Source organism: Lepidochelys kempii, chromosome 1, assembly GCF_965140265.1.
Source record: "Lepidochelys kempii isolate rLepKem1 chromosome 1, rLepKem1.hap2, whole genome shotgun sequence".
NCBI lineage: Eukaryota > Metazoa > Chordata > Testudines > Cheloniidae > Lepidochelys > Lepidochelys kempii.
The window spans coordinates 214,918,359-214,989,934 of NC_133256.1; the positions used below are offsets into that span (position 1 = coordinate 214,918,359).

The 71,576-nt window shown below is 48.2% G+C and overlaps 1 protein-coding gene across 1 annotated transcript; it reads left to right on the forward strand.

Moving 5' to 3' along the window:
* The first annotated feature begins 1,629 nt into the window (after window positions 1-1,629).
* Window positions 1,630-44,831, forward strand: LOC140898841 (antigen WC1.1-like). The gene is made up of 15 exons (XM_073313347.1): window positions 1,630-1,693; window positions 10,327-10,641; window positions 22,396-22,715; window positions 23,203-23,512; window positions 29,666-29,983; window positions 30,063-30,377; window positions 32,948-33,262; window positions 33,832-33,894; window positions 33,970-34,284; window positions 34,692-34,877; window positions 37,152-37,247; window positions 38,719-38,802; window positions 42,490-42,579; window positions 43,555-43,698; window positions 44,540-44,831. The coding sequence occupies exons 1-15, from the start codon at window positions 1,630-1,632 to the stop codon at window positions 44,686-44,688; spliced, it is 3,084 nt and encodes a 1,027-aa protein (XP_073169448.1). The 3' UTR covers window positions 44,689-44,831.
* Window positions 44,832-71,576: the final 26,745 nt, after the last annotated feature.

The following is a 71,576-nucleotide window of genomic DNA, read 5'->3' on the forward strand; positions in this document are numbered from 1 at the left end:
CAGGTTTTCTCACCCTCTGCCCCCTGGATTTGTGCTGGAAATGGCCCAACTTGATGATCACTTTAGATAAGCTATTATCTACCTATATATTTTTAATGTTTATAGCAGCCTTCACTTCCCCTCTTAGCCAGGTTGGTTTACTTTTTAACCGCTGCAGCCGTCATCTTTCTTCTTTAAACCCCCTGCTAATAAAGCAGGCGATGAATTAATTATTAATTATTATTAATAATAATCACATTATTATTACATGGTTATTATTATAGCATCCAAAGGCCCATTCAGGTCACAAATACAGACACACTCCCAGCTCCAGAAAGCTGACAGTCTAAAAGACTCAAGAACAGATGCAGGATTGGAGAGGGGAGAAATAACAGAAGCAAATTCACATGGTGCTGATTGGTGCAATTTCCTGTTTTGTCATTACTATTTGTTTGAGTAGGGGGAGGGCTGAGTGAGGGGGAATGGCAGGATTGGGGCGGGGAGGTTGGTCAAAATAAGGAGAGGGAAGGAAGGGGAAGAGGCAGAGCCAGAGCTCCTCATCTGCCAAGCTAGTCGCTGTCAGGTGTTTTTCCAGAATCACAACAGAGCGGAGTCTCAAGGAGGGATTCAAAGGAGAATCAGGTGTTGGCTGCACAGATTTTTTTCGGGGACTTTTCTCCATGCGGAAAGTCAGCCTGGGAGAAAATGCAAAGGTAAAGAGTTAAAGACATTTTCCTTAATCCAACTATTTGAAACAATTCTCTTTAGGAAGAGCCTGAGGTAGGTGTGATGCCAGCCAGTCATTATTCTGAGCTATATGCCCCTTGCCTTGTGCTTGTTCCATGAATTGTCTGTGTCCCAAGAATCAAGTAAACTTGTTTCCAGGGAGTCTTCCCCCTACTGACAGCACTGATGGGCATAATGTGTGCTAAACATCCTGCTACTGCAAGAGAGGGTCATGGCCTACTCAGGAAGCCCTAAGATCTGCCTCTGCCACTAACGATCATGGTCTAGGCAGGAAACCCCAAGGTCTATTAGTAGGGCAAATGTCAATATTACAGGTAGTGCTGGGTAATTTCTCTTGTACAACGGCTGATCTGAGTGATACAACCTGGTTCTAGTGACATGTCCTTGTCTCCAGCTGGGCATGTCCTATACTGGGAATTGGTCTTGTAATGATCACCGTTGGCACATGGGATTTCTTCCCTAGTTTTTAGAATAAGCTGCCTCTAATGTCTCCCAACTGATGTCTAATACAACATAGAATCTATGAGGGTGAGAAACAGCTTAGATACATACAGTTTGTACAGCAGTTTTTCTTCCCGCACCAGAGATGGGAGTTACCAGATGATCTGAGGCTGTGGTAAACCTGACGTCAGGAGGGGGCTCATCACTCATATATGGTGATGTTTGTTGCTTTTGAGTTTTATTGGATGTTTTAGCTGCATAAAGTCACAGATAAAACCACTGATAATAACTAAAAAGGCAGATGGGTTTGCTATTGGTTCCTTCCCGCAGCTGATGCCAGACTCTGAATCTATATATTTCCCTTCCACTGCTTTGTTGTCACTTGTCAGACACAGAGGAGTCCTGGCAGGTGTTTAGGGGCAGCCAGTGCAGTGAGCGAGGGGACAGCAAGTCAGGCTGGCAATGAAGGGACATCTCTCCACTCTGGTGCTGTGGCTTCTTCTCCTCACAATTCAGGACATAGCAGGTAAGTCTCCTCTGTGCTTCACCAGGGGAGCTGGGTTAACTGGAACTAGGGTGGTGACTTTTACTGTCAACTTTTTACCATCGGTGCAAGGCTTGGACTTTTCCTTTTGGGATTGGATCTTGCCACTGTTACCGAGGCTTTTGTTACCTTGAGATTGGACTAATTGGACTAATCTGTGTGGGGCTGCACCTTAAAACCTTTCCGAGAATAAAGCTGGTGCAAATGGCAGCGACTTACTGAGCGGGGCATCTGGCTGGGAGCATGTTACAGCCGTGCTGCAGGGTCTGCACTGGCTGCCCAGCTCTATGTGGAGGTTAAGGTGTGGTGATGATTTATAAATTCCTAAATGGCCTGGGACGGGCCTCCCTGAGGGATCACCTCTCTACCCAGGCTGTACGGCCACATCTGTCATCAGAAGGTTTGCCTGAGCTGGTTCCCCCTTTTATAAAGGAGAGAGCTGGCTGGTAGGGTGCTCTCTGTGAGGGCTCCAGGATGCTGGAACTTGCTCTACTCTTTGGGTCAAAATAGCCCAAATTAGGTGACCTTCTGGGCACACTGCAACAGACACTTGTTTGGGGAGGGGGTGGGAAGGACTGACGCCATGCGTCACATAATGAGAAATGGGTGGGAAGGAGTTTATGTAGGTGTCTGGCTGGCTGAGATCCTGTTGAAATGGTCACTTAATCCGGCACGGATTTGAGTGTGTTATCAATGCATCCGGGTGCCCAAAGCCTTGGCTGGGGATCACTTTAGTATTTTAAATCCAAACAAATACGTCAATAATTTGGGATCCAACAGAAATGTTTGGTTGGTCCAGAATCTAACGGCTCCAAGGGCCAAGTCCTGGCTCCTCACTCCCCCATTCACTCACTGAAACTAGTAGAAGTTTTGCAAGTTTGAGGTGAGCAGGATTTATCTAAATAAACCCAGAGATGATTCCTCCCTCACAGGTGTCTGCGTTTGTGTGTGTTGGGGTGCAGTGTGCAATGCCCTGTGCCCTTGGGGGTACTGGAAGCTCTGCCAGCAGGAAGATCTATCCTGCAGGAGCCCTGCCTCCCTCCCCCAGGGCTTCTGCTGGAGCAGAGAAGCTTTGAATCCTAGCTGGAGTCTAGAGAAGCCCGACCAGCACAAGCTGCATGGCAGAGGTGCTTCATCAGGGCCTCTCACGGCCACATTGGATTCATTCCCGCAAGGCCGCCCCTGCCCAGTTTCAGGTCCACTCTCATTCCTCCAGCACAGAGGGGGCTGCAGGCTCCTTGCTATCCAGTGTCCCAGCTGCAGGCAGACTTAACACCAGTGGGGGGAAAGGGGGCAGGGCAGGCAGACCATGGGTTACAGCAGCATGTGATGGGGCAATTCATGGTGTGAATCTGGCCCAAAGACTCCAAAACTGATTAAAAATAAGGTTCCAATCTAATGTGGGCCCAGATACAGTTCAAATAATACAGTGACTGGAACCTGCTAGGCTGGTGTTAACAGCACGAGAATGATCCATGTGTCTGGCAGGGCAGTGAACTGCTCCTCAGTAGCTGGGTCACGGGAACCCGATGTGCTGCTGCGTCAGCCTGAGAAACTGACCCTGACCTTCATAATCAGCAAGGTCAGTCTCAATTATTGTCTTAGAGAAAAACCTGCCCTGATGTGTATTTCACAGACAGCTCAGTCACTGTGTGGTGAGTAGGGGGCTGGAACCCAGAAAATCCTGAGTAAACTGACTGTTCATCAGGTTACTTGGAGTTTATATTTCAAATTCTCAAGAAGTTCATATATAATGTGCTGGGGTTAGAGCCCATGACACAACTGTGCATGACCAAAAGGCAGAGAATTCTATAGTGACCCCTGGTGAGGGATAAAGGACTGTGCAGTTATTTGTGGATAGTGTCCTATAATGATGCCAAGCACATGTTCAGCTCAGTGGATTTTTGTTGGACTGATTAACATATGTGCATCATCCTCTAGAAAGTTTTTGTTTTCTTTAGGAAGTTTGAGTATGTTTCACATGATGCAGACAGAGTGAGGCAGGGGTGTATGCAATGTAGGGGATATCACCATGCCCCGATTCTCCTCCCTGAGCCCCGAGTAGAGGCCATGTCAGTCTTTGCCAGAAGATTGTGTTTCACAATTATTGGCCTATTTAAATTGTGTGGGAAAACAAATTTGTACAATGATGTGGGGTGCAGGCAAACAAATGAGAAAATATCAGGGACGGACCAAAGCCACGAGTTTCATTCCCAGACCCAGATGTGAACTTCCTCAGGGTTCAGGGTGCTGCATTTGGGTCATTATTCCAAGTTGGGCCACAGAATTAGTGGAAATATAAGATTGTTATTCTCAGGGTCGGATTTACACCTTATGCACCCCTAGGCACAGCATCTTCAGCACCCTTTCCCCTCCCCATGTGGCCCTGCCTGGAGCCCCCCTCCCACATCTCCATGTGGCCCTGTGCCCCCCAGCAGCCCTGTGTGGCCCACTCTGCCTCCTGACTTGGCTCCAAGAAGGCTGCTGTAACTTTTCACTTGAGGAAAAAATGCATTGTCATAAATATAAAGGGAAGGATAACCATCTTTCTGTATACAGTGCTATAAAATCCCTCCTGGCCAGAGGCAAATCCCTTTCACCTGTAAAGGGTTAAGAAGCTAAGGTAAGTAATCGCTGGCACCTGACCCAAAATGGCCAATGAGGGGACAAGATTCTTTCAAATCTGGAGGTGGGGGAACAAAGGGTTGGTCTGTCTGTGTGATGCTTTTGCCGGGAACAGATCAGGAATGCAAGCCTTCCAACTCCTATAAAGTTAGTAAGTAATCTAGCTAGAAAATGCGTTAGATTTTCTTTTGTTTAATGGCTTGTAAAATGAGCTGTGCTGGAGGGAATGTGTATTCCTATTCTTGTGTCTTTTTGTAACTTAACGTTTTGCCTAGAGGGATTCTCTATGTTTTGAATCTGATTACCCTGTAAGGTATTTACCATCCTGATTTTACAGAGGTGATTCTTTTACCTTTTCTTTAATTAAAATTCTTCTTTTAAGAACCTGATTGATTTTTCATTGTTCTTAAGATCCAAGGGTTTGGGTCTGTGTTCACCTATACCAATTGGTGAGGATATTATCATCAAGCCTTCCCCAGGAAAGGGGGTGTAGGGCTTAGGGGGGATATTTTGGGGGAAGACGTCTCCAAGTGGGCTCTTTCCCTGTTCTTTGTTTAAAACTCTTGGTGGTGGCAGCATATGGTTCAAGGACAAGGCAAAGTTTGTACCTGGGGGAAGTTTTTTAACCTAAGCTGGTAAGAATAAGCTTAGGGGGTCTTTCATGCAGGTCCCCACATCTGTACCCTAGAGTTCAGAGTGGAGAAGGAACCTTGACATGCATCCACAACCCGCCTGCTAGGCGTTTGCTGCTGCCCGCCAGACCAGTCAGCCTCAGCCTGCTCAGGCTTTTCTGGCACCACAGTGGCCTCTGGTGGGCAAAAGGCAGAACTGAAGCACCTTTTCTGCAGAAAAAAAAATTCTGCCTCCCTCAGACAAGAATTCTGCACCTGCTGCAAATGTCACCTAAGGGGAGGGGGCATGACGTGAAACAACATGAGACAAGGGACTTGTGGGGCGTCTTGGTAGGGAGCGGGGCAAATAGGAGGCTCCCTCCCAAGAAATCCTGAGCAGTGCAGACAGGGGGGAGGGGTAGCTCAGTGGTTTGAGTATTGGCCTGCTAAACCCAGGGTTGTGAGTTCAATCCTTGAGGGGGCCATTTGGGGCAAAAATTGGGGATTGGTCCAGTTTTGAGCAGGGGGTTGGACTAGATGACCTCCTGAGGTCTCTTTCAACCCTAATCTTCTATGATTAGCAGCAGTAGGGCAGTAAACTACCCCAAAATAATCTCATACTTGGCAACCTTCAGTGCCCCTACAATGCCAGAACCCCATGGCACGTGCCTACTTTGCCTAACTGGAAATCCAGTCCTGGTTATCCAGAGAGGGGCTGATGGCTGCCTTCAGGGAGTCTTCAATCCAAAGACAATCACAGACCTCATGAAAGCCAATAGCTGAGCCAAGCACTCTCTTTTAGGCTCAACAGATGGAGTAATCAAGATCCTTTATGTAGTTGTAACAATGTTGGTTCTGATGGGATCCAACTGAGAGTGCCAATTCAGGACAAACTGCTTAAAGCAGGGCAGTTACAGCCCAAGGCTGGGGTCTCTGTGCACACCACGGCAAACCAAATGAGCCAAACAAAGAAGACTTCGGTTTCACCCCACTGGCTAACCATAAGTCACACAAGCAATTCCCTTAGACACTCCAGTTTCCCAGGATCACCACCAGTGCCACTTGTTATGGGGACAAATGGTTATGAAACCAATACCCCAGTAAAAGAAAAGAGGTTCTCTCGATCCCAAAGGACCAAGCCCCAGACCCAGGTCAACATACAAATCAGATCTGACCTGCAAATCACGCTGTTGCCAATCCTTTAGAATCTAAAATCTAAAGGTTTATTCATAAAAGGAAAAAGATATAGATGAGAGCAAGTATTGGTTAAATGGAATCAACTACATATAGTAATGGCAAAACTCTTAGTTAAGGCTTGTAGCAGTGATGGAATAAACTGCAGGTTCAAATCAAGTCTCTGGAGAACATCCACAGCTGGGATGGGTCATTCAGTCCTTTGTGTAGAGCTTCCGTTTGTAGCAAAGTCCTTCCAGAGGTAAGAAGCAGGATTGAAAACAAGATGGAGGAGCTGCAGCAGTCTTTTATAGTCTTTTGTCATGTGGACTCTCTTTCTTTGCTCCAGAAACAAGCATTGGGGCACATGGCAAGAAAAAACCTTGGCGATCTGTCCGTAGGCATGTCCCTGCATACCTTGCTGAGCCACAAGGTGTATCCACCTTCTCTCAATGGGTCAGTTGTATGGCTGATGGTCCTGAATGGGCTATCCAGCAGGCTAGGCAGAGCTGACACCAACTTGTCTGGGGTGTTCCCCAGAAGCATAGCACAAGTTTGAAATACAGACAGTATAGAGCCAATATTCATAACTTCAACTACAAAATGATACACAGACACAGAGAGCATAATTATAATCAGCCAATCATAACCTTCCCATAGACACCTCACACGACAACCTTTGTACAATATTTGATGCAAATATATAACAGAGGTTGCAACAGCGATCTATATGGTTACAGATTCTGTCAATAACGTCACAGTAGTTAAAACAGCTGCAGACAGCGGGGGCTACTGCCAAAGGCACTGGGCACATGGGCATGGCAGAGCTAAGCCAGGGGTTTCCCTTGTTGCCAATGCAGGGGCTAGGATACTGGCGTCAGACTGCCTGTTTGAGGGAGAAGCCAGTAGAAGGAGTTGTGACCGGGATCCTGGAAGGGAGCAAAGAAACAAAGCCTGTTGGAGCTCGCTGGAGGGGCAGGCTGGGGGATTTCTGAAGAAGGAAACTGCCGGCTGTTGTTAGGTTTTACTGTGTACAGGGAAACAGGACTCTGTGTGCACTTAGTTAGAGCAGTGTTACAGCCTTGGGTCCTGCCACAAGCGAACATTGCTGAGTTAACTCCATTGAAAAAAAAGCCCCCTTTTTCCTAGTGCAGACCAGGCCTAAGGGGTTTCCTTTGGGACTGGTTTGAACAGAGCGGCACCTGGATAACCTTCCTTGTGGATTGCAGCAAAAGAAGTGTTTTATATTTGTTTGGCATTGAAGAAGCGGGATGGTCTGGTCACATACTGGTGTGAACTGCACTCTTCGCTGAGCTCCATGGAGGCTCCATAAACACGGTGTCCCTGGCTCAGCCATCCACTGCTGCAACCAGCCTGTTCCAGGGCTCACAGTGCACTTGGCATGTAGCCGTAACTCATGGGCATTATAATGATGCCCCTACTTGCTCCCAGTCACAGGGACAGTCCTGGGTCTTCAAACCCTGTCCTGGGGACCAGTTCTCCCAGCCAGTATCCCAGTGACCTCTCCTCACCTTCCCTGTTAACTGCTTCTCTCCCAGCAGCCAGCTTTGCATCTCCACAATCCACAAAGATACAAAAAACTCTTGACACAACTGGGGGCAGGGGGTGGAACTCAGAGCTATTGGGGGACAAGTCAATGGCAGGGAGTGGGAGCAGAGTCTGCAGCTCATCTGAGGAAGGAGCAGCCTGTACTTGCAGGGTAGAGAGGCCAGGTAGAAAGGGGAGAAGAGGCGGGAGGAAGAGCCCAGGGGACGCAGACGGGAAGAGACCAGCTGGGGGGCTGGAACAATTTGTATAGTGGGGGTGCTAAAAGCATGTAGCCAAACGGTAAACCCTGTATATGATGGAAACCACTTCACGCCAAGGGGTGCGAAGCGCCCCCCGCAGCCCTAGTTCCAGCACGTATGGAGACCAGCGGAAGAGAGAAACGTGTAGGAAGCAACTTTCCTTTTAAGCACCACTTTCCTCTTCTGAGTGTTGGAGCCTTTGGCACTAGTGTCCGTATGGGGGCGCTGATTTCAGTCCAAGAGAGGCCACTGCGGTTTAGCAAATCCTGTGCCCAGTCGATTTAGCTGAATCCCCATGAGCTGCTCTTGTCCTGAGATTGCAGGGCCCACACAGGGATGTCACCTGTCTCACTGGGGCAGGTCGGGAGAGGAACCCAGTGGGCCAAGCGCCACAGATCAAAAACCATGAGACTATAAAAACCATCCACTCTTGCTTCTCAGTCTGTCTTTGGACTGTAGATCCCCCCTCTACGCCTCTGCCAGCGCGGGGTGAGAATCGCAGGCTGAAAAGTCACCCTTAGTGCACCCAAACTGCACGACTCTCCCTGGCTGCTCAGCTGGAGACTGCGCTTACCCTCCCCTCACCCCTGAGACGGGGAACGGCCGTCCATTGCCCAGCACTGCCTTCGCTCTACCTCCTGGTTCAGTTCCTCTGACAGACGAAGGGCTGACTGAGAAAGAGCTTGACAGCCACTGAGCTAATTCATGCAGCATGGTTCACACTCGCACACAGAACTTCTGTTACTGTTCAGGGGTGAATTACAGAGATACTGGAGACCTTCACACTGACATCAACCATTCACATCAGCTATAATGTCACTGTAAACACAACAGGATTGATTTAGTCTTTTGCAAACAGCAACACTTCCCTGCCCCCTGCCCCCAGACTTCTCTGCCTGAGACTGGGAAGCACTGTCCCCATACTAGAGCCCCCTCCCCTCTCCTCCCCATCTCTACTTCTCTCCTGCCCTCTCCCACTTCTGACCCCATCCCCTGCCTACTCCAGATTCTGTTCCCCTCCCCAATATTCCCTCCTGTCCCCCTGTTCCAGAACCCCTCCCCTACCTCCTGTCCACCAGCACCAGGCCCCCCAACTCCATCCGGACTCCTCCATCCTCCCCAATACTCCCTCCTGTCCCCCTGCTCCAGGCTACCTCTGCTCCCTCCCATCCTCTGCGCCACACCCCTCCCCTCCTCACCCTCTTGCTGCCCTGCTTCAGGCCCCCTGCATCCTTCCCCTACACATGATCACCCTTCCCCACCCCTCCCTCCTCCTTCCCCACTTATAAGAGCCCATCTTCTCCCCATGCCTCCTTCTTTCCCCCTCTCTGCTCTCCCCCTTCCCCTCTCTCCCTCCTGCCCCGATTCCTCACCCCCTCCTCACTTCTTAATCCTGTCCCTCACTCCAGACCCCCTCCTCTCTCCACCTCTCCATGCAGACACCCTTCTCTAAACCCCTTCTCCTCCCCTCCCTCCTTCCCCCTGCTCCATAACCCCCTCCAACCCCATGCTCCCTGCTCTACCTCCAGACCACCCTCCGCTCCATCTCCACTCCTCCCTCCTGCCCCAATTTCAGATCCTTGTCCCCTCTCCTACACTCCCTGCTGACCCTCTCTCCTGCTTCCCTGTTAAACCCCACTGCAGACACCCCCCCACTTCTCCCTCCCACCCCCCCTCTGACCTCCCTCCCACCCTCCACTCCAGACCCTCCTCCCTCTGTCCCTCCTGCCCCCTGTTACAGACTCTCTCTCTTCCCCACCCTCTTTCCTCCCCTTGCTCCAGAACCCCCTCCCCACCCTTCCCTCCAGCTGACTCATCATCTTTACCCCATTCCCTTGCAATCCTTGAATCTGCCTCCTGTCCCCGCAGTGCCCTGCTCCCCTCACTCTCCCCAGCCTCCTTTCACAGGGTCTCTGCTGCCCATCACGGTCCCGGGGTCCTCTCCAGCCCCCTCAGCCACACAGAGACAGCCGTGTTCCCGGTGGGCTTTAGTGGGAAGTGGCAGCCAGCTTTACTCAGGGCGGCCATATGCCCACATGCCGACAGACTGTAGGGAGATGGCGGCATCTCACTGACTTCAGCCCCAGTGACAGGAGATGGAGCCATTTGGAATAAGGGAAACTCCATGAGTTGGCGCCTTTCATCGTGTTCTCACGAGACAGGTAAAAACTCCCCAAACCACCAGAGTGGGGATAAAAAGGGGAGAGCTGCAGCACTGACAGCTCCGAGTGTGAGGCCCTGAGACGTGAGAAGGTGACACCGTGAGGCAGCTCTGGGCATGTCCCATTCTCCTGGTTCTGGGCATGGATCCCTTCCTGTGGAGCACGGACTCTGCTGTGATAATGCTGAGGAGGGGGCTCCCTGCTGCTCTGACCCTGCTCTGTGTCTCTCTTTGAAGGTGCCGACGAGCTGAGGCTGGCGGATGGAGGCAGCCCCTGTGCCGGGAGAGTGGAGGTTAAACACCAGGAGCGGTGGGGGACTGTGTGTAGTAGTGACTGGGACATGGAAGATGCTGCGGTTGTCTGTAAGCAATTGGGATGTGGAGCTGCTGTCGGTGCCCCTGGCTGGGGTCATTTTGGAGCAGGATCTGGACCAATTTGGCTTGATGACGTTGCCTGTGATGGTACCGAGTCTGCCCTCTGGAACTGTGGGAACAGTGGATGGGAAATAAATTACTGTGTTCATGACTATGATGCTGGAGTGACCTGTTCAGGTAAGAATCAGCCAGCTCAGTCCTGAAAGGCAAATCCCCTCAGACAAAAGGACTTGAACCCAGAGGACATCATGTGCCTGTGACCCTAGTGAGAGATGAACAAATAACAGAGCAAGTCCTGTCATTATTGTTATTACTGAGCTGTAATTATTACTGTTCAAGACACTGGCCACCGAGGATCCCCCTGTGTGACTGTGAAGCATTTTCATTATCTCATCTCCAGTTGTTTCCATGCCACATATTTCCTTTCCCTTTCCCTTTCCCTTTCCCTCAGAATGGGTCTAAAATGCAGATAGGAGAGAAAATGAAAAATGAAAATGTCACTTAGGCTCCTAAGTCGCTGCGGCACTTTTGAAAATGTTACATTCATGCCAAAATCCAGACCCAGACAGCCAACCGCAGAAGTACCCAGAAGTACCCAGAAGAGGACGGGGCATTTATGTAACCCCTTTACAACCCTCATAGGGTGACCAAGGAATGGGCAGATTCTCCCAGCTTGGCCAGAATTAGATGTAGCCGAGAGCACTCCCCCATCTGCTCTGTTACTTCACACATTTTGGACCAACCAGTAATAGAAAATTTCAAAATCTGAGATACCCTGTCGATCTAGTGTAGCATAGAGAGCTCAGCCAAACATATAACTCTACCCTACACAGCACAGGAATAGCATATTATGGAGGCATTTACTGTGACTGAATAGTTAACATTACAACTACAGACCCATGATGTTTTATTTTTAACTCCTCTCTTTTTAACATTTAGTAGGAATAATATCATCACTAAGCCTCCTCTTCCCTGGATAGAGGTGCAGGGCCAGCTCAAAGGGACAAACCCAGGATTCCTTACTCAGGCAATCAGCCAGTGACTGTAATGTGAGTTTGCTTTGTACAAACTGAGTAGAAGCAGAATAAAGGATGCAGGATTGGGCCCATTCAGAATTATTCCAGAAATAACCAGCCAGCCGTCAACAAACTAGCCTTGTGCACTAGATATCACTGAGAACAAACACATATTGTAAGAGAGACGTTTGTGCACCAAGCAATTTTTGAGAGATGCTGTTCTGACAGAATACTAGAAAACTTTCGTCTTCTGATATGCAGTGTTGCTGTAGCCATGTTAGTCCCAGGATATTAGAGAGACAAGGTGCGTGAGGTAATATCTTTTATTGGACCCGTTTCTGTTGGAGAGAGACAAACGTTTGATCTGACAGAGAAGAGCTGTGTGTAAGCTGAGAAGCTTGTCTCTTTCACCAACAGGAGTGGGTCCAATAAAAGATATTACCTCACCCACCTTGTCTCTCTCAACCCCTTCTCGTCCAGCTTTCACTTTTCATTTCTGGTTGGATTAATACCAAACTTTGCCAAAACATTCTCCTCTGCCAAGGTCCCTGCCTCAGTCAGTGCACAGACTGGATGGTGCCCAGGGAGTGAATCAGGGCTGCACTGTGACAGAGGCTGTTGTCTGTAGGCCTACAGCCTCATTGGTTGCAGAAGCAGCATCACCATCATCGGCGATCCCTCCATTCGAGGATGATCTCCACCACAGATTTACAGATGGGTCCTGAGATGACTCAGGAGTCTGATCCTGGAACCAGAGATCTGCCCGCAGTACATACTGATGTTGCCTGACGGGTCAGCTGCCTGCTGGGAGAAAGTTCTTTTTCTTTCTTTCCTTCCCTCTCTCTTTTCAACTTCGAGGGCAAGGCACTTCTCCTCAAAGCGGGCCACTGCCTGTTGGAGGATGTGGCATCACTGAGATCGGTTAGTTGCTTGCTCCTCCCAGCTTGTGATGAGTTTTCTTGAGATACGCTTTCAGTGTCTCTTTGTAGGGTTTCCTTTGACTACCACAGGATCTCTGACCATGGGTGAGCTGAGAGTAGAGGGCTTGTTTTGGGAGACGAGAGTCTGGCATCCACACACAATGTCCAGCCCAGCGGAGTTGGTGAGTGAGGATCATTGCTTCAATGCTGGTGACATTTGCTTCAATGAGGATGCTGGTGTTAGTGCAGCGATCTTCCCACTTGATGCAAAGGATCTTCCAGAGGCATCATGGGTGGTACCTCTCCAGACTCTTGAGGTGCTGTCGATAGGTCACCCAGGTTTTGCATCTATAAAGGAGTGTAGGAATAACAATTGTCTCATAGACCTGGATCTTGGTGTCCTCCCATAGGTCACAGTCTGTGAAAATGCACCAGAGCAGTTTCCCAAAGGAAGCACTTGCGCACTGGATCCTGTGCTGGATCTCACTGTCAATTTTTGCATCTTGAGAAAGTTGGCTACCGAGGTAACAGAAGTCCTCAACACTCTCCAAAGTCTGTCCCTCGATGGTGATTAAGGTGGCTCATGTGCAAGACCTGAAGCAGGCTGATAGAGCACTTTCATTTTCTTGATATTGAGTGAGAGTTGTAGGCTTTGGTAAGCTTATACAAAAAAAATCCAGTGAGGACTGAAGGTCATTTTCAGTGTGTGTGATGCTGACACAGTCATCAGCATACTGAAGGTCAGTAATGAACGAGGAGAGGACTTTAGACTTTGAGCGGAAATGTCAAAGATTAATAAGCTTCCCATCCATTCTGTATTGAATGTCAACTCCAGTGGGAAGGCGGTCTTTAACAAGGACCAAAATGACTGCTAAATACATGGAGAGCAGAGTTGCGGCAAAAATACATCCTTGCTAAACCCCAGTTTTGATGACGAACGGATCCACCTCCAAGCCATTACAGAGAATGGTGGCAGTCATCTCATCATGAAGACGCCTTAGGCCCTTAATAAATTTTGGAGGGCAGCCAAATCTGGCCAGCACCTTCCACAGGGCTTCGCGATTGACAGAATCAAAGGCCTTTGGCAAATCAATAAAGGCCATGTACAGATCCTGATTTTGTTCCCAAGTCTTTTACTGGATTTGGTGGGCAACGAAGATCTTGTCGGTTGTCCTGCAGGATGGTGTGAAACTGCACTGAGATTCCAGCAATATTTCTTTAGCAAGGGAAAGTAATTGGTTTTAGAGGATACGGGTGAGAATTTTCCCTGCTGTAGATAGCAAGTTAATGCCACGATAATTTCCAGACTCCAATTTATCTCCTTTCTTAAAGATTGTAACAACGTTTGCATTTCTCAAGTCTTATGGAATCTTCTCATGATACCAAATTTGAAGAAAAATGAATCTCCCGACAACTTCGCTCTGAGGATCATTGGAGCACCCAAGCCCCTTCACCGCAAGAAGGTGACGGTCTCTGAAGAGGGGCTGCACCAGTGGCAAGATGTGCAACCAATAAAATTATGCTGAAATTATGCTCCTGGCTGCTGTGCACCAGAGTGGCACCAGGCACTAGAATGGAGATGAGGGAGACTGTATCCACCTATTGGGCCCAGGCAGTGTGAGGAGGAAGCTACCTGAACTGAATGCAGACCAGGGTGGCAGGGGAAAGTAGATGAGGATAAGGATGCAGGGGGAATATTCTGAGCCTGGAGGCTGGTGGATGGAGAGAAACTGGGACTGGGAGAGAAAGCGGGAGATGGGGACTAGCTGGGCAAGGAGACTGGGACTGGGAGGAGGGGAAAAGAGACTAGGACTGGCTAGGCAGGGTGATTAGGACAGGGAGTGGGCGGGGAGAGACTGTGACTTTCTGATCAACGACAGTGGGAGCTGGGGCGACTGGGACTGGCTTGGTGTGACGTTCTCCTCTGGTGTTATCCGTACCGGTGATCTGCTAGGTCACGCCAATCCTTGAGTCTGGGATCCAGCCTTACCCTGCTCTTCTGTGAGAACCCCCACTCCTGGCCTGTTCATGCACAGCCTCTGGCATGTAAGCTGCTCTTTGGATCGTGCAACCAAATGTCACTACCCAATGAGTTCATCAATTTAACAAAGAAATTGATATGTATCAGGCTTGTTGTCCCCAGGGGAGTCTCTGACACACTTCAAACCAAACACACTGCTTCAGAAAGAATAAACAAACACATTTATTAACTATAAAAATAGATTTTAAGTGATTATAAGTCAAAACATAAGAGGTTAGATTTGGTCAAATGAAATAAAAGCAAAACCCATTCTAAGCTGATCTTAACACTTTCAGTGCCCTTACAAACTTAGATGTTTCTCACCCCAGGCTGGCTGGTTGCTCTTCAGCCAGGCTCTCCCCTTTGATCAGCCCTTCATTCGCTTGGTGTGGTGTCTGTAGATGTAGGTGGAAGAGAGAGGAAGAGCTTGGCAAACATCTCTTCCTTTTATCATGTCCTTTTCTCCCACGTCCTGGACAATGGCTATTGATGGGTTGTTTGACACTCCGCCCGGGCATTGGTTACTTTCCTTGCTGTTGCCTCTGGGGAGCTAATATCTGGCTGATTCCCCCAACTTACAGCATGTTTTAGTGACAACCGTACTACACAATTCTCATAACTTCATATGCATTAATGATCTACATATATGGATAGAGAAATGACTTTCAGCAGATATAACCTTTCCCCTGATACCTTACAAGGCATGCTTTATAGGTAAGATCAGAATTATATGAAAATGAGGAATATGGGGGTTACAACATGCTCCCCCAAGGTATAGAATGTCATACTGGGTGAGAAGTCTGGGACTGGGAACCAGTGGGGAGGAACTGGAGGTGGGTTAGGAAAAACAGATCAGATCAGGAACCAGGGTGTTGGAAGAGTCTAAGACTAACAGGGTGACGAGACTGGAATAAGTAGCCAGGGTGGGGTGGGGGAGACCGAGAGTAGATCTTCATGAACATTTACTTTGTGGCAAGCTGGGTTGTAAATCTACCCTGCATTGTCCTGCCATGCACTGAGTGTCCATGTGGACGTGCAGTGAAGCCTTGTCTACACTAGTGCTTACATTGATGTAAGTTACGTCACTCAGGTTTTTGAAAACAACCCCCCTTCCGGGAGCAATGTAACTTACATCGACTTAAAGCAGTGTCTCCATCGCACTATGTCAGTGGGAGATGCTCTTCTGCCAGCAGAGCTTCTGCCTTTCGATGAGGTGGACTAATTATCTGAACAGGAGAGCGCTCGCCCATCGATGTAATGCGTCTTCACCAGACACGGTTAAATCGGTGCCGCTGCATGGATACAGTGGCCCTGATTTAGTGTGGGAGCGAAGAGAAGCCCGAGCAGTTCCCTTGTGTGCTTTGATCTCTCCCGGTTCCAAGCACTAGGGAATGGTTAGTGCGCAGCAGCAGACTCCACACGGACACTCAGTGTGCAGAAGGCTACTATGAGGTAAATTTACACCCCAGTTTTCCACAAGCTAAGTGTGTGTAGAGAGAAACCCTGAGAGTGGATGAGGCATCCAGGGAGGGGAACAGGGACTTGGGGCAGACAGGACAACCCAAGGCAAGGGTAAGAGTGTGAAACAGATCAGCTGAGGACCTCAGAAGGGAAGGACAGCACAGAGAACAGGGGGGAAATTGGGACTTGGCTGGGGAAGTCAGAGGTGAAGTCTAGGACTAGTTTGGCAAGGAGACTGGGACTGGGGATGAGAAGCTTGAGGAGTGGAGACAGGAATTGGGTAGAGAAGAAGAATGGGACTGGGACACAGAGAAAGGGATGGGGAAGAGACAGCACTGGGACAGGTTGGAGGGGTGGGCACAGAAGGAATTAGGCTTGAGAGAACAGGGGAAGAGGGGTCTGTGACCAGTAGAGGACACACCTCTCCAGACCTGGAATGGAACCCAGAATCCCTGAGTTTTGCCACTCCCCTGCTGTCAGCAAATATTTGTCAACCCACCCCCCCCCAAAAAATCTTCTGATCTCTGTCTAATGCTGGTCCACAAAGAGGATGACAACCTACTACTGCTGTCAGTTATGCCATTAGCTCAAGTGGCAGAGGTTTGGGTGGCAAATCTAAAGGTTCCAACCCTGCTGACAATCCATGTGGGTGTCAACATGATTCCGCATCTTGGAATTTCTGTTTTTTTCAGTTTGTTTTTTTTAAAAACCTAGGAGAGTATGCACAAAACATTACTTTTAAGGAACGTTAAGTTTGCAAAGTTGAGCTGTAAAAAATAAGGAAATGGCAGAAAGTTGTCTTTGCACCTCTCTTTTGGCCCACTTGTGCGTATGCATTAAGATACAGTCTTTCATTACATGATAACATGCTATTTTCTTCACAGAATAGACAGTGATCTGAATCAGGGCCGTGGCGTGAAGGAGGAGGTTGTCTGTAGGATCCCTGCCTCACTTGCTGCAGAAACTGTGAAGTGTGCTGTGTGTGAGTGTGGGAATTGCAGGAAGAGAAAGGAGGGTCTCTTGTTAAGGCAGGTGAATGCTGCCCTGGGGAATTGGATTCTATCCCTTCCTTTGCCACAGAGCTCCTATGTGACGCCTGGCAAGTCGCTGAAACCAAGTGTTTCACAGGTGGTCATTAATTGTGTGTTCCTCATTTTATGGGTGGCCCCCTTGAGAACATGAGCGTCTGATTTGCAGAAGTGCTGAACACTCACTGTTGTAAACTAAAGTCAGTGGGAGCTGAGCTTCACAAGCCTAAGTACTCTCAAAAGCCAGGACGTGGGTATCTCAAGTTGGGCACCCAAAATCAGTGGACGCTTTTGATACTTTTGGCCATAGAGTGTCTCTGGGCTTTGGTTCTCCATGTGTAAAATGGAGATAATAACAGTTCCCTACCTCCCAGGTGTTGTCAGCTGTTGGCTGTGTGTGTTTTCTCTGTGTGTGTGTTTTCAGCTCTGCGCAGATAGCTGATGCAGCAGGCCTCGATCGAACTGCCCAAGAAGACCACAGACTCGGTTCAGTGGCGAAGGCGCTCGTTCAGGTTTATTGCTGACAAAGCACGGTACTAGCTCCCCGGATCAATGTCTACAGTTACACTGGCACATGTAGGCCCCTTACCATGGGCTTGGCTCAGTGAGTGGTGAGACTTTCCACTCCCTCCCCTCACCCGAAGCCAGAAAAAGACACCCCCCCCCCGTGACCTGTCATTTATACTATGATAAAATCAAGTTACCCTCCGAAATAACTAGTTACCACCCTTTACCATGTCCATGTTGGTTTGATCAAAACATCTCTATCCATCACCCTGTCATCCTGACCTTATCTTTGGAGGGGTCATTTTTTCCCTTTCATCATCTTTGCAGACTGTGTTTACACCATAACCCTGTGTCAGGGTGTTCTGGTCCCACCCTTCTGGAAGGTGTTTATGCACGTGCCAGTGCCGAGCACTTCTCATGAGTGTTTGTGTTTTTGCAACACCAACCATGCCTTTGCCAGGTTCATGTTCTGGACAATGGACCTGCACGCACAGTCACAAAAGGGGCTAATGAAGGTTTCACAGGCAAGTACAAGTCTGGAATTCTGAATGTTTGAGTGCTTCACTTTGCAAACGTTAACTTTCTTTCTGATTCATAGCTGTATAGATTTTAAGGCCAGAAGGGAGAATTAGATCTAGTCTGACCTCCTGGGTAACAAAGGCTGTAGAATTTAAACCAATTACTACTGTACTTCTTCTGAACTTGTGTTTGGACAAAGCATATCTTCCAGAAAGGCACCCAATTTTGTTCTGAATATTTCAGGAGGTGGCAAATCTTCTGCTTCCCTCAGTAATTTGTTCCATTGTTTCATCAGTATTCTGATGAGGTTCAACAAGGACAAGTGCAGAGTCCTGCACTTAGGACGGAAGAATCCAATGCACCACTACAGACTAGGGACTGAACGGCTCGGCAGCAGTTCTGCAGAAAAGGACCTAGGGGTTACAGTGGATGAGAAGCTGGATATGAGTCAACAGTGTGCCCTTGTTGCCAAGAAGGCCAATGGCATATTGGGATGTATATGTAGGGGCATTGCCAGCAGATCGAGGGATGTGATCGTTCCCCTCTATTCAACACTGGTGAGGCCTCATCTGGAGTACTGTGTCCAGTTTTGCACCCCACACTAGAAGAAGGATGTGGAAAAATTGGAAAGAGTCCAGCAAAGGGCAACAAAAATGATTAGGGGTCTGGAACACATGAGTTATGAGGAGAGGCTGAAGTAACTGGGGATGTTTAGTCTACTGAAGAGAAGAATGAGGGGGGATTTGATAGCTGCTTTCAACTACCTGAAAGGGGGTTCCAAAGAGGATGGATCTAGACTGTTCTCAGTGGTAGCAGATGACAGAACAACGAGTAATGGTCTCAAGTTGCAGTGGGGGAGGTTTAGGTTGGATATTAGGAAAAACTTTTTCACTAGGAGGGTGGTGAAACACTGGAATGCGTTACCTAGGGAGGTGGTGGAATCTCCTTCCTTCGAAGATTTTAAGGTCAGGCTTGACAAAGCCCTGTCTGGGATGATTTAGTTGGGGATTGTTCCTGCTTTGAGCAGGGGGTTGGACTAGATGACCTCCTTAGCTCCCTTCCAACCCTGATATTCTATGATTTTATGATTCTATTACTGTGAAAAATGTATGCCTTGCTTCGAATAGGAATTAATGTGCTTCGAATAGGAATTAATCTGTCTTTAACTTCCATCCATTGGTTCTTGTTATGCCTTTCCCCACTAGATTAAGAAAGCCTTTAGTATGCAGTGTATTGTTCATGTGAAAGTATCTATACACTGAAATCAAGACACATCTAGGTTGTCCTTTTGATAAGATAAACAGATTGACCTCCTTTAATCTCTCACTGCAGGGCACAATTTCAAGCCCTGGAATTTTTTAACATCCTTCTGACAATGTGGACACTAAAAGCAGATGCAGTATCTGTCTCCCCGGTGCTATACACAGAGGAAAAATCACCTCCCTACTTGAGCTGGTTGGAAATTATCTGGCAAACCAGAGTTTCATTGGAAAATGCCAGTTTGTTGTACTCAACATTTATCATGAAAGTGAATTGGGGTTTAATGAACTTTCTTGAAACTACAAGCAGGGTCTGGTGGAAATATCCATGGTTCCCTGCCAGGTTCCCTGGGGGCTTCTGTTAGTCCTGTTGTGTAGATTGTCCTGGGGCTGGGTACCCCAGTCTTCTAGGATCTGCAGCTCTGGGGCAGCCCCACCATACAGATTGATCCAGAATTGGAGACCCTAGTCTTTCGAGGGTCTGTACCTCCAGTGCCGCCCTGCCACTGCTTTCAGGCTCTCTGCCATGGGATAGGAACCTGCAAGCCCTGGGAGCCCCAGCTCTAACCAAGGCTCAGTTCCAGGGTCTGCATCAGGGATCCTGGAAGGCCTGGGATGGGTTCCGGTGTCCCAGGGTCTGTGGCTCCTGGGCGGCCCCACCTAGCAAAATGTCCCGGACTGGGCTATTTGCCTATTTTGGCTGCCAGCTGGCCAAGGAGTCTGGAAGCCCAGGGCTCCCCAGTCCAGGGCAGGCCACATGATGAGGCTGCCCCAGAGCCCCAGCACTGGCTCTGAGAAATTGACATGCTTGTCCTCATGTTAACAGTAGTGAAACTCTGCATCTGTTGGGGTTCCTGGGAGCAAATTTCATTTTGGATACACCATGGGCTGGAGTTTCCAAAACAAACTTTTAGCCGGATTTCCAATTCACAGGAAATTTTAAAATAGTGACATTTCCTGTACACTGGAAATCCTGCATTTCAGCCAGCTGTACTCATTGCTCCCCTCTTTATACATCCAAGGATCACCTTCGCCGTTTTTGCAGCAGCATCACACTGGGAGCTCACATTCTGTTCTTTGTCTACTATGACCCCTGCAAACATGGGCTATATCTGTATTTCTGTGACTATTACGTGCACCTCAGTTCCTTTTACTGCTATTTTCACATTTCCTTCAGGGGTTCAAAGGGCAACCCCCGTCTGAGCTCGCCACATGTCCCAGGACGGCAGACAATGGTTTCACAGAACCCAGTTACTGGTACTTAACTGACAATACAGGTGTCAGGGCTTTTGAGCTTTTGCATCTGCCCAAGCTGAGCACAAGCCCCCTTCCTTGGGATGGGCCCCTGAGGTGGGAAATCTTAAACAGAGAGCCTGGGAATTGTTAACAGGGGAGCCCTGAGGAACAGAGTGGGTGAGGCAGGGTCTGCAGGGAAGGAGACTGAAACACAATCCCCAGAGGCAGGGGTTCCTGGGATAAGCTGAGTCAGCCCAGGTTTTGAGGGAAAAGCTGAGCTTTAGGTAAGACATAGACCTGTAGGCTGTCAGTTGCTTTCTTCTTTTCCCTGTGGTTGCTGTGTTCCTATGGATAAATAAAAAATAACACTGTCCTGCATCTGGTACTATTCAATATTTTCATAAATGCCTTGGATGATGGAGTAGAGAATACACTGACACAATTTGTGGATGACATGAAGCTGAGAGGGGGGTCACAAGCTCTTTGGAAGGAAGGGTTAAAATTCAAAATCATAGAATCATAGATTCATAGAATATCAGGGTTGGAAGGGACCTCAGGAGGTCATCTAGTCCACCCCCCTGCTCAAAGCAGGAGCAATCCCCAACTAAATCTAAAATTAAAACGATCTAGATAAAATGGAGAATTGGTCTGAAATCACTAAATTGAATTTCACGAAAGACAAGTGCAAAGCTTTAGACTTAGGAAGGAAAAAGCAAATGCAAAAAACCCCAAAATATGGAATAATTGAGTAGGCAGCAGTTCTGCAGAAAATGATCTCGGGGTAAAAGTGGATCACAGACTGAAATGGGTGATGCTGTTGTGAAAAAGGGAAATGTCATTCTGAATTGTATTAACAAGAAAGTCATATGTAAGACACAGGAGGTAATTTTCCCACTCTACTTAGCACTGATGTGGCCTCAGCTGGAGTACTGTGTCCAGTTTTGCTCATCACTGTTCAAGAAAGATAAGGACAAATTGGAGAATGCCCAGAGGAGAGCAACAAACAGAGTAAGAGGTTTAGAAAACATGATCTGTGAGGAAATGTTGAAAGAATTGTAAGTTTACAGAAGAGAAGACTGAGAGGTGAACTGATAAGAGCCTTGAAATGACTGAAAGGTTGTTTCTCAATTGTTGTCCACATCCACCAAGGGTAGGACTAGACAATCATCTTAGATTTCAGCAAATGAGATTCAAATTAGATATTAAAAATAACCTTTCTAACTATAGGGATAATTAAGGACTGGAACAGGGTATGTAGGGAGGTTGTGTAATCCCCATCATTGGTGACTTTGCAAAACAAGTTAGACAAACGTCTGTCCGGGTGGCCTAAGTATACTTAAACCTCCCTTGGTGTGAGGAGGTGGACTAGATCACCACTTGAGGTTCCTTCCAACCCTACATTTCTATTATTCTGTGGTTTTATCAGCTATTCAGACCTGCTGATGTGAAAAAAATGTTGATCCCTGAAAAATGCCATTTAACATGTTCCTTAGGTACCAATAGATTGGAGAGAGATTCATCCTCTTCAGAGATATGAATAGATATCCTGCTGCTGTCCAAAACCAGAAATGTGTATTGAACACCTCTGCCTTTTCTGCCTCATTAGTGACAATTTTACCATCTCCATTTCTAATGGGCCTATAGCATTGTTAGGAATTGTTTGTTTGTTTGTTCCTAATAAACTTTAAAAACTCCTTATTTGTCATAGTTCTCCCAGTCACGGATTTTATCCTGATGTCTTTAGCTTCCCTTATCAGTTTTCTTCATATAATAACTTCTAATGTATATTGATTTGCTCTAATTCCCACTATTTCCATTTTTTTAAATATATTGCCTTTTTATTTGTATTGCTGCCTTCACTTTGCCACTGACCCAGAATGAGCTTATAGGTAATGTTTTATACCAGTGGAGCACTCCAACTCCCAAAGCCCCCTTTATAATTTTCAGCCTTCATTGACTTTCTAGGACACATTAAGCCCCAGTTGGTTGGAGGAGACGGTGCCTGCTCAGGACGTGTGGAGATAAAACATGGAAAAACATGGACCACAGTCTGTGATGCACACTTTGACCTCCAAGTTGCCAACGTTATCTGTAATGAACTACAGTGTGGAATAGCTGTATCTACCCCAGGAGGAGGTCACTTTGGAGAAGGACAAGGGTTGATCTTAACTGAAGAATTTCGGTGTGTGGGGAATGAGTCTCTCCTGTTCTCCTGTCCCAGGATATCACAAGCGAATCAGACATGCTCACACACAAATGATGCTGGTGTCATATGCTCACGTAAGAATTCAGCACAATGTCTTTAAAATCCCAATTCTGTGTATTCTAGATTATAGTGAAGCAATGTACTGATCTAACTGTGTAGGGATCTGGGTTTGATAGGGTTGTATCAAAACTCCAGACAAGCCAAGATAATGAGAAAGGGATCAAGTGCCCCTGACTTTCCTTTCTTTTACTGACAGGTTTCAGAGTAACAGCCGTGTTAGTCTGTATTCGCAAAAAGAAAAGGAGGACTTGTGGCACCTTAGAGACTAACCAATTTATTAGAGCATAAGCTTTCGTGAGCTACAGCTCACTTCCTCAGATGCATATCGTGCATAACGGCAGTTTCCACGATATGCATCTGAGGAAGTGAGCTGTAGCTCACGAAAGCTTATGCTCTAATAAATTGGTTAGTCTCTAAGGTGCCACAAGTCCTCCTTTTCTTTCTTTTACTATTTGCTATAAAATATCTTAAATGCTCCCTCTCTAAACCCCTTCTCCCCTGGGCACACAGGGTTCCGGCTGGTGAACGGCAGCACAGCGTGCTCAGGGAGGGTGGAGATCCAGGTTCTTGGTGCCTGGGGAACCCTCTGTGACTCACGCTGGGATTTGCCAGACGCCAACGTTCTCTGTCGTCAGCTCGACTGCGGATTCGCTGTATCAGCCCCAGGAGGAGGGTATTTTGGGAAAGGAACTGGCTCTGTCTGGACAGACACATTTCACTGCAAAGGGACTGAAACCCATTTGAGCCATTGCTCTGGTACTGCCCTGGGGGCGTCTCAGTGCTCACACGACAATGATGCCGGTGTGATTTGCTCAGGTAAGTGCAAGAGAGATGCTGGATTAAGGACACCTGCCCCTCAGTGTGTGATGCTGCCCCAGAGCAGGGGGACCTCAGGACACAGCAAGGGGAAGGGGAGCTAGATCCTAAAGCACATAAAATAATAGTAAATGTATTAAAGGTAACATTTAAATCAATAATATCATCACAAAAGAACAGTTGTGACTGGGGAAAGCCCTGGATTCTCCAGTAAAAACATCAGCAACTCTGTCCTGACGCCGGGCAGCGGAGCAGGGGCAGCACTTTGCCCTTCGGGTTACATCAATGTCACCGATTCACTGTCCCCAGCCTTCTCCAATAGTAATTAGAGGGGGAGCTGGTTGTGACTCCTAATATGGAGCTTGCCTCACACTTTCTATCATAAAATATTCTCGGCACCTTCTTGAGAAGCTCTCGCACCTTCCTTGATGGCTGGAGCCTTTGCAATTTGGGAAGGGGTCAGTGCACGGGCCAGAGAGCTGCCTTCTCCTAGTGCAGTCATATTCCTTCCCGGTTTGGCTGAATTATAAACTGCTGAAAATCAGCATTTCCCTTCTCTCAGGTGAGTTCCTGGGGGTATTTTTGGTAGCTCACCACAGAGAAAGTAGTGCTTTCACTCACTTAGGTTTTTTTTAACTTTTTTCAAACCTTTCCAACTGAAAAAACTCCAAAGATTTTTTCCCCTGCTTTCTTACTTTCTTACACATTTTTACCTTTTTCTAACTTTTTACAGTGGAAGAAAAGATGAGCAGGGGATTGGACTAGATGACCTCCTCAGGTCTCTTCCAATACTAATAGTCTGATTGTGTGAAAAAATAGAAAGGGGGTGGAAGTGGCAAACCTGTACATCAAAAACTGGAAAGGAAAATGGAATGTTTCATTTTCCAAAAGTTGAAATGAATCAATATTTTACTTAGAGTCTAAACAAAAATTTTCATTCCATTTCCACATCCCAGTATCTCAGATCTGTTTAAAAATTGAAATACTGCACTCAAAAAACATCACAGGAAAAATTTTGGGTTGTTGACCCACTCTAATATTTAGCTTTTATAAAAATAAATAAAAAAAAATAAACAGCATTATTTAGTTCATTTAGTCAAAGCCAAAGGCACAAGAATTAGAAAATACCAGAATTAAGGTTATCTATGTAATGTTAATTCAGTCCCCCACCCTCCCTTCTGCATATATATTATGATAGAGTCCAATTGCATGCACATATTCTATTATTCTCACCTACCCCCAGCTCCTGCCTCCTTCAGTGCACAGGGAGGATGGTGCTCAGGGGATGGAGGAGCTGTAAAATATTTCTTTTTATCCTCATCATTCAACCTGTGACCCAGGGCCTTATTCACTCTACAGACCGTACAAACACTGCACTGAATACAGAATTATTCATTTCTTCATTGGCTTTTCTATTGTGCTCATTACAGTAGTGTGCGAATGCACCACAAACATTAATGAATTGGTCTTCATAACACCCAAGGAGAGAGCAGACTCTTATGAGGTCCATTTCAAAAGTGACTTAGGCACTTAGAGGCCCAAGAATAACATTTTCAAAAGGCCTAAGTGACTTAGAGACTTAAATCCTATTTTTTCTAGTAACATAGGAGCCCAAGAACCATACAGACTTCCCCCCCTTGCTGCCTAAGTCACTTCAGAAAATGGCACTTAGGCTCCTACATCATTTAGCTGCCTTTGAAAATTGTACTTACAACGATTAAAGCCAAAATTCCCAACCTGCTACTTATTTGGGGTGATTGGGCAGCAACCTGAGACCCTCAGGGCCTGATTCTCCAGAGTACTCACCATTTCTGCAGCGCTTTATGTGTTCAAAGTACTCTCCAGACACTAATAAACCCTCACCAAACTCCAGGGAAGTAGTTGGATAAGTATTATTATTAGCTCCCGTGACAGGTTGGATCACAGAAACCCCTTGGGGGCTGCCACCTGATGTGCCAAGACTACTTCTGCCCCTGCTTTCCCTGCCAGCTTAGGACTCCAGCACCCTGTCTTGCTGAGCCAGACATGCCAGTCTGCTCCAGCACAGACCCAGGGTCTGAAACACATGCCCCAAAGCTGCAGACTTAACTGAAAGCAATTTAGGAAGTGTTCTTGTCTTTAACACTCAGATGCCCACTCCCAATGGGGTCCAAACCCCAAATAAATCCGTTTTACCTTGTATAAAGCTTATACAGGGTAAGCTCATAAATTGTCCACCCCCTATAACACTCGGAGAGAGATATACACAGCTGTTTACCGCCTCCCCACCCCGGTATTAATACATACTCTGGGTTAATTAAAAAGTAAAATGTGATTTTATTAAATACAGAAAGTAGGATTTAAGTGGTTCCAAGTAGTATCAGACAGAACAAAGTGAATTACCAAGTAAAATACAATAAAACATGCAAATCTAAGCCGAATACAGATAAAATCTCACCCTCAGAGATGTTTCAATAAGTTTCTTTCACAGACTGGATGCCTACCTAGTCTGGGCACAATCCTTTCCCTGGTACAGCCCTTGTTCCAGCTCAGGTGGTAGCGAGGGGATTTCTCATGATGGCCGCCCCCTTTGTTCTGTTCCACTCACTTATATATCTTATTTGCATAAGGCGGGAATCCTTTGTTCCTCTCTGGGTTCCCACCCCTCCTTTTCAATGGAAAAGCACCAGGTTAAAGGTGGATTCGAGTTTAGGTGCCATGATCACATGTCACTGTAAGACTTCATTACCTGCTTGCCAGCATACAGGAAGATTTAGAAGTAAAACAGAGCCATCTACAGTGGATTGTCCTGGTTAATGGGAGCCATTAATATCCCAAACCATCATGAATGGCCCACACTGTGCATAACTACAATAGGACCTCAGAGTTATATTTCAAATTTCTAGTTTCAGATACACGAGTGATACATTTATACAAATAGGATGACCACACTCAGTAGATTATAAGCTTTGTAATGATACCTTACAAAAGACCTTTTGCATGAAGCATATTTCAGTTACATTATATTCACACTCATCAGCATACTTTCACAAAAGCGTACAGAGTGCAATGTCACAGCTCCATTTTACAAATGGTGAAATGGAGAGAGAAAAGCAAAGTGACTTGCCAAAGGCCACTGAGTAAGTCAGCAGCGGAGACAGGATAAATCTCAGTGTTTTGACTTGCAGCCCTGTGCTCATTCCACCCAACCTCGCTGCCTGACTGCAGAAGAGCGGAGCAGCCACATCTTGTCTTGAGCCTAGCAGCAGTTGTGAATACTCAATACTTCTGCAAATCAGACCCCATAAAAACTGGCTTCAGAGACCTGCTCAGTATCACCTGTGAAGTCTGTAGCAGAGGCAGGAACAGAACTGAGCTCTACTGAATGACGGTCACTGCTCTTAACAAGAGCACCCTAGTTCTTCCTGCGCTCCCCTGCTTGTTCTCCACAGGCCTTCCAGTTTCTAAAGTGAATGAGGCAGGGGTCATACAAGCAACAGCCTAATGCTGCACAACCCTGATTTATCCATCCTGGGCACTCAAAGTGGCCAAGGCCCTGCAGGAAAATAATTCACTAGAAAATTAATTTTAATGGCCAGCCAATCAGGTTCCCTTGTGCCTAAATGGAGCCCGTCTTATGGGTCTATAGATCCACAGAGTTTTAAGACCCAAAAAGGCCATTGTGATCATCTGCTTCTCCCCTCACCACAGGGACCCTTCCTGCTTAATGAAGTTTCAGCTCCCCTCTCTGCCCCATCTTCAGATCCATGAACAGAGTCTCCATAGGGCTTCTTGCCTGGCTGGAACTGGGATCTTTACAGAGAAACCTACTGCAGAAGCCCTGGATTTCAACCTTCTTCCTAATAATGGACACGTAGCTTCCAGGATTGGCTTCCACAGAGGCCAGGGTCACTGGTGCCGTTACACACCATGACTAAGCCTATGTGGCCCTGCCCAGAATTCTCAACAGACGTCTACTCTCCTCTTTACAACTGATAACTTTGTACCTTGGGGGCAATTCACCTGGCAGTTCTCCTGCTTCTCACAGAGGCTGCTACCGGCATTCCAACCTGAATTCCCTGCAGCCCTGCCCTGCCTCTCCTAACTAGCTACCCAGCCCAGACCCTGGTTCTCGGAGGGAACTCCTCAGCACATGAAGATGCTGATTTCTCCCTACAATTGCTGGAAGGAGAATCCCATCTAAGGAAAAACACCTGGTCCCTTCCATACGACCTCCATCTGCCATGATCCCATCTGGCCTTCCTTAGGGGCTGTGGTACCCAGTTATACCCATGAGCCTCCTCGGGAAGCCCCAGATCTACTCTCTGCCCTCACACTACACAAGTGGCATACCTAGGACAGGAAACTTGGGTGGGCCCCACCTTTCGGGGGTGGGCAGTGACGGGAGGAGCAGAGGTTGGGGTGCAGGAGGAATCTGGTGCCCTGGGAAGGGGATAGGAGGAAGGGGGGCTCTCCTCCCTCCACCCCTTCCAGCCGGCCCTTACCGCTCAGCAGGCACCCAAAGCTGAGGCTGCCCGGGGCACACAGGCTGCGGGGCGTGCCTAGGGTAACCAGATAGGAAATGTGAAAAATTGGACAGGTGGTGGGAAGTAATAGGCACCTATATGAGAAAAAGCCCCAAATATCAGGACTGTCCCGATAAAATCGGGACATCTGGTCACCTAGGCGTGCCTTTTGGGGAAAGTGGGGTCCCACTAGGGCTCGAGCTCTACTCACCCTTCCTGACCTTGGCTCATTGTCCGTCAGCCCAGCCACATCCCTTTCCTGCCGGTGCCGGGAGCTGCTGCCCCGGTCTCTGACCCCAGCACTAGCCCCACCCAGACCTGCCCTCACGAGGCACACCCCACGCGGGGCTAGTGCTGGGGTCAGAGACCAGGGAAGCAGCGCACGGCGCCAACAGGAGAAAGATGCAGCCAGACTGATGGACACCGAGCTGGGGGTGGGAGTCCCAGCCTGTGGATTCGGGGGGCTCCGGCCCTGATTTGGGTGGGCCTGGATGATCACTGGGTGGGCCACAGCCCACGCATGGCTACACCCCTGCATTACACTAGCTGCATGCAGGCAGTCTCCTGGTCCAGTCTTAGGGTGAACTCCTGGCTCCGCTGAAGTCAATGGAGGTTTTACCATTGTCGTCAGTGGGGCCAGGATTTCACTCTTCGCCTTGAAATGTTATTTGGCTACCAAGATCCTTGAGCTGGTTGGACCCAGTGCGCACACACTGCACCCGTCAGGTGGCCATTCTAGTACATACTGTACCCGGCACAGCCAGTGGGTGTGCCCTGCACTGACTCTGCTGTTGTCTTTTAACATTGTCAGTCTCTCCTGGCTGCACCTGGCTCTGAACTCGGGGAGTAATTCCTAACTTACCACCTTGTAATCAGAGTCTCTGGTTCTGAGATACACGCAAAGACTGAGATTCACATCGCAAGGGAGTCACAATATTCACCAACAAAGCACGTCCCCTTCCCCACCCTGCACACAACCTGCTTCTTGTGCTATGAATTGATCAGCTGGAATCTCACGTTAGACTCAGAGATGACACCATAGTTCAGGGGACAGCTCCAGTCAGAACCACCAGTGCCAGGAACTATCTAACACTGGACCCAGGTGAACCAAGAAAGTTGCCACCTACTGAGTAAAGATCAGAGGGAACTAAGGGAATTTACCAATAATAACCTGTTCCTGACCTCCATGAACCCTGCCCTTCCATTGGCCAAACTCCCTCAAGGCAAACTTGCCTAAATCATTCACGACCCACCTGCTAAGTGCTTGTGCAGACACCGTTCACTGGCTTCCAGGCATTTAAGCCTGGATAAAGTGACTATAAACCTCAGCAGCCATTCCACCACCACACACAGAGACTATTTTCCCAATCAGTAATCTGCAGGAATTCCCTCGCTCACACATTTAGAGAGTCCGTTGGCAAGCCCTTGTGTCAAGCTCAGAGTTTTACAATCCTTACAGCACCTTCCACTTATAGATTCACAGGAATAAGTGTCTTCTGACAGAGGTGGTTCTCTTTCCCACTGTGACACACTCTGATCACTGGCTTATACCTTCTTATTGAGAAATAGTCCACAATTTCATGTCCATTATTTCTAATGTGTAAGAGAGAGTGTTATTCAGTGAATTTCCCATCTCTCTTGAGCCCAGGTCACTCTGAATCACTCAGACTTCTGAATGGAGAGAGCCGGTGTGATGGGAGAGTGGAGATTTCCCTCCGTGGTGTGTGGGGCAGAGTGCTGGATGACCAGTGGGACATGAATGATGCCAGCGTGGTGTGCAGGGAGCTCCAGTGTGGAGTCGCTGAGAAAGTTTTTACCCCCCTGAAGTCTGAGAATGGAACGGGCCCTGTGGGGCTGAGAAGGGTCCAGTGTGCAGGAAATGAGACTCGTCTGACTCTCTGTGACATCTCCACGTCTGAGACAGCCCAGGCAGGAATTGCTGAGGACGTCAGTGTCTTTTGCTCAGGTGATTCATTTCCAAATCTTACAAACATTTTCTGTTCAGTAGAAAAATACATATTAACAGTTGTGATCTATCCCTGCAGGGAGCCGGCAGATCAGACTGGTGAATGGGACAGGTCGCTGTGCCGGGAGAGTGGAGATTTATTACAATGGCAGCTGGGGGACAGTCTGTGATGATTCCTGGGATCTGTCAGATTCTGATGTCGTCTGCAAACAACTGGGATGTGGACGTGCCATCAATGCAACTGTCTCTGCTCATTATGGGCAAGGATCCGGGCAGATCTGGCTGGACGACGTGAACTGCTCTGGGAAGGAATCCGATCTCTGGGCGTGTCCTTCCGGGGGCTGGGGCCAGCACAACTGCAGACACAAAGAGGACGCGGGAGTTCTCTGCTCAGGTCTGTTCTGGGAATGCTCACGTGAGCCTGGTTACCAGGGGATTAAATGGAGGGGGCAGATGTTTAAGGAGATTGCTGAGACAGACACTGTCACTGACTGTCTCTGCCTCCCTTTCCCTTGTGTAACTACCTACCAAGGTCACCATTAGAAAGTCCTCAGCTCCCACCCAGAGGTGTTGGAGATATTGAAAGATTTCCCTAATGCTAGAAGGCTGCATCTCAGGTATCTGAAGGTGATTGTATCATGGAAAGCAGTGACTGAAAAGGATGTAGGGTCCTAGTGGAGAAATAACTGAACATGAGCTCCCAGTGCCATGTGTGGCAAAACGGGCTCAGGCGAACCTTGGATGTATAAACAGGGGAGTAGTGAGTAGGAGTAGGGACTAAATTTTACTGTTGTACATGGTGCTGGTGAGACAGATACTGGAATACTGTGTCCAGTTCTTATGTCCACAAAAATTGGAGCAGAGAAGAGCCACAAAAGTGATCTGATGAATAAAAGCCTTACGGTGAGAGATTTCAGATGCTGAATCTGTTTAGCTTATCAAAACGACCAAGAGGTAACTTGCTTATAGGGCATAAGTCCCTTCACAAGGAGAACATACCACTTCCTAAAGGGCTCTTTAATCTAATGCAGAAAGGCAGAACAAGAGTCGATGGCTAGAAACTGAAACCAGACAAATTCAGATCAGAAATAAGGCCCAGGTTTTTAACAGGGAGGATGATTAACCATCGGAACAAACTACCGGAGAAATGGTGCATTCTGCATCTCTTGAAGTCTTCCTGTCTAGACTGGATGCCTTTCTGGAAGCTATGCTTACATCAAACTCAAGTTATTAGGCTCTATGCAGCTGTTTTACAGAAGGTCAGACTATTTGATCTCATGATCCCTGTCACACTGTCTGGAGAGGCTCACAGCACTGAGTGCCCACCTCAGGGCAGATGGTGAGAAACAAGGCAATACCCCAAACTGCTGGTGTGTTCTATAAGTAGATTTCACCAAGCCTGTAACAGATGTGAACTCCTGGACCAATGTTCCCTCTAATTTTTACATCCATGTGCGGAATGAATTTTGTTCTGTGCACCAGTCTAGAGGTGATGTGTGGTGGGGTTGGGGCTGAGGGGTTCAGAGTGTGGGAGGCAGCTCAGGGCTGGGGCAGAGGGTGGCTGTGCACAGGGTGAGGGCTCTGACTGGGGGTGCGAGCTCTGGGGTGGGGCCAGGGATGAGGGGTTTGTAGTTCTGGCTGCCCTGGGGCTGCAGCGGGAAGAGAGGACTCCCCCAAGGCCTCTCTTGCTGCAGCAGCCTGGGGCCAGGGGAGAGGCACGTCTCCCCACTGCGGCAGCTCTGGGGCTGAGGAAGAGGTGCCTCTCCAGTCTAGGCCCCTGTGGCTGGGTGCCTATGCGGCCTTTGATAGCCTTCTGTGCGTCCACATGGCCACGCAGCTCAGAGGGAACTTAGTCCTGGATCACTGTATCTACCTTACCATGGAGTCACAGACCGTCCCCTTCGACTCTCCAGGCTATTGTCACCCAAACAAACTGGACTTAGGGATAAGTGGTCACTTACACCGATAATCACATCACATTCAGGTTTCTTCCAATCCCAAGAGACCAGCCACTTACTCAGATCACTTGGTACCCTGGATCTTACACCAAAGACAATGCCTGTAGCCAATCCTGTAATAAACTATATACAGGTTTATTCATTAGGAAAAAGAAATAAAAGGGTTGTTTACACGGTTAAAGCAAGCAATCACCTACACACAAATGAGTTACCATTTATATCCTCGGAGTGACAGAGTTGTCGTGATCTGTCAAGTCCAAATGTCCTTCAGCGCTGACCCAGGGGTAACCCCTTGAGGTCTCGGGCTTCGGATTGGTTTCTTTAGCCCTGTCACAGTTCAAACAGCCACAAAGATGAAAAATCGTCCCATCTATTATTTTTATTTCCCTCTTCCAGCCTTCAAAGCAATGGGATAAGACCTTCTGCATGTACTACATGCAGGGGATGGGCGGCAGGGATCATTCCCGTGCCTGAGTTCACAAGTTCAGAGCAAACATTTTCAGTTATAAAGCAAAACTTACATATGTTCTTGTAGCATGGACCACAGACATTACAAGTGAGATTAATGCCAGCAGCAACTAACCAGCATTTCATAAAGTCTAAACACTCAATAATTCTTCCAAGACTAATACCTGTTTTCAGCAAAACTAACACACATGTGACCCTGCCTGGTCTCCAGCTATGAGATTGTAAGTTTTCAGCCAAGGCCTGCAGCCTGGGCAAGAGCTGGCATCTGGACTGCCAGTGTCACAATCCTCCCCAGCCTTTATCTATTACAATCTGTATATAGCTGCTGGTAAATGGTGGCCTTCCAGAGATGCCCACTGTATTTCGAAGGGGCCTGTAGTGTCTAAAAGAGTCTCTTACTCTTGGAGTGGTTCTCAAGCCGTTGCTCCTGCAGAATGATGCATAGGATCGTTAGCAATCGCTGGGATTTCACTCTTCACACCCCAGTTCATTTCAGAATCAAATGATTTAAATTCCCTTTTTCTGCATTTCCTTCTAGAGTTCACAGATCTGAGGCTGGTGAGCAACAGTGACTGTGCTGGGCGGCTGGAGGTTTTCTACAACGGGACGTGGGGCAGCGTTTGCTCCAATGCGATGTCTGGAGTCACCCCAGCAATTGTCTGCAAACAGCTGAACTGTGGGGACGGAGGGCAGATTGCAAGTGACTTTGAATATGGAGCAGGTTCTGGTCCCAGGTGGCTGGACCACGTTGCATGCAGTGAGCAGCACAGCTCCCTCTGGCAGTGCCTGTCAGACCGTTGGGATCCAAAGTCGTGTGATAACCGAGCAGAAGAGACCCATATTTCGTGCACTGGTAATTCTGAAACTACCTGCATGCGCGTGTGCAAACCCACATGTAAACGATGAGTTTAATTAATTGAAAGGTTAGGATAGAACTTTTGTTGTTGTTCACATCTCAGTGTAGGCAGATTTAAATTCTCAACACAAGATACAAACATATTTTCATGATGTTTTATAAGAATAAGCATTTGTCTGACTAACAACAAACATGGAAGTTAATCAATTAATTTTAAAAGAGACCAGTGTTGGACACTGCGATAAGGTAGTCTGAGAGCCGAGAAAAGCCTCTGCCTAGAGACCGTCATGAGGCAGCTCTGTGGTTATTAATCCTTTAGGGATGAACAATCAGAGATGGACCCAGGCTGTGCAGTTTGGGTCAGAACTGGAATCCCCCACAAGTCTGGGTGCATGTCGGCTTGTGTGTCTAACAGATGAATAGCAAATGAATTAGGTATTAAATGACCCAACGTTCACATTTCAGTTCAGACAGTGCTGAAATTAGGGGGTTAAAATACAGATAAATTCTACTCCCACCTCACACACACAACCCAGTGCATTCACCTCAGCTTTTTCTCTCCATAGGAAAAAAACCAAAACCAACTCAGACCCTGTTTGCCGAATGCCCGAACTCTCCCAGCTGCACAGGTATCTCTGCTTCTCACTGTCTCCCTCTTGGTCCCTAAGTTGTCCCAGTAACATGTGAGGTTTCTGCATTTCTAGACCAGGAGAAATTACGCATCGTGGGAGGAGAGGACAGATGCTTGGGGAGAGTGGAGGTTTGGTACCGTGGCTCATGGGGAACAGTTTGTGATGACTCCTGGGACATGGCGGATGCGAACGTTGTGTGTAAACAACTGGGCTGTGGATCTGCTGTATCTGCCCCGGGCGAGGCTGCATTCGGCCAGGGGACTGGTCCCATCTGGGTGGAGACGTTGAATTGCAGAGGGACAGAGTCATCTCTCTGGGACTGTCCTGCCAAGCCCTGGGGTGAAAGCAACTGTGGTCATAAGGAAGATGCTGCCGTGAATTGCTCAGGTGAGTGACTGGAGATGTTTCTGCTACATGCTGTAATATTCAGAGAGAAGGATGGTTTAGCCCACCCATCCCCTTTGGTCCCAGACCAGGCCCTCCCATCTCCTGTGTGCCGGAGCATCCTGGATGTTGAGGGGTGGAACCTTTGTGGGGTCAGACTGGCTCAGGCACCAGCCCACATAGCCCCTGCATCATCACAGGCCCCACTGTGCTGGTTTGTTATGAGAGTCCTCATTGCTGCACAGAGCACAAGGGACTTGGGCCCTAAATCACTAACAAACAGGCCAGGTACTGCTGTGAGGGAGTTTGTGGAGGTGACAGCTGGAGACAACCAGGGACTCTCAGAGGTGAGGATCCCCCCGGGAACAAACAAGTCACCTCCCACATACTACAGGTTCGTGGGCTCCCACGACTCTCACAGACTCATCTCTCCCTGTCGCTTGTTCATTTCCATCCAGCTCCCCCGCGTCGCCCTCCGACCGACAGTGGGAGAGTCACGGTGCCCGTGGTCATCTGCATTATCCTGGGGGCCCTGCTCTGCCTGGTCTTAATCATCCTGGGGGCGCAGGTGCGAAGTGCCAGGGCACAGCGCAGAGGTGGGTCCTGATTGGTGTCACTGTGTGAAATGCTTCTGCAATAGCAGGGGGGCTGCAGGGTGTCAGGGTGAGGGGCGATACCAGGCTGGGTGGGGTGGCCAAGGGTGCCTGTTAACGCCTCTCTCATTGAATATTTCATTAACTGTCTGGCAGTGGAACAGCCCAGCCATGAAATCTGGAGATGATACTGGCTAGGGACCTTTACAGTTTCAGAGAAACGGCATCTGTATCCCCCCGCCCACCCTCCAGTGATCCACTCCAGGAATGCCTACTCAGGCCTCCTCCCATCACCTGTCTCTGGGTGGGAACCCCCTGTCCCATCTCCTTGCGGCCAGGGGGTTTTAAGACTGCACAGCCCCCTGCCTTCCACTCTGATACCCCCAGCAAACCAGTCTGCCTACAGGCCAGCCCCCATGCTGTGCTTTCTCCCCAAGGGCTATGAGCAGGGCATTGCCAGCAGTTACAAGTTACCACTCAGCTCTCTCTCAGCAGATTACACCTTATTCCTAGGATAAAAGTGTCACAGAGAAAACATTAAAAACAATAAAAATTCCTCCACACTTGCTGAACATACCAGAATTCACCCATCTTCCCCATGGGCAGCCTGGTAGACCAACATCCCTTTAACGATTCAGTGTTGGGATCCCCATGGACAGAAGGTCCTGCCCATTGCAGAATCAAAATGAAGGCCCTGAGTCTTTTTAAACTCAGCCTTTCATATCAGACATCCTCCTTTGTCTCTTGGTCTCTGGTAACCCAGTTTGAACCAGTCTGCATAAACCACCCTGAAGGTTTTTACCTTTCTGGAGTTGTTTACAATCTCAGTGATTCACCTTAATCATCCCCCCACACACACACACACACGGTGTTTTTTCTTCCTGGAGGAGCTGTGGTAACCCTCCGACATGCAGTAGAACATAAACCATTCATAGCTTTAATACAGTGATTCCCAAAGATACTGCCTGGAGCTGCAGTATCTGCCACAGGGAGGGGATCTGAATATCATGAGGAGAGACATCATGGAAAAGGGACCGAGAGAAATTGGAAATATTGTCAAGGAAAAAAGGTGTATAAAAACAGAGCTGTGGTAAATAGTTGTGAAGAGAGTGATCCAATAGAAAAGACAATCTTCGGAAGGAAAAGTGTGGGAAAGGAGCATTTTACTGTCTTGTACTCAAAGCTGGCACTTGTCGGGGATTTTATATCTATAACACACTTTATACAAACATTAGCTACCAGTTCCTTGGCAAGAAGATAGAGGATGGGACTGCCATCAACATACATGTAACAGTCACAACTTTGCAGTAAGACAATGACTATAATCAGATCTCATGCTTCAGGGCTTCAGCCAGTCTCCTGCAGGGGTCAGGAAGGAATTCTGGGAAGACCCCATCTTTGTGTTTTGTTTTGCTTCGTTTTGTTTCTTGCCCTCCTCTGAAGCATCAGACATTAGCTACAGAGGGATATGTGTCACTGGATGGGCTGGACCAGTCCTCTGAGGTGATACAGAGAAACCTCTTTCGAAGATAGGTGGGTGGTGTGTCTTTTCCACATGTTCAGGGTCAAACCAATTGTCAGATTTGGGGTCAGGAAGAAATTTCCCCCCAGGTCAGATTGGCAAAAAGGGACCTTGGGGGATTTTCCTCTTCCTCTGAAGCATGGAGCGTGGATCACCTGCCAGGATTATCAAGGCATCTCTCAAGTAATCAGTTCCCTGCCACTGCGGGACCCTTGGGCATTCGTGGTACCTTACTCACTCCTGCTTTCTGCCTGTGGCACAAAAGAGTTTATTCTCCTGAGGACTGAAATGCTTTACTCTAAGTGCATCTTTCGGCTCAAACCTAGGGGTATCTGGGTGAAATGCAGTGGCCTGTATTATACAGGAGGTCAGACTAGATGTTCTAATGGTCCCTTCTGGCCTTAAACTCGATGAAAAAAAAGAGGTTCTCACCATTTTGCAGAGAAACACCTGCATGGGGGAAGAATTATTTAAGCTGCTCCAAAGGGGAATAGCCAGAAATAATGAGATGAGATTAAAAAACATTTAAGATGAATGTGAGGAAGCTTCCTGACAGCGAATTAGCCCTGGGAAGCATCATCAAAGGGCTGTTGTGGAAAGAAATCCTGTCACCTGGCTCATTTAAATTCCAGCACTCGGAATGTGTGGTAGGGTTCAGGCTCACACTGGGCCCACGGGGAGGGGCTGGATGATCCCATAGTGTTTCCCATCTCTGGTTTCAATGACCCTGTGCAAACCCTGCCCTTTGTTTTCAGGCTCCAGAAGACCCTTGGATCCCTTCTCTGAGGCCGTGTACGAGGAGATTGATTATAACCTGTTGAGAAAAAAGCAGGAGATGTTCAGTCGCTCAGGTCTGTGGGTCTCACTCTTAACAGGGAGCAGCTATCTAACGCCCTGTCCATCTGAGGCCCTGACCCAGAGTTAAATCACTGCAGCTTCCGCCCTGTGAGCTTGTCATTGGAGCTGGGCACAAGTCTCCATCGCGAAATGTTTTGGTGAAAAATGCAGATTCAGAGACACCGAAACATTTCACAAATTCCTGTCGATTTCACCCAATTGTTCCAAATACAGACAGAACGATTCATTTCATTTCCACACTTTCGAAAGAAAACATTTTGTTTTTTTCAATTGGATATTACTTTTCCATTAGAAATTTCCTTTAATATTATCGGAAAGAAAACAAATAAACAAAAATTAACAAATGTCCAAAAGAACACCAAATGGTTTCATTCAACCTTAAACTTTTTTTTTACTTTTGCATTTCCCAAAAATTGCCAAAAAAAAGTCATTTTGGGCTCAACTCAAAACAATCTTATGTTTTGCTTTTTCCCCGCAATGGTCAGAAAACCAAACCACCTGGTTTTTTTGCCAAGCTCTAGCTGTGGGAGCTGGGTCTGTGGTGAGACCAGCAGTTACTCATGTAGACTGAGGGAGATGGATTTCCTTCCCACCAAACACTGAGTGTCCCAGTTCTAGGGACAATTAATTTCCCATCTGCTCGTCCTGCAGCCTTGGCGTGTAACCAGTGAGGGGTCAGGAAAGGACTGTCTGGGGCAGGCTAAACTATCATTTGAAAACTTCTTTGGAGCACTGGAGCAGGGGATGTTCTTTGCCCCCCTCCCACCACAGCCACTGGTCTGTTGTGTCAGCTCCCTCCTGCCCCCAGAGCAGAGAGATCAGCCCAGGAGAGCCTCATGACTTTGAGTCCCGGCCCTTTTTTCCTTAGTGCCATTTTGTCTCAATGTCTGATGGGAACATCCTGCCCAAGGGCTGTGCTGTGGTGGAGCTCTGAGAACATGCTCAGGGCATCTCCCAGCATCATTGCCAAGATGGTTACAGGGAATCACAAAAAGAAAAGGGGTACTTGTGGCACCTTAGAGACGAACAAATTTATGAATCACAGACTCTGCTTTGGGCCTTTCTTGGTTTAATCTGGAAACACCATGGAGAGCTGATCGACTGATTCATGGGGGAGGTGGGTATTTACCCTTAAGAAGGAGGAGTCCCCTCTGTGGCTGAGGAGGCCAGGAGAATTGTGGAACTTCCCTGGACCAGCAGCCAGAGACGGGCCTTTCACTCACCACAGCATCCTTCAGGTCAGATTGTATCATCCCCTCAGTCACATTTACCACAATAACATGGAGATTTCTCTTGGGGAGTCTGTGTTAGGCTCTCACTACTCGGAGTTGCTGTGAGTCACCATGTCCTGTAGAGGAAGATATAGACTGAGACTGGAAATCCTGCTCCAGGCCCCGGATGTGTTCCCAGTCCCACAGTTGTGCTGTTCTCACTGTGATGAATTTTTGGTTCTCGTCTCTCCAGTCTCCTATTCAGATGATTCAGTGACGAAGCTGCAGTATTACACCGGGGACAGCGAGGGGGAAAATGATCCTGGATCAGAACAAGGTAATGGGGGAGGGGCAGACTCAGGCCAAGAGACCCAAATCTGGGCAGAGAAATGAATTTCTATGACACTTTCTGCAATCACAGCCATTTCCCCTCACACGGTTCCCATTTTACACAGTCGGGTCTCATCCCATTGAACAGGATTTCTGTCAGAATCTCAGGATGGGAACATGTGACCATCTCCTGAGCACACTGAATGGCTCCCAGTGACCTCCCCAGGAGAGGAGCTGGAGGAGATGGGTCAGTCTCTTTGGGTGGAGGCGTCAGTGCCCAGCAGGGCTAGTCTCTTGTCCCCAAGAGAGAGAGGAATCAATCATAGAATCATAGAATCATAGAATATCAGGGTTGAAGGGACCTCAGGAGGTCATCTAGTCCAACCTCATGCTCAAAGCAGGACCAATCCTCAACTAAGTCATCCCAGCCAGGGCTTTGTCAAGCCTGACCTTAAAAACTTTGAAGGAAGGAGATTCCACCACCTCCCTAGGTAACGCATTCCAGTGTTCCACCACCCTCCTAGTGAAAAAGTTTTTCCTAATATCCAACCTAAACCTCCTCCACTGCAACTTGAGACCATTACTCCTTGTTCTGTCATCAGCTACCACTGAGAACAGTCTAGATCCATCCTCTTTGGAACCCCCTTTCAGGTAGTTGAAAGCAGCTATCAAATCCCCCCTCATTCTTCTCTTCCGTAGACTAAACAAGCCCAGTTCCCTCAGCCTCTCCTCATAAGTTATGTGTTCCAGTCCCCTAATCATTTTTGTTGCCCTCCTCTGGACTCTTTCCAATTTTTCCACATCGTTCTTGTAGTGTGGGGCCCAAAATTGGACACAGTACTCCAGATGAGGCCTCACCAATGTCGAATAGAGGGGAACAATCACGTCTCTTGATCTGCTGGCAATGCCCCTACGTATACATCCCAAAATACCATTGGCCTTCTTGGCAACAAGGGCACACTGTTGACTCATATCCAGCTTCTCGTCCACTGTAACCCCTAGGTCCTTTTCTGCAGAACTGCTGCTGAGCCATTCGATCCCTCGTCTGTAGCGGTGCATGGGAGTCTTCCATCCTAAGTGCAGGACTCTGCACTTGTCCTTGTTGAACCTCATCAGATTTCTTTTGGCACAATTCTCTAATTTGTCTAGGGCCCTCTGTATCTTATCCCTACCCTCCAGCGTATCTACCTCTCCTTCCAGTTTAGTGTCATCTGCAAACTTGCTGAGGGTGCAATCCACACCATCCTCCAGATCAGTTATGAAGATATTGAACAAAACCGGCCCGAGGACCGATCCTTGGGGCACTCCATGTGATACCGGCTGCCAACTAGACATGGAGCCATTGATCACTACCCGTTGAGCCCAACAATCTGGCCAACTTTCTATCCACCTTATAGTCCATTCATCCAGCCCATACTTCTTTAACTTGCTGGCAAGAATACTGTGGGAGACCGTGTCAAAAGCTTTGCTAAAGTCAAGGAACAACACATCCACTGCTTTCCTCTCATCCACAGAGCCAGTTATCTCGTCATACAAGGCAATTAGATTAGTCAGGCCTGACTTGCCCTTGGTGAATCCATGCTGACTGTTCCTGATCACTTTCCTCTCCTCTAAGTGCTGCAGAATTGATTCCTTGAGGACCTGCTCCATGATTTCTCCAGGGACTGAGGTGAGGCTGACTGGCCTGTAGTTCCCAGGATCCTCCTTCTTCCCTTTTTTAAAGATGGGCACTACATTAGCCTTTTTCCAGTCGTCCGGGACTTCCCCCGATCGCTATGAGTTTTCAAAGATAATGGCCAATGGCTCTGCAATCACATCTGCCAACTCCTTTAGCACTCTCGGATGCAGTGCATCCGGCCCCATGGACTTGTGCTCATCCAGCTTTTCTAAATAGTCCCGAACCACTTCTTTCTCCACAGAGGGCTGGTCACCTCCTCCCCATGCTATGCTGCCCAGTGCAGTAGTCTGGGAGCTGACCTTGTTCGTGAAGACAGAGGCAAAAAAAGCATTGAGTACATTAGTTTTTTCCACATCCTCTGTCACTAGGTTGCCTCCCTCATTCAGTAAGGGGCCCACACTTTCCTTGACTTTCTTCTTGTTGCTAACATACCTGAAGAAATCCTTCTTGTTACTTTTAACATCTCTTGCTAGCTGCAACTCCAGGTGTGATTTGGCCTTCCTGATTTCACTCCTGCATCCCCGAGCAATATTTTTATACTCTTCCCTGGTCATTTGTCCAATCTTCCACTTCTTGTAAGCTTCTTTTTTGTGTTTAAGATTAGCAAGGATTTCAATGTTAAGCCAAGCTGGTTGCCTGCCATATTTACTATTCTTTCTACACATCGGGATGGTTTGTCCCTGTAACCTCAGTAAGGATTCTTTAAAATACAGCCAGCTCTCCTGGACTCCTTTCCCCCTCATGTTATTCTCCCAGAGGATCCTGCCCATCAGTTCTCTGAGGGAGTCAAAGTCTGCTTTTCTGAAGTCCAGGGTCCGAATTTTGCTGCTCTCCTTTCTTCCCTGTGTCAGGATCCTGAACTTGACCATCTCATGGTCACTGCCTCCCAGGTTCCCATCCACTTTTGCTTCCCTACTAATTCTTCCCAGTTTGTGAGCAGCAGGTCAAGAAGAGCTCTGCCCCTAGTTGGTTCCTCCAGCACTTGCACCAGGAAATTGTCCCCTCCCCTTTCCAAAAATTTCCTGGATTGTCTGTGCACCGCTATATTGCTCTCCCAGCAGAGATCAGGGTGATTGAAGTCTCCCATGAGAACCAGGGCCTGTGATCTAGTAACTTCCGTGAGTTGCCGAAAGAAAGCCTCGTCCACCTCATCCCCCTGGTCCGGTGGTCTATAGCAGATTCCCACCACGACATCACCCTTGTTGCTCACATAAGATTGTCCTATGTTATAATTACAGATGGGCTCAGCCCAACTCACTGATCCAAACCCACCAGAACTTTGTGGGAGGGGGGATTTGCAGATTCTGACCCCAGCTTCGGATCTCAGTTTTGGGGCTGGCAGCTGTCGCTGAAGCAAAATCCTGGACCTGAACTTCCAGGCCTGGCCCCATCTCTAATTATAAACAGGGTGTCATTTCTACCCCAGCTGCTCTCAAAAGAGTCCATGATTTGGGCTCTGTGGGAGTTTAACCTGCGGCTGGGTGCGGGAGACACTGAGCAGATGAGCCAGTTCTGCTGAGAAGCTGGAGCGCTGCCAAGCTGAGCCCTGGGCTGCCTGAAAGGCTAATGGAGAGCAGGAGCTCACAAAGGATCAGGCCAGTGATCTCCCAGTGGGAGCTTTAATTCCTGCAGAGGGGAGGTTCCCCTCCCCAGTGAAACAGGAAAATTCAAACCTGTCTGCAGAGATCCGCTGGATTCACACAGGCCGGCTCTGGCCTGGCAGTGCCCGTGTTCCAACCTGTTATCTCAGCACAACCCAGATCCTGCTCCCACTGAAACATATAAAAGAGCTGCTGTTGGATTCTGCAGGGACTGGATTGGCCCCTTGTTATTTCTGGGACTCCTGTTTTACTGTAGTTCTCTGACTTGTGCCCTTCTCCCCATGGGACTTGTCCCCTTCTCCCCCTGCCACTTCCCCTCTCACATGCCATGACAAACAGCTCTAGTTAGAAGGGCCACTTGCACTGAAGAGACGCTGCTGGTGCCATGGGCTGAGTGTGGTGTTTGCTGTTCCAGAGGGAGTTTCCCCAGAGGGGTCTCAGTTGGATTACGATAACGTGGAGGAGCCTGCCTTGAATGACGTCCCCCAGACTCCAGATGGCCGAGGTGAGCAGTGAATCCGCCTCTTGGAAGCAACATTACCATGACGAAAAACTAACTGTATTTCCCAGTAGGGACAATAGTGGTTTGTTAAGAAAACCAGGGAGTTCACCCACCAGTATTGTCTATCGGCATAATGCTGGGGGCGCTGTCCAGGTGCATGACAAGAGCTGTGTGGAGGCCCAGGGGTAGGGAAGCGTGTGATGTCTTAGGTCATGATAGAGACCCATTGCAGGGATGGAAGGAGCAGTTCGCTCAGCAGCTGTCCATGCTGTACTTGACTCAGGTCACTGCCTTGTGACCCTCACTGCCAGGAGCACGAGGGTTCCTCACTATTTATAAAGACAACCCAAATCAGAGATCTCTACAGTGCAGCAATGTTCCCTGAAAGCCTTTCCTGGCATGCAGCTATTGCAGCTTATATACATCTGTGTCAGACACGCTGTGACAGGGGGTGGGTGGGACATGGAGATTTTAAACCCAAGGGCCAATGTCCCACCCTTATTAGCTGGCTCAGCACCCAGTGGTGCCAATACGTTGGGGACTGATGGCAGTTTTTGGGGTAAACTTTATCAGAAGAACACACTGAAAAGACATTTTTAAGATAATGTCAAGTTTAGGAAGCCAGGAACAAATTCTGGGTAATTCCAAGTCATTTACATTTGTAATTATTATAACAACATGCCTTGTGGAGCAATGCCTCTGGACTAGATCCCAGTCACCTCTTTCTATAACTCCCCCTCTGCCTCATCATCTGGGAGCTCTAGGATCCACTCAATCAGCAATTGAAATGCATCAGTTCAGTGTGATATGTGAAATCCTCCAGTCTAAGGGTTCCAGAGGAGGGCTCCTCTTCCCATCCTGAGGGTGGAAGTGCTGAGAGATCCGCAGGGACCAGTGAGGCTGGTGCATCTGTCACTTGTAGTTTATTTCTATCTTCACTGTGACTATTCTCTTAATTACTTCACATCTTCATGTCAGATGCCCCTGCGCTGCCTGGAGATGTCCCAGGGGATGGTTATGATGATGCCAGAGAAGTGTCTGACCCTGAAGGTGACGCTGGCTTGGGGCAGAATGATGAGGAAGGCACTGAGGCGAGTGAGAGGAACGGGGATTCACAAGGAGGTGAGTTTGCACTTCACACTGTCTCTGCAGAGTGGGAGGGCTGGAAATCTGAGGTACGCAGCAAGGGAACAAACCCGGCCAACCCCGTGCCTGTGAGAAAAACTCTCCTTCTCTCTTCTTTTCATTCCCTCAAAGCAGAGGCTTCAGTGCCTGCAATGGTGACAGGAAAAGTGGGATCCTTGCTGAATGATATTTCATGGTCAAACCAGCAAGATCCCTCAATCCCTAGGTTCAAATCCTTGTGTGGCTGCCACACCCTGGATTACTGGATTGCGACCAATTTACTGCGCGTGTATCTTTTGGGCAGAATCTTATAAACCAAAGTCCTGTTAATGCTGCGCAAATGTTAAAGAGCTTGTGACGCTTCCTGTAAAAGTCGGGCATTTGCCCATTATCCTTGGCCAATATCTCCCCTCCCCTCCCCATTGTGTCTTCAGCAGAGACACCACCAGCCACCCCAGTGGAGGTGCAGTGGTGATGAAATGTGCATTGCTTCGTACTTGATCAGAATTATGTGTTCATGTTTGTTGTTAGGGCAGAGTGAATTATTCAATGTCCTTAACTAAGAGCTCCTTGCTCGTAAGTGATTGGGTTTTGTACATGAAGTGACAGGTAAATACAGTTGTCACTTGGCACCTTTAAATGGTCTGGAAACCAAGGGTTTTACTTCCAGAATACGTACAGAGGTGATGGATTAAAACTTGTCATGGACCCAATCAGAAGAACGAAGAGGGAACATTTTCTAACCCATATTGCAGAGTGCGCTCCACCCTTGCAATGCAGCCAGACCTCGCTATAAAATGGATCCACTGACTGTATGTGTCTCCCTTGGTATTTTCAGGTTGGAATCTGCACTCACTAAGGAATGAAGGTGTTTCTGGGATGGAGAAGGAAACCCCGTTCCTGCCTCCTGGAGACACAACTTACGATGATGTGGGACACGGTGACTCTGGGAGATCAGTATCAGAACAATGTGATTGGACAAAATAACCTTGTGATGATGGAAAAGCTTTGCCTTTTTCTCTGAGAAATGTTTCCTTTGGCATGATGCCCAGAGACAGACCCTGCCTGGTAGATAGACAAAGCAGGTGTTTTTATAGAATTTGTGAGAAGTTGCAGGAAATTCAATGGCGAGTCGGAAAAAGTTCACAAATTTCCTCTGTATAACTTCCCACTGATTGGCCAGGATGGACTTTTCCTGCTTTTTTATCCCTGTAATTTCTTCAGCTTCATTTTGTGCCTTTTTCTTATTAAATCCTTTCTGAAAGTCTTCCCCATCGTGGAAGTTTTTCTTGCCAGATGAATTGTGCAGTTTCCAGTGTTCATGACGGGGAGAGGCTGAGATTGAACAAACCAAGAGACAAGGGTGGGCCACCACTGGGTATGGCCGGCTGTTTGATGGGAGGTGAGTTTACAGTGAATGTTCTATCAGGCATGTGGTAAAAGTGAGAAACCAGCAAGAGAACATTCTGAGATAAGCAAAAAGGTTGTTCCTAAACTGAATTCAGATTTGAAACTTTCACTGAATCCAAGGAGATCAATGAGAAATGCTCCTTTGGATAATTCACACCTGAAATTAAACAAATGCTGAAAGAATTCCCCATTAGCGATAAATACAGAGGATCAATATTTCTGCTCTGATGATAAATGAATTTTATAGACAATAGTGACAAGGGGAAGGTTAATCGGAGTCTGGATTTCCACTGAACCAAGAAGGCTACAACAAGTAACAAGTCACTGAATTCTCACTAGAAACCCCGTTAAAACTAATTGTCTTCGCACAGTGGCATGTTCATTTCCATGACAATCTACAAATACAGTTTACAATCAATGCTGAGCTGAGTACTGACCAGTGCAGAAGCCAAAAGTGTTTGAATTTATCATCAGAGAAGTAAATACCAGAATGCTTGCAGAGTACATTGCTATTTCACAGAGGTGTCTGTCTTTCCTTCACCACAAATCCTGCATTCAGCTTGGTCACTTCATCTGTACACGGCTACAATGGAAATAGAAAAGGTCCAGTCGAGAGTCAGGGCTGTTCAGGCCGAGTGTCTGGGGTGCCTCTCCAGTCCAATCTCTAGTCAAGCAGGAGGAAGACTTGTCTGTGCCTGCCATGGCTCAGATCTCACCTCCACTGGCCCTGGGCAACACAAGTCCTCCCCTCTGTGCCTCACAGGCATTGCTGTTTTTTTTACATTACTTTTTAGCTTAGAGGCAGGTGTACACCAAGCCTCGTGCCCTCCAAGCGTCTCTCTGCAGTGTCAAGCTCAGTGCGGGATTAAGAGTTAGTGGGGCCCTGTGCTTAGCTTCAATTTTGAGGCCCCTCCTTGGGACCCAGCCAAGAAAAAGGACATTCTCTCTTAGCTCCCTCCCATCCCCATTTTTCTTCCTCCTCCTCCTATAAGTAATAGGAAGTAAATGAAAATAAAGTGAGGTATCTTGATTGTTTTTGTAGTCTAACTTATTTTTCCACAGGCCACTTGAAAATTGCAGAGGGTCTCAATGGACCACTTAATGATCTTTCTAAATATTGTTTGTTCCGTTAGCTAACTATTGTAAAGTGCTTTGGATGAGAGCTCTTTATAAAAAGTAATGTAAAAAAACATTGCGGTGTGGGATCCGGCCAGGACTTAGGGTGTGGGAGGGGGCTCAGGGCTGGAGGTGCAGGGTCTGGGAGGAAGTTAGGGTGCAGGAGCAGGCCAGGGGTTGGGGTGCAGGGTCTGGCCAGGAGTTACGGTGTGGGAGGAGGCTCAGGGCTGGGGCAGGGGGTTGGAGTGTGGAGCGCTTACCTGGGGCAGCTCTTGTTTGGTGCAAGGGGTGCAGGTGGGGATGTGGGGAGGGTGCAGTAGTCAGGGTGGGCAGGGGGCTGGGGGTGTGTGACTGGGTGCAGGAGTCATGGCTGGGAGTGTGTGAGGGGGTGCAGGAGTTAGGCCTGGGGGTGCAGGGTCTGGGAGGGAGTTAAGATGCAGGAGGGGGTTCAGAGTTGGGGCAGAAGGTTGCGGTATGGAGCGCTTACCTGGGGCAGCTCCCATTCGGTGCGAGGGGTGCAGGTGGGTATGTCGGGAGGAACTCCTGTTTGGTGCTCAGGGTGGGGATGGGGGAGTGCAGGAGTCAGGGAATGAGGTGTGGGGGGGCTGGAGATTTGGGGCGGTTACAGGAGTCAGGGAGGGAAGGGAGTCATGGCACGGGACTGGGGGGTATGTGAAGGGGGAGTACGGGGGCCCTGCCTTTGCTCCGCCCTGCCCTGATTCCAGCCCCTGCCCCAAGGCCCCGCCCCCACGTCTTCTCCGCCTCCTCCCACGAGGCTGCTGTGGCCCCTCTCCTCCCGCTCCCTCCCGGAGCGACCTGAGTGCCGGCAAACAGCTGCTTGGTGGCAGGGGAAGCGCTGGGAGGGAGAGGGAGGGGCGGGAACGCAGCACGCTGAGGGGAGGAGGTGGGAAAGAGGCGGGGGAGGGGGGAGCCTGGCTGCCGGTGCCTGCAGAGTCTGCAGCAGGAGCCCCGGGAGTCGGCAGGACCAAGCTTCTGCCCCCACAGCTGCCTGGCCCTGGGGCCCCCTGTCATTGGGGGGCCCCATGCCAGGGCACCCTGTGTTTTACTGTAAATCCGCCTCCGGTCCAGCTCCTGATCGCCGAGACCCTCACAGTATTCTTGGATTCATTGCTTCAAAAGAAGCTGTGGAACCCAGCTTAGCAGTTACACCTCCGATCACTGCTCCACTCATCATACAGCACTTAGATATGCTTCTAGTTAAATCAAGTATAAGTTTATTTAACAAAGACTGAGATTCAAGCAGTAGCAAGCAGAAGTATTGGAAAGGAATTATGTATAAAACAAAATTGTAACATGCCTTCTGCAGCCCAGATTTAATTAACAAGACACTCTCATGTCTTGTAGAATTATCCTTACCCAAAACACTTGCAGCATTTTACAGCCTCGCTGGCTGTGACCCTCCTCAAGTACGCTGGCAGCTTGCCTCCAAAGTGAAGGATCCCGTGTGTTACTTTGCCCCCCTAAAAATATACCAGTCCCATCCTTTGTCTTGATTCATAAAAAGGACACCCCCCGCTCTTTTGTTTCTTCTTGTAGAATTTCTCTCTTGTAGATTTTGCAGACTTTCCACTTCCTCTGGCTCAGAAGACAAATAGGTTTCCATTGTGAGGAGTGCAACACACAATACAAACAACCAGACAGGGAGATAGGTGTCTGTTACCCCCTGCTTGAGAGGACCATTTCAGAGGTATGTCACCTCCTGGTGACCTGCCTTAATTCCTTAGGTATCATCTGTACAGACATTCTGCAATGGTTATGACAACTGCTGGGCTACTGGCTCTTGGTAGACGCCTCATATGCCACCCATTAGTGAACTATGCTGCCTATATCTGACCCAGGGAATCCTTGTGAAATACTGTGCACCATCGGGTTCCTGGCTCACACCAGTTCCTTCCTCCGGCATTGTGACCTGGTGCATGGAGTCGCAGAGCCACTCGGTTTTGGTCCTGCTGCCCCTCCATCATCTGCCATTATGAATGGGTGTCCAGTCCAAACCTGAGAGGTGCTGCAACACCGTGAGTCAGGCTGCGATGCCACTAACTTAAATGTGGCCCAGCCACTCCCTTGACTTTATGGAGGAGCGGCCAGGGCACACCTGGGAGGCCCTGCATCCCCATGTGCCAGGTCACAGTGCCCGGAGCAGGGAGCTGGGCCCAGCCCTGCAGGACGGGAACCACCACTGCAGGCTCTCCAACCCCAGAACCCACCCCACCCCACCCGCCCCACCCCTCCTGTACAGGCCAGGATTTGGATTGTGGTGCCAGCGTGGAGGGTGCATACAGGTCGTGGTGGGTTGCAAGAAAAGCAAAGTGCAGTTAGTGGGTTGTCTTAGCAACAAGCTGGGGAACCGCGGCTCTAATCTACCAGCTCAGGTACCGGAGCAGTGACACTGGGGCTGCACAAGTTTCAACGCAGGCTAGTCCCACGGTAATTACCCAGGGTTCTGGGTGGGCTGGTAGAGACGTGCTGAAGCACATGATGCCTGATACCTGAGCTAGCTACATTAAAGCTCGTGCTGGTACATCCGCTCATGCTGTGATCACACTTTATGACTGCAGTGTAGACGTACCCTCCACAGTGAAAGGAAAGCAAAAGGCAGTGAATAGTGTAGCTGAAGTCGATGTACTTAGATCTACTCACCGCAGTGTCTTCACTGCGGTGAGTCGACAGCGGACGCTCCCCTGTCGACTCTGCCTGCGCCTCTCACTCCGGTGGAGAACCAGAGTCGACGGGAGAGCGCTCGGTGGTCAACTTATTGTGTCTAGACTACTTCGACCCCCGCTGGGTCGATTGCTGCCCATCGATCCAGCGGGTAATGTAGACAAGCCCTCAGAAAAGTCTGCAAAGAAGGCTGGACATAACAACAACTTCAGACATCTCTTTGAAGCTGAACTGGGTGATTTCAGATGATCTTAGCCTCGACCCCAGTCTGTTGTTGAAGGGGTCCAGACTAGTCATCCCCACATGGGGGTGAAAAAGGACATTCTGCATAAACTGCACGGGGGCCACCAAGCCAGCCAAAATGTGCAGAAACAGCTCAACAGTGGCCTTCACTGAGAGAGGTGAGAACTCTGAGACCTGCATTCACATGAGAACCAACCAACCAGAACCATCGTTTCCTTCCCTCTCCCAGACACACCATGGTGGAAAGATCTTCTCCAGCTGGCTAATGGAACATCCCTTCCATTCACTGGCTCCTTGTCAAGATTTATTGAAATATCCAAGGTGCTCACCACTAAATCACAGACAGTGGGGTCAGGAGGAAATCCATGTTGGATTGCAATGGAATCCCACTGTAAGTCTGCTCTGATAATGATCCTCAGTTACTAATGGACACTGTTAAATTTACAAATCCCTGCAGTTTCACTCATTACATCAGTTCCCAGTTTTCATAAAACCATGGGGAAGCACAACTCTCCGTGAAAACAGTGGAACAAATTCTTACAATATCTGGCCTTGTTCCCCTGCTTGCCAGCACCTCTGGCAAATGGATTCAGGCCCAATGAGGAGCTGAGTTGAGTTCCATCATCCCAACCATCCCTTCACTATTAGATCTTAGTTGGACTGAATTTCTAATGCTACGAAGAAAGGAAGAACAACCTAAAAGCCGTCAGAAGAGAAACTTTGTCAGGAGTCACAGACTCAATCCCCTGAGGGAGCTGAATGCAGGAGATTGGGTGTGGTTGAAAGGCTCTGCAGAAGGAGGAATAGTAAAGGCACAGCTGAACACCCTTCGATCTGACCCTGTTCGAGTTCTGGAGAATCATTTCACACCAGGCTTTTCAGCAGGTAAATCTCACGGAGCACTCAGATCCGTACTTCCGGGCTGAACCTGTGAGTAATGATCCCCCTGCTCAAATAGACCATCCACCATCTCCTGCGAATCTGACTGAAAGGAGACAGCCAGCTAGATCTAAGAGCCTCCCTCCTTCCTGAAAGATTAGGTCAGACCTTGGATACCTGAGGAACTCAGGGATTTAGTAGCCAAGTGCTTTACTTGGGCAGAACAATCCCCTGGCACGAGTCTGAAGGGTCAGGCAGTCTTCCCAGCCTTCTCTGGGATGTTTTTAATATTCTGTGTTGATGTTTAGTGCATGGCTGGATGGATGAATGATTTATTTTCATTCCCTCCTCACAGAGGAGGATTTTGTCTAGGGACACTTTTTAGGGAGGCCACTAGGGGGCCTTACAGAAGAAGTACACAGCTGCAGGCAAGGAGGAAATTAAGGTTATTCTGTTATTTACCTGCCCTTTAGCAGACTCTGAATTCAGCCAGCTGGGCTGGAAGGCTGCACAGCAGCAATGAGATTGATTCAGGTCACTAGGATCAGGCAGGTGTTGAGATGCTAATGGTTCACGCTGCTGAAACTCATGCAGGAGGCTCCAACTGTCTGCCACATCAGCCATCTCTCCTGCAGGGAGCTGAGACCCTGCATTCACAAGTGCACTAACCAGCAGTTGGCATCAGTACATCTGTGACACTGGACTAACACTGTGATCTTCCTGAGCCCAGCCTGGATCTGTGCTGTCGGTCACATGCACAGGAAGGGAGGGGTTCTCCAAATGCAACCGAAGAGAGAAAATCCTGATAAAAAAGGCTTTTCAATGCTGAGCACTCGTGGGAATCAGGCAGGCAGTGATGTAGTGGTAAAAAAAGGAGGTGGGTGAACTCCCAAACTAAACTCCATATTCCCCAAAGGACACCTGGATAAACTCTGTTTACTCTCATTTACTCCCAACTACACGACTGCAGGCCAGTGCCGAAGGATCAACTTGGATGCCTAATTCAAGTTGTTGGTTTTGAAAACCAGACACTGAGCGTGTTCCTCCAGAGTTTGCAGGCCAGGGACTCTCTTTTATTATGTATTTGTACAGCCCTCAATGTACAATGGGGCCCTAATCCTGACTGGGGCTGTTGCCCCTTTTCAACCCAAGCAGCTCGTCAGAGTTTGGGGCTCTGGGGCTGTTCCAGCTGGAAGCAGAAATTGTTGGTGTCTGGTATTTTCTTTGGTGCAATCTTGGTTGTTTCCAAGGAATGTACAAAATCTGAACACAGGAGGGACGAAGAACAGAAGGAGCCGTTTTTACTTTACAGCCCTCAACTTCTTTAGCTAACAAACCCAAATGCTCTCCTTAGCACAGGGGTCTGCTCTATGAAGGGCCTGTCCAGCCAGGGAGCAGGAGGCTCTGGCCTAAGGAGAAGCTCAGCAGGCAAGTGTAGGGAACCAGCTGATCCAGATAAGCAGCAGCTAATGAGTGGCTCCAGTTCCCAGCTGGAAGATGTAAGAGAGGACCCAGGCCTGGGGGGAACAGAAGACAAACACTTCCCTGAGCAGTCGGAGGAGGAGGAGGCTGCAATAGTGCAGGCCCCTGTAGCCGCCTGAGGCAAAGGGAGGGCTGTGACCCTTGAGCTATTGGGGCTAAAGGACCCTGAAGTATCAGCCCAGGTCAGGACTATCACTTGTGTTACTTTGCCATATGCCTTGTCTTTGTGTGGCAGAGGAATAACAGAGGTGACTAAAGCAGAGTTGGGTGGGGCTGGTTGTTTTGCCCCCATGCTGGTGGACAGGCCCAGCGGAAGGGTGGAGGATGCAGGCTGTGTCTGCTACTACCCAGGAAACCATGGCTCTTGAATCCTCTTTACAATGGAGGGGGGAGCAACTGTAGCTACAACATCAGCAGCTGCAGCAGATTGTGACCCAACAGCAGCAGTTACACCAGAAGCTTCAGTTACAACAACAACAGTGCCAGCAAAAGCAGCAGGGAGCAGCAGTGGTTTATGCCTCATCTGAAAACTGGAGCCCACAGGTGAGTGCGGGGCTGTGGTTTCCTGTGTGGGAGGGAGAACTCCTCACAAAAATGGGGACAGAAGATGTTCTTGAGGCCTTCCTAGGGACTTTTGAGCAGCTGGGCAGGGCATACTATTGGCCCTGGAGGAGTGAGCCACTAAGATTGCTCCTTACTCAACAGGAGATGCCCAAGCAGTGTGTCATGACCTGGGGGTTGAGATGGCAATGGACAATGGGACACTGCAGGAACCCTACAAGCCTGCCTAGGACTTAGTGGAGAGGGCTATCATCGTCCATTCAAACATGAACCGATTGGCTCTAGATTCCCACCGAGGGCTGCAGCCCAATGATTCCAGGATTTGTGTTCTCTTCTTGGCTGAAATCAGAGACTTATTTGCCAGTGGAAATGGTGATGTTAGAACAGTTTTTCCAAACTATCCTGGGGTGGCCCAAGTTGTGGGTTGGCTGCCACTGGGTGACTTGCCTGGAGGAGGCAGTCTGCCTCGTAGAGAACTTTCTGGAGACTGAACTGGAGCGTGAGCCTCTGGGAAAAGCTTAGGAGTACTTGTAGCACCTTAGAGACCAACAAATGTATTTAAGCACAAGCTTTCGTGAGCTACAGCTCACTTGGCAATCAAACGCGCACAGATCTCTAAAGGGGCCAAATTGGTCTATGTAGAGTATATTCATCGGGATGTTTGGTCCTACCCTGTGGCTAAAGTCAGGTTAATGGTCTGGAGCAGCAGGTTGAAATGTCAGTGGTGATGGCCTGACTCCTAGTCTACCTGATGGTACTGGGCTGGGACAGGGGACCTGTGGGGACCTGTAACCAGTCTTGTGAGGGTAGCTGGGAAGGTGGGGTTGGCACTTAACCTCCTCTTGGCATCCCAAGTTAAGCTTAAAGAAATTTTCCCCTTTTCTGACCCTGAGCTGTTCGGTTCCAAACCAAAGTGCTGTTGGGAGCAGTGTCAGGCCAGAAGGGTCAGGGTGCAGTGTAGTTTGGAGCTCCCTGAAGAGCAGCCACAGGCACAGCCTCCTCCTCGGGACAACCCACTGGCCTGAGAGGAGGGGCCCAACTTCATCCAGAGTCAGAGGGAGGAGCCAGTCTTGAGTCTTCCGTATGCCTGGTTGACTTGGGCACATGGATTGTTGGTTGCTGCTGACCAGGATGCCCAGTACCCCCATTTTGAACTAAAAGGGGATCTCTTGGGTGTGTGTGTGTGTGTGTGTGAGATCCGGGACAAAAAAACCAGGGCCTGCCAAACCCAACTCCTGGTCCTTAAGTTGTATTGGAACTAAGTGTTAAAACTGGCCCAAGATGTACCGTGGTCCTGTCACTTGGGAGTGGAAAAGACCTAGGGAAGGATTCTGGCCCAGTTCTTTTGCCCCGTGGATTATTTCAACCTGAAAAATTATTGTTCATCCTGTCCAGAATGCCAGCTGGTGGTCCCACAGCCAGCCCACAGGGCCCCTCAGTCCTCTTCTATTGCTGAGCAGCCCTTTTGCCGCCATTGGGGTCGACCTCTTGTGGTCCCTGGAACCAAGTTCAATCTGATGTCAGTTTATGTTGGTGACTGTTCATTATGCCACTTGGTAACCCGAGCCATAGCCCTGTGCTCGGCAGTGTCCCAGACACAATCGCTACTCAATTAATGGATGTGTTTGCAAGAGGCGGGTTTCTAAGAGTTCTCCTGACAGACCGGGGCACAACGTTCATGTCCCAGTTAATACCTCAGTTTTGTGGTCTCCTGAAAATGTACTCAGTTAAAACCTCTGTTGCCCGCAAACAGACGCTCTGGTCGAGCAGCTTAACCCTACATTAAAAAAGATGTTTCAAAAATTTGTAACTAAGGTGTACCACTCTGCACCCTATAGTCACCATAGTAATATCATTATGAATATGGTTATGAGACGATTGTGATATGTTTTGGACAAAGTATGCCTTGCAAGACATTTAAAAAGACTTCATCGGTTACAATTTAACAGGATATTAATGTTTCTGTGCTATCATTATATCTAGAGTATTGAAGTTTTGCTCAGCATCTGTCACTGAAATATGTTGTGAAGTTAAAAACACCCAAAACCAGCCTTTCAAGTACAACAATGAAAAGGCCAAACAGCGTTAATGGCCTATTGAGGGAAATACACTCACAAGAATTACCCCAGGAACCGGGTACAATAGAAACCTCTCAGAGATAGCACTACGCAATGAGGACTGTTCCAGTCAGGTCACAGCAAAAGATCTTTCCAGGAAGATGGAAGAAGCTGTAAAAGGGGGAAGTGATATCACTAAGGGGCCTCACTCTCCCCCTACAGCACAACACCTGGAAACACCTGAGGAACAAAGACTGCACTGGGGAAGGGGGGTCCCAGGCAGGAAAGAAGGAAGCCTGCTTGTGTATGGAAGCTTGGTGGACTGCTTGTACTATCCAACAGGGTGAGACGCAGCTTGCTTCAAATCCTTTCCAGTTTAGAGAACTTAGATCGTGTTTTTTGTTTTATTTCCTATGGCAATCTACTTTGATCTGTACGCTATTACTTATAATCACTTAAAATCTATCTTTCTGTAGTTCATACATCAATTTTATACTTTACCTAAAAACTGTGTGGTTTGAATGAAGTGCTCAGGGGAAAATGTCAGCTCAGTTAACAAAGGTGTGTGCCTTGTCCTTTCCACATTGAGGGAGGGGTGGATTGGGTAATAAACTCATATACTGATCAGGCTTTTGACCAGAGCAGGGCAGTGTAGTTCAGGGGTTCTCAAACTGGGGGTTGTGACCCCTCAGGGGGTCATGAGGTTATTACATGGGGCGGTCACGAGCTGTCAGCCTCCACCCCAAAACCCCCTTCACCTCCAGCATTTATAATAGTGTTAAATTTAAAAAAAAATGTTTTTAATTTATAAAGGGGGTCACATTCAGAGGCTTGGTATGTGAAAGGGGTCTCTAGTACAAAAGTTTGATAACCACTGGTGTAGTTCATGGGGGCAAGGCTGGGGAGCTGGGGGTATTTTGTCTGGAGTTTCTCGCTATTGTTAATTCATGAGTGTCTCTGGGAGCATTTATGCAATCTAGCTGGGTATGGGGCTCCACGTGCTGTTGTGCCGAGTGATAGTAGCACCTGGAGGGGTTTACTGCTTGTCACTAGCAAGGCATTATGAGAGACAGCCCAGGCTGGAGAGTTAAACGAGCACAGCGGTACCCCAGTTCCAGGCTGCACCGTGGGAATGCCCATCACACAAGGAATCCCAGAATTGGGACAAAATGTCCCTGTATATGTAGTTTGCAATTCAGAAGGTCCCACAATCCTCCACCAGCTTTTCACCCTTTCAATTGCTGTACAGCAGACAACCCCAGGGGGTAGTGGATCTTTCACAGGAGTCTTGTCAGGAACAAGGCACATCTAGCCAGAGAGTAATCCAGCGTGTCCTTAAGTTGAGAGAGAGATTGGATCTGGTAGGGGGCTTTGCCAGGGAGAAGCAGAGAGTGTCGCAGCACTCCCAAGAACAAGAGTGCAATAGAAACAGCAGCCTCTGGGTTTACCAGCCGGGGGATGGGGTTCTCCTGTTGCTGCCCCTGCACAATGCAAACTGCTGGGAAAGGGGCAACGGCCTTTTGAGATTGTGTGGGGTGAGCTACAAGTTTCAATTGGTGGGCAAGCACTGGGGGTCCCAGATAATATCATGTCAAGCCGCTGAAATCGTGGAGGGCCCAGAATGAATGTCTTGCCCACATCCCAACACCAGAGGCAAAATTGGGTCCCCAGGGGTCAGAGACCGGGTCTTTCACAGAGATGCCTCTCAGAGAAAACCTGTCCCTGGCCCACCCAGAGGAGGCCAGAGAATTGGTCAAGCATTTCACAAATGTCCTTACTACTAAACCAGGGTGGACCCACCTAATTGAACACCTATACATCTGAAATCTGAGAGCTATGTCCACAAGGGCTCCTTCCAGGGACAGGAGAGGTTAAAGGACACCGCCAAGAAGGAATTACAAATTATGTTGCAATTGGGTGTATCTGAGGTATCAAGGAGCGAGTGGTGCAGCCCAGTTGTGCTGGTCCCTAAGCCAGACCACAGCATTCGCCTTCACATTAATTTTCACAAATTAAATGGAGTGTCAAAATTTGATGCCATCCTATAGCCCGGATCACCGAGATGCCTGAAGGCCTGGGGAAGGCTCATTACATCACCATGCTCAGCCTTACAAAGGGCTATTGGGAAATCCCTTTGTCACCTGACTCCAAGGAGTTAACTGCATTCACCACGCCCTATGGGCTGTACCACTTCCAGACCTTTTCATTCAGGCTCTATGGAGCCCCTATGACACTTCACAGACTCATGGATAAAGTACTTCTGCCCCACAAAGCATATGGCACTGCATACGTTGGCCGTGTCTGCACTTACAAGCTTACAGAAGCACAGTTGTACCGATTCAGCTGTGGTGCTGTAAAAGCATCCATGTAGCCGTGTTATGCTGATTGGAGAGAGCTCTCCTGTCGACTTAATAACACCAGCTCAAGAAGCTGTGGGAGCTGTGTTGGAGGGAGACACGAGTGACATGAGCGCTTATGCCAGCAAAACTTTTGTCACTCAGAGGGGTGAGGGAGGGGGGTGTGTTTTCACATCCCTGAGCAACAAAAGTTTTGCCAACAAAACATGTAGACACGGCCTTCGATGATGTAATGATCTATTCCACCACCTGGGCAGTGCACCCACATTGTGTTGGTGCAATACAGTAACTCCCCACTGAATGTCCTCTCCCTTAACTTTATTTCGATCTTACGTCCCTGCTCCATTACAGAACATGCTCCATTTTAAAGTTTGTGCAATGCTTTGCTATATCGTCGTTAGGCCGCCTGCTTTGTCCACAGCTGGCAGCCCCCCATCACCTCCCATATGCCCCCCCACAGCACCTCCCACCCGCTGGTAGACCCTGCAGATCAGCACCTTCCCCCGCCTCCTGCCCATGGCAATCAGCTGGCTTGTGGCATTCAGAAGGGAGGAGGAAGGAGCAAGGACTCGGCGCGCAGGCTTCCCCCTCCCCTGCCTCCTGAACACTGCAAACCAGCTGATTGTCGTGGGCAGGAGGCTGGGGAGGAAGTGGGGAGGCTGCGCACTGGGTCCTTGCTCCTCCCTCCCCTGCCCCCTTAGCACTGCAAGCCAGATGATTGCCATGGGCAGGAGGGAATGGGGAGGAGCGAGGACGTGGCACTCCTCCCCCGTCCCTCCCCTGCCTCCTGCCCATGGCAATCAGCTGGCTTGCAGTGTTCAGGCGGCAGAGGAGGGAGGGGGAGCCTGCGCGCCGTGTCCTCGCTTCTCTCCACTCCCTCCTGCCTCCTGAACTCCGCAAGCCAGCTGATTGCCTTGGGCAGGAGGCAGGGGAGGGAGGGAGGAGGAGCGAGGACGCACTGTGCGGAAGAAAGGGGGCTGGGAGAAGAGGCGGGTTAATGGTGGGGGCTTGGGGGAAGGGGTGGAGTGGGTGTGCCAAGGGTTGAGCTGCCTGCCACTGTTGCTTGCAGAGTAGGGGAAGCTGCTGCTGTTCAGCATGCTTCTCCTAGCCTACAGCACCTTCAGCCTCCTTGCCTGTCTCATCTCCAGTGCCAGTGGGCTGTGCCTGTGTGGGGTAAGGCGGGGGACCTCCCAACTATAGTACTGTATTGTATGGCAAAAAAAAATTCCCTGGAACTTAACCCCCCGATTTACATTCATTTTTAAGGGGAAATTGGATTCGCTTAACATTGGTTCACTTAAAGTTGCATTTTTCAGGAACGTAACTAAAAGATTAAGTGAGGAGTTCCTGTACTCCCGTCCCCTTGAGCTGTGAGTCTCACAGCCAACCCGGCCAAGTGCCAGACTGGCTGTGAGGAGATGAAGTATGTCAGCTATACACTGGGGAATGGGAGGATCTAACCCTTAATAGAGAAGGTAAAGGCCCTCATAGAATGTCCTGTCCCCACCTCAAAGTGGCAAATAAAATCTTCCCAGGGGTTGGCTAGGAGCCACCAGTGCTTCATACCCCACATTGCTATGATTATAGCCCCACTGGCATAGCTATTGTGCAGCCAGGCACCCCCAAAAGATGCTGGGAACCTCTGTGTGTGTGGCTGCATATGGTGAAATAAAGCAAATTCTCTGCAGTGCCCTGGTACTTCACAGCCCAGACTTTAATAAAGAGTTCATCTAACAAATGGGTGCATTGGAATGGGGCCTGGAGGCTGCACTCTTACAGGAATTGGAGGACAGAGACCACCCCATTTTGCACTTGAGAAAGAAGTTGCTGCTCCAAGAACAAAAATACACTGTGATAGAGAAATCATGCCTTGTGGTAAAGTGGGCCACCGAGGACTTTAGATACTATTTATTTTACTCTCATCATAGACCATTCACCGTTAAAATGGCTGCATGCCAGGAGAGACACAAACCCCAGGTTGCCCAGTGGTACTTGGCTCTGCATCCCGATGTGTTTACACTTCGCCATCGAGCCGGTGCCACACATATGAATGAGGACTTTTTTCACAAGATGGGGGAGGGGCTGGTAAGATCAAGAGAAGTCAAGTCCATTCCAGGGAGAGGCATGTAGCAGGGCAGTCTGCCCTTTAAGGGGCTGAGGAGCCAGGGAGCAGCAAACCCTTGCCTAAGCAGAAGCCGAGCAGCAGATGTTGGGAACCAGCTGATCTAGCAAGCAGTAGTTAATGAGTGTCTCCCATGTCCAGCTGGAAGATATAAGTGAGGAGCCAGGTCTGTAGGACGGGGGCACCAGGACAAACACTTTCCTAAACAACAGCAAGGGAGGCTGGCAGGCCAGCTCTGTGGTCCCCCTGAGGCTAAGGGAGGGCTGTGAGCCATGAGCTACTGGAGAGTAGAGGACCCTGCAGTATCAGTGCAGGTCAGGACTATCACTCTTGTTACTTTTCCATATACCTTGTGTTTGCAGGGCAGAAGAATAACAGAGCCTGTGCAGAAAGCTAAAACAAAGTTGGGTGTGGGTGACTGTTTTGCCCTCCACCTGATAGACAGACACACCAGACTACACACTCTCTTTGGATTTTGCCAGGGTCACACTGTGCTCATTCACAGACTACTGCTTGGCGCTCTTGCCTTTTGTTTCTGCCTATCCCACTCTTCTTGTCTGTTCTCAGTTTCTAAGTGAACTCTTTTACCCCACTGCCTTTTGTAAAACAATCCTCAGCCAAAAGCTTCTGGGTGGTGTGAAGTTGCACTCACACATGCTTTATGAAAATATTCTTATGAATGTGAATATGATGTAACTAGAATTTGCTTCATGCAAAAGGCCTCTTGTAAGGTAACATTACAAGGCTTATAATCTACTGAGTGTGGTCATCCTATGTGTATGCATGTGTCTTTCTTGTGTCTGAAGCTAGAAATATGAAGTATAACTCTGAGGTCTTATTGTAATTAAGCAAAGTGTTGACCATTAATGGTGGTTCAGAATCTTGATGGCTTCCACTGACTAGGACAATTGGTTCTAAATGGCTCTGTTTACTTGCAAACCTTCCTGGGGAAGTGCAGGCCAGCCCAGGAAGAATGGAGGCTGGGGTCTCACAGCACATGTGATCATGTCACCTGATACTGGAATCCATCTTAAAATTGGTACTTTTCCTTGTAGAAGGAGCGGTGGGGACCCAGAGAGACAAAAGATTCCCACCTTGTGCCAAAGCTATAAAAAGGGGTAGAGCAGGACAGAGGGGGCTGCCAGTCATGAGAGAGCCCCTGCTTTCCACCTAAGATGTCTGTGGGAACTAAAAAGGACTGTAGCAGGGGAAAGGATTGGGCCCAGACTAGAAAGGAGTCTGGTCTGTGAAAAAAGCTTATTGGAACATCCCTGAGGGTGAGACTGAACCCATGACAGGTGGATTCACAGACACCTTTTGTCTGAGATGGGGGCTTATGCTGACTGTTATGTTAACTGAAACGTGAGTTCATACTTATCAGTGTCCAGGGGGATTTAACTCAACCCACGATAAGGTTTCATGCAGTTCATATGAAGGGCTTTCTGAACACTACCCTTATACAAATAATGATAAATATAATGCCTCATTTTAAAGAGCTTTGGATATTCCACAGCTCAGACTGTCTGGCCTATCTCAGGTTTCAGAGTAACAGCCGTGTTAGTCTGTATTCGCAAAAAGAAAAGGAGTACTTGTGGCACCTTAGAGACTAACCAATTTATTTGAGCATAAGCTTTCGTGAGCTACAGCTCACTTCATCGGATGCATACTGTGGAAACTGCAGAAGACATTATATACACAGAGACCATGAAACAATACCTCCTCCCATCCCACTCTCCTGCTGGTAATAGCTTATCTAAAGTGATCACTCTCCTTACAATGTGTGTGATAATCAAGCTGGGCCATTTCCAGCACAAATCCAGGTTTTCTCACCCTTTGGATGGGCTATTACCAGCAGGAGAGTGAGTTTGTGGGGGTGGGGGGGAGGGGCGGAGGGTGAGAAAACCTGGATTTGTGCTGGAAATGGCCCAACTTGATTATCATACACATTGTAAGGAGAGTGATCACTTTAGATAAGCTATTACCAGCAGGAGAGTCGGGTGGGAGGAGGTATTGTTTCATGGTCTCTGTGTATATAATGTCTTCTGCAGTTTCCACAGTATGCATCCGATGAAGTGAGCTGTAGCTCACGAAAGCTTATGCTCAAATAAATTGGTTAGTCTCTAAGGTGCCACAAGTACTCCTTTTCTTTTTGGCCTATCTCAATGCAATGGGTTTTGCACATTTTTATAATTTTATACATCAAATACAATATACAGCCCCCCGCCCCCAAATACTTCAATATCTTGGATTGCAACATCTGTCACATCCATTCTGTAAATTCTCAGAACTAGATGAAATCCAGAGATTTTCTCTGTGCTGTCTAAGAGCACATCTGCAACCAACATCTGCTAGACATCTAGTGTCTGCACTATATCCCAGAAGTACTGGTGGTGGTGAGGATAAGGTGGTTTGGGGATTGTTTTTTGTTTGTTTTGGGGTTTTTAATAATGGTATAAATATATCATTTATTTTAGTGCTCACAAACGGCTGACTCATTTTCACTAAAAACAAATGTAAAACCCCTTAAGTAGAGACCAGTTGTGGAAGAATTCAGCCTGAAACATAAAAAGTTATAAGGAGCTGAAGAGAGACCCTTTCAAATGGAAATGCTCAGGCAACATTGACCACAGCCTGCAGCTCAGGGGTTGCTTGGTGCTCCATCTACAATACACACAAGATGACCGCCATGCCGCCATACAGTTGGATGTAGCTATCAATGGTCAGCTCTTGGAGTGAATTCACTCAGTTTCGGCAATTCCTGGGATAAATTTGATTCACTAGATCTGGTGACCTCAGTGACCTTAATTTCTCCCAGTGGAGGCTTCCTAGTGGAACTGTTTGAATAAGGAAAAAGATTTACATATCATCTCAGACAAACAGCTCCAACTCCATTTGCTGTTGTTCATGAGGTCAGGCCACAATTCAGGTGACTGCTTGGGACTCTCCCAATTACTTTTCAATCTCATGAATATCATGAATTTGTCCTGGAAATACGTTATTGGCAGGGCCATTCTTAGGATTTATGGGGCCCTATGCAGTATTATTAAACTGGTGCCCCTATGCCTGAGGGTATCCCAGGCTCAAAACCCCAGAGGGGGGTGGGAGAGACGAGGCAGCAAAGGATACCGAGCCACCCAGCCCGCCTTACGATGGTGGAGAGTACTAAGTACTAAGGTACTGATTTTGCTGGCGGGTTCTCTTAAAACTAGTTCAACAAATAGTCCAAAGTAAAGAAAGGGAGACTCATTTGTCCAGCTATCTGGCAGGAAAGGGGTGTTGTCCCTTTAAGGGCTCTCTTCAACAGGAGGGTGAAGGGAGAAACGGATGGGCAGAAAGGACAGTGCTACAGGGCGGCCCAAGTTTCCTTCTCCTTCGCCCTGTGCTCTGTGCTTGGGCTGGCCAAAGAAAGGGTCTCAGACGTCTCTTGCAGGTGCTTCACCCGTGTTCTTTTATTTACAGTGGCGGTACAGTCCCACTTCCCCCAACACCTGTCCCCCCTCCGACCCCTCACTGGGTCCTCTGGCCTTTGAGGCTTGTGTCAGCCAGCAGAGTCAGAGCCTCAACCCTCCTATCTTCCTCCCTGTCTATCCCCCTCCCTGAGCTTTTCCCTGGGTTTATACACCTGCCCACTCATCTGCCCAGCTGGTTCCACTCGGCTCAGCAGATCACCCTATGCCTGCCTCATTAGGGCCTGCAGCTGGGCTCCCTGCTAAGAGTCTTGGCCCACACACCCGGCTACCCTACAGGGAAACAGGGAGAAGCTGGGTCTTTAGCAGGGCACCCAAAGGTTTTATACCTCCTAAACAGGGTGCTTTGCATTTGTCCTTATTGAATTTCATCCTATTTACTTTGTCACCAGATTTGCCTGTTACTTTGGGGTATGCTCATTTATTAGGGTTATTAGGGTTAGTCTTCTTGTGGGGGGGTGTTTCTATAATTCTATTAATGTACTGTTTGTGTCACTTGTGTTTTTATATGGAGCTCTACCTTTTCCTTCTGCAAGTCCCCTCCCAATGGAGCTATCCCGCAGGACCTAGGTTCCCTAGGGCTGGGTTCCTCCAGTCCCAGAACTGGATGCACGCGCGCACACACACACACACACACACACACACACACACACGTATTAACAGAGTAAGTCTGAGCGGACCGGGTCAATCAGCACTTTCAAGCTGTCACCCTTATATGTCCCTGGACTCAATGGGACCACCAGGTCACTGTGCTCTGGAACGACCCTCCGGCCCTCAAGAGAAACTTGATCCAGGACATGCAAGTCTTTCCCCCACTTCCAAGTACAAATAGTTACATGCCACGGATGTGGCCAAGCTGATTGCCTCCCAGTGGGGTCTGATCAATTCCAAGGCTACTGATAACTTCAGAGATGTTAAAGTTACTCAAGTGCTACAAATCCATCTCTGTTTAAAATTTACAGCATTTCTTGTAGAAACAATATACGAGTCCCTCCTGTCCTCAGAGCCAGTGATACAGAAACAGTACTGCTCGAGACCATAATTCAGGGCCATTGGGAAGTGCTACAGTTCAATGTGATCTATTCTCCACACTTCCCCCTAATTCTCTGCATCACCTGACTGGAGCAGCATAAGCCTTGCATCTCCTGGTGAGAAAAGAGGATCAGTTTCCTCTCGGAATACAGTCAAAGGGTCTGACTGCATGCACCTAGCCCCAACCTTCTGGTCTGGGTCTCCTGCAGCCAATTTGAAGCATCTGTGTGGGAACTCCAGTTCATGGTGGCTAGACTGAAGTGGTCACTTCCAAGCCTCAGTCCCCATATCCCTGAAAAGTATTGGGATTATGCAGACATTTTAAAAAGAAGAATACAGACATGCTATCTCTGCGCTGGGATTATGACTGCCTCATAGACCTGCAGCCCACAGCAAATGTCCTTTATGGACAGATCTATGCGATGTCTGAGCCAGAATTAGCAGCCCTTCATGTGTAAATCCAGGAGAACCTGGCCAAGGGCTTCATCTGGTGCTCCACCTCCCGAGAAGGGGGGTGTCATAAATATAAAGGAAAGGGTAACCACCTTTCTGTATACAGAACTATAAAATCCCTCCTGGCCAGAGGCAAAACCCTTTCACCTGTAAAGGGTTAAGAAGCTAAGATAACCTCGCTGGCACCTGACCAAAATGACCAATGAGGAGACAAGATACTTTCAAAGCCGGAGGGGGTGGGGGGAAACAAAGGGTCTGCTTGTCTGTGTGATGCTTTTGCTGAGAACAGATCAGGAATGCTCTTCATAACTTCTCAGAACTTCTGTTAAGTTAGTAAGTAATCGAGCTAGAAATGTGTTAGATTTCCTTTTGTTAAATGGCTGGTAAAATAGGTTGAGCTGAATGGAATGTATATTCCTGTTTTTGTGTCTTTTTGTAACTTAAGGTTTTGCCTAGAGGGATTCTCTATGTTTTGAATCTAATTACCCTGTAAGGTAGTTACCATCCTGATTTTACAGAGGTGATTCTTTTACTTTTTCTTCAATTAAAATTCTTCTTTTAAGAACCTGATTGCTTTTTCATTGTTCTTAAGATCCAAGGGTTTGGGTGTGTGTTCACCTATGCAAATTGGTGAGGGTTTTTATCAAGGCTTCCCCAGGAAAGGGGGTGTAGGTCTTGGGGGGATATTTTTGGGGGAAGACGTCTCCAAGTGGGCTCTTTCCTTATTTTTTGTTTAACACGCTTGCTGGTGGCAGCATAGGGTTCAAGGACAAGGCAAATTTTATACCTTGAGGAAGTTTTTAACCTAAGCTGGTAAGAATAAGCTTAGGGGGTCTTTCATGCAGGTCCCCACATCTGTACCCAAGAGTTCAGAGTGGGGAAGGAACCTTGACAAGGGGCCAGTCCTTTGTGTTAAGAAAAAGGACCAAAAGTGACACCTTTGCATAGTCTGTCGGGCCCTAAACTGGGTGACAGTCTGAAACCTGTATCTCCTGCCCTTAATCTCGGAGTGTGCAGATAGTATGCAGTGTGCCTGAATTTTCACCAGACTGGACCTCTGTGGCACGTAGAAACTAGTTTGCATCAGGTCAGGAGATGAATGGCAGACTGCCTTTTGATCCCGTTATGGGCACTTTGAATATTTAGTAATGCCATTTGGGCTGACCAACACTCCTGTGACCTTTCAGTACTCCCTGAATGACATATTTAGAGACATCTTAGAGCAGTAGGTAGTCATCTATCTCAATGACAACTTTGTGTTTTCACATAATCCTGAGCAGCATTGTTACCATGTTCGTTCCATCCTGGAAAGACTACAGAAGTATGGCCTCTGAGAAGGTGTCCAGATGGACCCCCAGAAGGTATTCATAGTAGAAGTCGATGCCTCTATGTAGCCATTGGGGCCATAGTCTCTCAGAGCCATGGTGCACAGCAAGTTTGTATCCGTTTGTCTACTACTCCTGAAAACTCATCCCTGCTGAGTAGAATTATGATATATAAGGAGCTACTCACAATTAAATTGGCCTTCAAAGAGTGGCAAAATTATCTCAAGGGAGCCCAACACACAGTGCAAGTCTTTTCTGACTGTAAGAACCTTGAATATCTGCATAAGGCTTGAGCCTTGAACTAAAGACAGCTCAGGTGGGCATTATTCTTTTCTTGGTTTGATTTCATCATCAAGTATCACCAGGAACCAAGAATGGGAAAGCCAATGCCTTATCCTGAAAGGGGGAGTGCTACCAAGAGGGTGAGGAGCATAACAAAGAACCATCCTGTCTCTGAAAACCTCACAACTTCCTTAGTGCCACAATATACTAAGACCTGCTTGATCTAATCTGATCTGCTTCGTGGGGAAGTCCATTATCACAGGAGGTGACAGAACAGCCTGAGCAAATGAGAGACAGAACAAAAATGGAATGTTCCACACATGATGGGATCACTTACCTTGATGGGTGCATATTCATTCCACGAGGATGCCCCGGTTAGAAGTGCTCCATCTCTGCTCTGACATTTCATTGGCAGGCCACTTTCGCTATGTCATAAATATAAAGGGAAGGGTAAACCCCTTTAAAATCCCTCCTGGCCAGAGGAAAAATCCTCTCACCTGTAAAGGGTTAAGAAGCTAAAGGTAACCTCGCTGGCACCTGACCAAAATGACCAATGAGGAGACAAGATACTTTCAAAAGCTGGGAGGAGGGAGAAAACAAAGGGTCTGTGTCTGTCTGCATGCTGCTTTTGCCAGGGATAGAACAGGAATGGGGTCTTAGAACTTTTAGTAAGTAATCTAGCTAGGTATGTGTTAGATTATGGTTTCTTTAAATGGCTGAGAAAAGAATTGTGCTGAATAGAATGACTATTCCTGTTTGTGTGTCTTTTCTGTAACTTAAGGTTTTGCCTAAAGGGATTCTCTATGTTTTGAATCTAATTACCCTGTAAGGTATCTACCATCCTGATTTTACAGAGGTGATTCCTTGACTTCTATTAAAAGTCTTCTTGTAAGAAAACTGAATGCTTTTTCATTGTTCTAAGATCCAAGGACAAATTGGTGAGGATTTTTACCAAACCTTCCCCAGGAAGTGGGGTGCAAGGGTTGGGAGGATTTTAGGGGGCAAGACGTGTCCAAACTACCTTTCCCAGTAAACCCAGTTAAAGTTTGGTGGTGGCAGTGGAAATCCAGGGGCAAAGGATAAAATTAATTTGTACCTTGGGGAAGTTTTAACCTAAGCTGGTGAAAGTAAGCTGAGGAGGTTTTCATGCAGGTCCCCACATCTGTACCCTAGAGTTCAGAGTGGCGAAGGAACCTTGACATGGTGGCAGAGTGGTGGGATTAACCTGAAATCCTTTTGAGATCAATTTGAGATTTTTTGAACCAGAAAAAACAGATTTTAAAAAGGAAATATTTTTTTTTCCTTTGGGGCTGCTGGAAAGGAGGTCCAAATGAAAGCAGCTCGTTTTTTCTCTGCTTTGGGGCCAGAGCAAAGACAAAAGGGGATTATTTTTGTGAATTGCAGGTTTTCTTTGCCTGGAGGCAGAGTAATTAGCTTCCTGCAGGGAAATTCAGTCTTCCAAACCAGAGTTTTTTTTTCCCTAAAGTAAATAGGGGGGTGTTCTACCCATTTGCCTGGAGACAAAAGTGGCAGGGGTTTTTTTTGGTTTTTTTTAGGATTTTGATTTTTTTTTTTACAAGGAACACAGGTTTGAAAAGGAATTTTTTTTTCCTTTGGGCTGCTGGTAAGCAGGTTTCCAAGTAGTTGGAGGTTTTTTGCTTTGATTTCGGGCCAGAGCAGAGACAAAGGGAATTGTCTTTTTTCTGTAGGTTGACAATCACTATCAGAGAATAGGTATCCTATTCCAGCACAGCAAAATTTTACAGCCAAGTTTTGTTTGTTTATTTCTAAACCTCGGGTGTAAAGTTAGTTAAAAACAGAGAGGTTAGGATGACAGAATCCACGGCTCAACAAAAGCTGAAATTAGCCAGATTTCAGGCTGAGGAAAAACAAAAGGAACATGAAAGACAGAACTCATGCGGCTGGAGAAGGAGGTACAGGAGGCTGCCCACAGGAGAGAAATGGAGGCAAGGAAGCATGTGGAGGAGGAGAAGGAAAAAGAGAGGAAGCATGAACTGGAGATGGAGAAGGTAAAGGCTCAGCAGAATATACCAACAAACCCTAGCAATCCTGCTCCAGGTACCACTTCCCATCCCAGAAAGTTCCCCACCTACAAGGCAGGCGATGATACGGAGGCCTTCTTAGAAAACTTCGAAAGGGCCTGCCTTGGGTACGGCATCTCTACCAACCAATACATGGTAGAGCTAAGGCCGCAGCTCAGTGGACCCTTAGCTGAGGTGGCGGCTGAAATGCCTAAAGAACACATGAACAAGTATGAACTGTTTAAATCCAAGGCGAGAGTCAGAATGGGGATAACACCCGAACATTCTCGTCGGAGGTTCAGACCCCTAAGGTGGAAACCAGACGTGTCATTTACCCGACATGCCCACCACATTGTGAAACATTGGGATGCCTGGATATCAGGAGCAAGTGTTGAATCTCCAGTAAATTTTCCCTTCCTAATGCAAATGGAACAATTCTTAGAGGGTGTTCCTGAGGAAATAGAAAGATACATCCTAGATGGGAAACCCAAAACTGTAATTGAGGCAGGAGAGATTGGAGCCAGATGGGTGGAGGTGGCAGAGAAGAAGAAAACTGGTCGCAGTTGGAGCGGAGACCAGAAGGGACAACCCCAGACCACACCCATTACCGGGGGCCACCCAAAGCCCCACCTACCTCCCAAAGAACCCTCCAGACCCCTTCTCGTCCCACCACCCCGTTCTCCAGCAACTCACCTCGCCCCAGTGACCCGTCAGCTGGATGATGTTTTAAATGTAATGAGCTGGGGCATGTAAAGGCCAACTGCCCCACGAACCCCAACAGATTACAGTTCATTGCACTGGAATCACACCAGAGGTCCGCAGGCCCAGATACCTCCCAGATACCCTTGGAGTGGAGGGAAACTGTGAGTGTGGGCGGGAAGAAGGTCACCGCATGGAGGGACAACGGAGCACAAGTGTCAGCTATCCATACTTCCTTAGTGGACCCCAATTTAATCAACCCAGAGATCCAAGTGACGATTCAACCCTTCAAGTCCAACTCTTTCAATTTGCCTACAGCCAAGTTGCCTGTCCAGTACCAGGGCTGGTCAGGAACGTGGATTTTTGCAGTCTATGATGATTATCCCATCCCCATGCTGTTGGGGAAAAACTTGGCCAATCACGTGAAGTGGGCCAAGAGGGTGGGAATGGTCACCCGCAGCCAGGCTAAACAAGCCGGGAGGCCTAGCTCTGTTCCGGAAACCTCTATCAGGACCCAGTCAGAGGTGATGGCCCGGAGCCCAGGCCAAAGTCTGCAACAGCAGTAGTGGATCCAGTCCCAGAGACCCAGATGGAACCAGTCCCAGAACCGGAACCAGCGGAACAACCAACACCAGACCCATTGCCAGCACTGAATCCAGTACTTGCAACCTCAACACCAGAGGGCCCCACCAAAACTGAACCAGCAGCCCATAAGCCTACACAAGAGGCTCAGCCAGAGCCTGAACCCCAACATAGTGTCCCAGCAGAGAGCGGTTCACAGTCAACGGAAACAGCCCCATCCCCTACATCGCTTCCCGAGGGACCAATCATAGGTCCACAATCCAATGAGGAACTGATGTCTCCAGCATCAAGGGAACAGTTCCAGATCGAACAGGAAACAGATGAAAGCCTCCAGAGAGCTTGGACGGCGGCACGGAGCAACCCACTGCCTCTCAGCTCTTCTAATCGATCCAGGTTTGTTGTAGAAAGAGGACTTTTATACAAGGAAACTCTTTCTGGTGGACACCAGGAAGACTGGAATCCTCAGAGACAATTGGTAGTTCCAACTAAATACTGGGTCAAGCTCTTGAGCTTAGCCCACGATCACCCTAGTGGCCATGCTGGGGTGAACAGGACCAAAGACCGTTTGGGGGGTCATTCCACTGGGAGGGAATGGGCAAGGATGTTTCTACCTATGTCCGGTCTTGTGAAGTATGCCAAAGAGTGGGAAAACCCCAAGACCAGGTCAAAGTCCCTCTCCAGCCACTCCCCATCATTGAAGTTCCATTTCAGCAAGTAGCTGTGGATATTCTGGGTCCTTTTCCAAAAAAGACACCCAGAGGAAAGCAGTACATACTGACTTTCATGGATTTTGCCACCCGATGGCCGGAAGCAGTAGCTCTAAGCAACACCAGGGCTAAAAGTGTGTTCCAGGCACGAGCAGACATTTTTGCCAGGGTAGGTTGGCCCTCTGACAGCCTCACAGATGCAGGGACTAAGTTCCTGGCAGGAACTATGGAAAACCTCTGGGAAGCTCATGGGGTAAATTACTTGGTTGCCACTCCTTACCACCATCAAACAAATGGCATGGTGGAGAAGTTTAATGGAACTTTGGGGGCCATGATACGTAAATTCTTAAATGAGCACTCCAATGATTGGGACCTAGTGTTGCAGCAGTTGCTCTTTGCCTACAGAGCTGTACCACATCCCAGTTTAGGGTTTTCCGCATTTGAACTTGTATATGGTCGTGAGGTTAAGGGGCCATTACAGTTGGTGAAGCAGCAATGGGAGGGATTTACACCTTTTCCAGGAACTAACATTCTGGACTTTGTAACCAACCTACAAAACACCCTCTGAACCTCTATAGCCCTTGCTAAAGAAAACTTACAGGATGCTCAAAAAGAGCAAAAAGCCTGGTATGATAAACATGCCCGAGAGCGTTCCTTCCAAGTAGGGGACCAGGTCATGGTCTTAAAGGCGCTCCAGGCCCATAAAATGGAAGCATCGTGGGAAGGGCCATTCATGGTCCAGGAGCGCCTGGGAGCTGTTAATTATCTCATAGCATTCCCCACCTCCAACTCAAAGCCTAAGGTGTACCATATTAATTCTCTAAAACCCTTTTATTCCAGAGAATTAAAGGTTTGTCAGTTTACAGCCCAGGGAGGAGAGGACGCTGAGTGGCCTGAAGGTGTCTACTATGAAGGGAAAAATGCTGGTGGTGTGGAAGAGGTGAACCTCTCCATGACCCTTGGGCGTATGCAGCGACAGCAGATCAAGGAGCTGTGCACTAGCTACCCACCAACATTCTCAGCCACCCCAGGACTGACTGAACGGGCATACCACTCCATTGACACAGGTAATGCTCACCCAATTAAAGTCCAACCTTACCGGGTGTCTCCTCAAGCTAAAACTGCTATAGAACAGGAGATCCAGGATATGTTACAGATGGGTGTAATCTGCCCCTCTGGAAGTGCATGGGCATCTCCAGTGGTTCTAGTTCCCAAACCAGATGGGGAGATAAGTTTTTGCGTGGACTACCATAAGCTAAATGCTGTAACTCTCCCAGACAACTATCCAATGCCATGCACAGATGAACTATTAGAGAAACTGGGACGGGCCCAGTTCATCTCTGCCTTGGACTTAACCAAGGGGTACTGGCAGGTACCGCTAGATGAATCCGCCAAGGAAAGGTCAGCCTTCACCACACATCTCGGGCTGTATGAATTTAATGCCCTCCTTTTCGGGCTGCGAAATGCACCTGTCACCTTCCAAAGACTTGTAGATGGTCTCCTAGCGGGATTAGGATAATATGCAGTCGCCTACCTTGACGATGTGGCCATATTTTCTGATTCCTGGGCAGAACACCTGGAACATCTACAAAAAGTCCTTGAATGCATAAGGGAGGCAGGACTAACTGTTAAGGCTAAGAAGTGTCAAATAGGCCTAAACAGAGTGACTTACCTTGGACACCAGATGGGGTCAAGGAACTATCAGCCCCCTACAGGCCAAAGTGGATGCTATCCACAAGTGGCCTGTCCCAAAGTCAAAGAAACAGGTTCAATCCTTCTTAGGCTTGGCCGGTTATTACAGACGATTTGTACCGCAATGCAGCCAGATTGCCGCCCCACTGACAGACCTAACCAAAAAGAAACAGCCAAATGCCGTTCAGTGGACCGAAAAGTGTTAGAAGGCCTTTAACCAGCTTAAAGCGACACTCATGTCTGACCTTGTACTAAGGGCCCCAGACTTTGACAAACTGTTCCTAGTAACCACAGATGCCTCCGAGCGTGGTGTGGGAGCAGTTTTAATGCAGAGAGGACTGGATCAAGAATTCCACCCTGTACTGTTTCTCAGCAAAAAACTGTCTGAGAGGGAAAGCAACTGGTCAGTCGGTGAAAAAGAATGTTACGCCATTGTCTACGCCCTGGAAAAGCTACGCCCATATGTTTGGGGACGACGTTTCCAGCTGCAAACCGACCATGCTGCGCTACAGTGGCTTCATACTGCCATGGGAAATAACAAAAAACTTACTCAGTGGAGTTTATCCAACACATCTCAGAAGCTTCTAACAAAGTGGCTGATGCACTCTCCCATGAAAGTTTCCCAGAATCAACTGGTTAAAATCGTCCTTGAGATGTGGAAAATATTGTTAGTCTTTATGTACTT

What these genes read in the sequence shown, in the direction of transcription:
- LOC140898841 (XM_073313347.1), top strand. Translation starts at nt 1,630, where the DNA reads ATGAAGGGACATCTCTCCACTCTGGTGCTGTGGCTTCTTCTCCTCACA. An exon ending in TGCCAGGGCACAGCGCAGAG is followed by an intron (nt 34,878 to 37,151) that starts GTGGGTCCTGAT and finishes CTTTGTTTTCAG; the next exon opens with GCTCCAGAAGACCCTTGGAT. An exon ending in GGAGATGTTCAGTCGCTCAG is followed by an intron (nt 37,248 to 38,718) that starts GTCTGTGGGTCT and finishes TCGTCTCTCCAG; the next exon opens with TCTCCTATTCAGATGATTCA.